The following is a 71,310-nucleotide window of genomic DNA, read 5'->3' as shown; positions in this document are numbered from 1 at the left end:
AATTGTTTTTGATGAACGGGTATAGTAGCAGGAACAAAACATACACAGTATGCTAGAGCTTGTAAAAATTGACTCATTCTGGTCTTCCCTTAGGGCTTCTAATTCCATCATGACCACCTTGCCTGAAGCCAGTGCTAAATTTGCTGTTGAATTTTTCCACCGTGTGGCCCAAGAGCTCACAGATAACAATGTCTTGCTCTCCCCTGTGAACCTCATCCGGGCTCTAGGCCTGAGTGCTTATGCATCTGGAAATGAACAGGCAGCTGAGGTCGAGAAGGTGAGAATAATCAAACAGTAGAGCTGCAGACTTCAAACTAGGTTCGCTGGCAAATAGCTTCCCATCACTGGTCCACACCAATTATTACAGTTACAGTGGATCCTCGGGTTACATTGCCTTTGGGTAACGTAACTTTCGGGTTGTGACCACGGCAAACCTGGAAGTGTATACTTTCGGGTTTTGCCGCATGTCCATGCGCAGAAACAGTGCCTCTTCTTTCAGGGTGCGCATGGACCCCCAGAACGAATTAAATTCATATCCAGAGGGTCCACTGTATTGTTATAATCACAATTCATTTGAATTCCCCCTCCCCGTTTTCTTTTTCTTAATTAAACAAAAATTAGTATTAAACAAACCACCATCCACACATACAGAGGCACCAGATATCTATTTAATTACATTTAACTTTTAAGTCATTTCAGTTCTTAAACTGAATTATAGTGATTATAACAAATTATAGTGAATTATGGTGTTTGTAACAAGTTTCCATGTGCACTTAGAGGCCCATAACTACTCTTGATGCTGCATATGTAATAAAACTATCCCAGGCTGATTGAAAAGCAGTGATTTTCTTGTCTGTTCAACTCTCTCACACATGGGTTGTGTCAGTTTGTCCATTAATATTAGGTCCCATAGTTGTGAGATCCAGATATAAACTGCATTTAGAGTCTTGCAGTCTTGCAATAGTAAGGTAAGCAACGAGATTGTTCTGGGAAAGTTGTTGATCAGTTTCTGAAAATTATTATAGAAATGCTATTTCTGAATCCAAAGGGATTCCTCATATGTACTGAGCCTATTTGATTATTTTTTCAATCTGAACATTTACTTTCTCATTACAATCCTAAAGTAGCATCTTAAACAAGGATGTCTTAGAATGTGCATGCCTGGAAGAAAGGCTGTGTACAAAAGCTGATAAATGTGTAGAAATGTAATCGCTTCATAGACAATATATGTAGGGCTGCATACATCTGGAAAATCCTGGACACAGCCAGGATTCGTCCATTGAAAATGGTGTGCATGCAATCTGTTTCTCAAATAGGTCAAAATGTCTGGGGAAACCAGATTTTTGGGGGGCCAAATTTCCCCCACCCAAAATAGCTAACAAACTTCTTTTTCTTTGGAGATTTTGCAAAAAAGAAAAAGGAAAGGAAACATTTTGTGTCCGGATTTTGAAATATCGCAACCCGAAATATATGTATATGTAGAAAATATCCCTTTCCTCTGTTTCTCAATCCCAATGTGACTTGTTCCTATCAACTGAACGTAATATTAACTCAAACTTCAGGTTGCCTGAAGCCCAATGGATGTTTGCATCATTAATTTGGCATGGTTGAGATATGATGTTCCAAACATGTCAAATCATTTGCATGTTTGAGATGCAAGCAGAGATCTGCTCTGTGTTTGATTGACAGTGACACCTTGTGGTGTATGAGACCTAGGAAACCATATATTTCAAGTTCTTAAGTGCTGCTGTTATTTTGCCTATGCAACTGAAGCCGTGTTACCATTTCATTCAAGGTCCTTCACTGGGATGAAGTGAAGGAGAGTGACAAAACCAGAAACAGTAGATATCTGGAAGCAGCCAAAAGTCTTGGACGTTCATCAACCAGATTAAGAACTTCAAATGTACGTACAAGATTGCTTGAATAAAGTTTAGGAGTATTCTCCCTATCCCCTAAATCCAAGTGGCTTATTAGCATCTTCTCCTGTTTAAACTCAACATCAAATTCCGTGCCTTTTGGGGGAAAATATATTTGAAGGAAGAGGATTCAATCAATCCTTCGCATGAGAGTGCAGACATCATTTCCACAAATGCACTTGCAGCAAAATAGTCAAATGTAAAACTCAAGTGAAACAGGCACAAGAATATACAAATATCTGCATCTTCCTCTGCAGTATTAGTGCAATCTTGGGCAGTATTTAACTAAATAATTGCAGAAATGAAACGATCTTTGCTTGTGCACTGGGATTGCCACCCTCCTCCCCAGGCATATCCCAAATATGCCACCCCCAAATCTGCTCCAGAGGGTTAAAGCTGGGACCAGAACAGATTTGGTGGGCACAGGTGAAAAGAGGGAGGAAATTCCCATGTGCAAGTGGAAGTTATTCTGCTCATACAAGGAGATAATTAGCACTAAGTTGAATGCAGCCCTTGGTTTATGGGACGTTTTGAAAGGTTTATGTGTTTTTATGCCAATGAAGATTTTTAAAAATCATTTTTATTGATTTCCCAATAAAAAACATCCAGTTAAAATATCCAATCATAATACTCCAATTAAAATAAAAAAGACCAAATTATAGTTCAAATTATAATTATTAATTTTTCGGAGCTGCCCACAGTCTGGATCTCTGAAGCATATCTCCACATCTCTTTGTAAATTATATTTTATTAATTTTCCATACATTTATACCACATTAACAATTTGCATTAAACTTTTCGGTTTTTTGACTTCCTTCGGCTTCTCTGCCAATCATTCAAATTCTGATTTTTTTTAAATACACATTTCCAAATTTTAGTATTGCCTTTATACCGTTCCCCCTCTTATATTTTGCTTTTTTACAATATTTCTTATTCTGTTACAGAGCTTCTTTAAATGCCACTAACGTTATTCCATTATCACTTATACATTCCCAGTATTCTACTAATTTTCTCCAGTCCTCGATGAATTTTTGATCTCGTTGATATCTAATCTTCCCAGTCAGTTTATCAAGTTCTGCATAGTCCATCAGCTTCGTTCTCCATTCCTCCAACGTTGGTATTTGTTCTTGTTTCCATTTCTGGGCCAGTAGTATTCTTGCCACTGTCACTGCATATTGGAAAATTTTGTAGTCCTTTCTATTTATTTCATTACCAACAATTCCTAAGAGAAAAGCCTCTGGTTTCTTAACAAATGTATATTTCAACATTTTTTTCAGCTCATTATATATCAATTCCCAGAAGCTTTTCCCTTTCTTGCATTCCCACCACATATGAAAAAATGTACCATCTTTTTCTTTACATTTCCAACACTTCTTACATGTTTTGTACATTTTTGCAAGTTTTACTGGTGTAATATACCATCTATATATCATTTTCATAACATTTTCCTTTAATGCAGTACATGCAGTAAATTTAATACTTTCATTCCATAGTTTTATCCAATCGTTAAATTGTATATTGTGTCCAATATCTCTGGCCCATTTTATCATAACTGATTTAACTTCTTCATCCTTTGTATGCCATTCCAACAATATCTTATACATTTTGGATAAGATTTTATATTCATTATTTATTATTTCTATTTGAAATTTAGAATCCTTCTCTGCATATCCATATTCTTTAAGATCTTTCTTAAACATTTCATTTATTTGGAAATAATGTAGCCAATCATACACAAACTCTTTCACTTCTTCATAAGGTTTCATTTTCCATTTCCCCCCTTCTTTAATAATCAAATTTCCATATGTAATCCAATTCTTTCTCATATTAATTTTTTTAACAGTCATAACCTCTAACGGAGACAACCAGTGTGGAATTTTTGCTTCCAGAATTTTTGCTTCCAGTATCTCCACATCTCAGTCCTGCCTCTCCTGGTTGTTTCCATATTTTCCACATCTCAATTTTGACGCTTTATAATTCTCTGTCCCTGAGTCCACGATTCTCAATCTTCTGCCAATGAAGATTTCTTATTCCTTTCCTCTAACTCAGCAATGTCCAACAGGTCGACCGCGATCAACACGTAGATCACCTGCGTGATCCTTGTCAATCACGGTTGATTGCGGGCAAGTAACGTCCCCGCCCCCGTCCCATATAAACCTCAGAAACTCTGTCTACCCCCCAAAAAAACTCTACAACTGTCCACTCTCCTCCCAAAAGAAGCTCAACAACTCTGGCCAACCCCCCCCCAAATGCCCGCTCCTCCCTGCTCCAATGACAATGGGTAGATCACTGCCAGTTAATTTATACTGGGAGTAGATCGCAGTTTCTTAGGAGTTGGATGCGCCTGCCCTAACTGAACTGGAATTGAAGAACCTATTGACGGAGATGTTTCATTGCAGGCACAGAATAAAGGTGCTAGCTGTCCCAATCCAAAAACCCATCTTAAACCATCACATTTAAAACCTTGTGACAGCAGATGAGACATTTGCCACACACCTCCTTGCTCTGAGCCTGAGCCACTTTGCCATAATGCCTAAGTTGTGAAACACTTGGGAAGTTTGATCTAGATCAATGTTACAGATATAGTGACCGACCCGAGGTCATCCGGTGAATTTCACTGCTGGGCAGGGGTTTTAAATCTGGATTTGTGTGTTTCCTTCCAACTTTTCACTGGATCTTATAGTAATACATTGCGTGAAATCATCTGAAACTCTTGCACGTTAGGAGCTGCTGTAACTGAGCGCTTTGCCAATAAAGAATTAAAAATCCGGGCGCTTGGCCTTGTTGGTTTGCATGTATTCGGGACACAGAGAAGTTAATAATGAGATTAGCAGCCAAGTGTCTTGAGAATTAACCTTCTATTTTGAATCCTTAGGATGTTCCTTGCTATGAGTGTGAGAAGCCTGAAGGAATCCATACGGCATTCAGCAAAATCCTCGCAACTCTTAATGAGCCCAGCAGCAACTATACCCTGAGCTTTGCCAACAAGCTCTATGGAAACAAGGACATTGCCTTCATCCAGGTAACTCTAATTTTGGCCCCTATGGGTGCTCCATTGCACCGCAAGAACCAAGTGCACATTGCAACCTGCAATTGACTGTATTCTACATAAATGGGTTCATCATCTACTGGTGTCTATCAAACCTGTGCCTCATTCCCAGGCCACCAGAGGGAACTATTACAGTAATGATTACCTGTTGCATGAAGTACTCCACAACTAAAATCCAGTGTTCTGAAAGTAGGGAAGGACCCGCAAATCTAAGGTAGTTAAACAATACCAGTGGTTAAGAAGGAAGCCTATCAATAAAAATCTCTGCTGGCTTCCAGAAGGCTATCAATAACATTTCTATTATGCAAAACCTGAAGCTGTACTTCTAATACAGTGGTCCCTCGGGTTACATACGCTTCAGGTTACAGACTCCGCTAACTAAGAAATAGTGCTTCAGGTTAAGAACTTTGCTTCAGGTTGAGAACAGAAATCATGCTCCGGCGGCATGGCAGCAGCAGGAGGCCCCATTAGCTAAAGTGGTGCTTCAAGTTAAGAACAGTTTCAGGTTAAGAACGGACCTCCGGAATGAATTAAATACTTAACCCGAGGTACCACTGTATTCTCAAATCAGAGACGAACCTGCATGTTATAACCGATTTGTTATTCTTTTATATTTACTGATACATGGATTCAGTTTTTCTAATTCTGTCCAGAAATTCATATTCTGTGCTCTGAAACTGTACCTGACTGAAGTGGATGGAGTTGATTTGCACAATGCCCCTGAGGATGTGAGGAGACTCATCAACCTTTGGGTTGAAATCCATACACATGGTAAGACCACACAATGTACTAACAAATTCTTCCTGACTTAACTTTTGTGAAAGGAAAGCTTCTAATTGTTGTTCCTCGTTTGAGTGATCAAAAAATCAGCATATAAATCTTTCTTACTCTCCAAGAATAACTTAAGAAACCATTGTCGCCTCTGATGTCCTCCAAACATGGTAAAAGGAAAACTGGTGCTCGTGATATTTTATTTGCTTCTTAAAGCACCCCAAAGGACCACTCAGGGTATAATTAAGTACTTAATCTAATTAATCTACTCAAGCTGCTCCAGTTACCCTCCATAAATAGCTAGCATACATGTTGTATACTCCTTTTTATTTGAAGTGATACTATGGAATATAATATTTAAAAAACCTTAATATTTTTCTTAACCCTATTATATCCATTTCTTTGCTAGGTAAAATCAAGGATCTTCTCCCCAAGGACAACTTTGATTGCTTTGCTCAGCTACTGCTGGTGAATGCTCTCTACTTCAAAGGACAATGGGAAGTGAAATTTGACAAAGAGCTCACAGAAGAAGCCCCGTTTTACCCACATCATGCAGATGAGGTGAGTTGTAAATATATGTCTAGCTTCCTTGCTTCTGTTGTGCAGAGACAATGAGAGCAAGCAGGTGGGTAGCCTTGCAACTTCCGAATTGAAGAAGAGAAGAAGAAGAGTTTGGATTTGATATCCCGTCTTTCACTCCCTTTAAGGAGTCTCAAAGCGGCTAACATTCTCCTTTCCCCTCCTCCCCCACAACAAACACTCTGTGAGGTGAGTGGGGCTGAGAGACTTCAGAGAAGTGTGACTAGCCCAAGGTCACCCAGCAGCTGCATGTGGAGGAGCAGAGACGTGAACCCAGTTCCCCAGATTACGAGTCCACCGCTCTTAACCACTACACCACACTGGCTCTCAAATTGCCTGATTTTCGTGGGAGTTCAGTTGCCCCAATAGCGTCTCGATGGAAGTCACTTGAAATACTTGATGCAAGGAAGGCTCTGCAATGCTGAACTGCCACCACCCTTTTTAGATGATGGCTCCCACACAACTAGGCTTAGATGTTGTTACCATGAGTAACAACAGAGTTTCACTTGGCCACTAACCACCAGTCTCATTATTTCAATGAAGGAAGAGGATAACTTATTTTAGCAGGATTGATGCTGAAATCTTGGAAGAGAAAAATCTGCTGTCTTCATTCTGGGAGTTTGATGGAATCATGTAGCCTTGCAAAGAACTAGAAGGCTCACTACTTCTTGCATTTTAGAGCGGCGATCCTTACCATTATATTTCTTCCAGATTTATTCATTCAGGATAAACAGAAGATATTGGGCCTCTCCCCTCAATCTTGCATATCTTCTTCTTCTTCTTCCAAGGGGGCTTCTAAAAAAAAAAAAGATGTGCTTGACAGATGGCGCCCATTTTATCCATCTCTCCCTTTTTCAGCAAACCAGAGGCAGTCTCTTGGGGTGGAAATCTCACCTTTATAACTTGGATATTCAGAATCAGGGGAAGGAAGGAACCTCCTAAAGCAAAATAAGTTCCTTTGCTCTTTTTAAATATTTACTCCTTTTCTTTTCTTTACAGAAGGATTGTCATACCGTGCAGCTGATGCACAGGAAAGGTGTCTACAATGCAGGGACAATTGACCTATGCAATGTTCAAGTCCAGGTTCTTGAGATTCCCTACAAAAACAATGAAATGAGCTTGTTTGTACTGCTCCCAGTAGACTGCAGTGTGGAGGCTCTTCAACAGGTAAATCATATTCCTGCTCCTATGCCGACAACAACAACAATTTATTATTTATACCCCGCTCATCTGGCTGGGTTTCCCCAGCCACTCTGGGTGGCTCCCAACAGAACATTAAAAACACGATAAAACACCAAACACTAAAAACGTCTCTAAACAGGGCTGCCTTCAGATGTCTTCTAAAAGTCAGATGGTTGTTTTTTTTGTTTTGTTTTTTACTAATCTTTTTATTGATATTTTGGAAACGACATCAAACAATACAAAAAAGAAAAAAGACTGAAAAGAAGAAAAGCAAGCAAACAAACAAACAACAACAACAACAACGCCTATAAACATAAAACAAACAAACCAACATAACATCACTCAATTGACTTCCTTCCATCTCAGTTTAGGCAAAATAAACTCATAGCTTATCTGCAGATTGTATTATATCAGCTCTTTACATCGCAGGTTTTAGATTCCGCCCACTGTGATTTTGGTAATACCTAGATTGATTTCAATGTAACTTACAAATTTACTTCAGTCGTTCGTAAACTTAACGATTTTTTGATGCCTAATTTTTTGTGACATTCTAGCTAATTCTATATACTCATATAATTTCATTTGCCATTCTCTAATGGTGGGGATATTGGAAGTTTTCCAGTTTTGCGCTAACAAAATCCTGGCGGCCACCATTGCATATTGAAAGAATGTTTGGTCTTCATTTTTGATCTCCTCTCCGATCATACCTAAAAGGAACGCTTCAGGTCTTTGGGGGAAGGTGTATTTCAGTATTCTTTTTAATTCATCGTAAATTTGTCCCCAAAATCTTTTCACTTCGTCACAGGTCCACCACATGTGAAAGAAATTACCCTCTTTAGTTTTACATTTCCAGCATGTGCTGTCTCCGGTCTTATACATCTTCCCCAGTTTTGCCGGGGTGATGTACCAATGATACATCATTTTCTCCATATTTTCTCGGAGAGCAGCACATGCTGTGTAAAAGTCAGATGGTTGTTTATTTCCTCAACATCTGATGGGAGGGCATTCTACAGGGCGGTGCCACTACCGAGAAGGCCCTCTGCCTGGTTCTCTGTAACCTCACTTCTCGCAGTGAGAGAACCACCAGAAGGCCCTCAGTGCTGGACCTCAGTGTTCGGGCGGAACTATGGGGGTGGAGACGCTCCTTCAGGTATACTGGGCTGAGGCCATTTAGGGCTTTAAAGGTCAGCACCAACACTTTGAATTGTGCTTGGAAGTGTACTGGGAGCCAATGTAGGTCTTTCAGGACCGGTGTTATATGGTCTCGGCGGCCACTAATATCCATGATGCTCTTCTCCATAACACTTACATGGATTTAATAATATTGTTGTGAAAGGACGTACTATTACCTACTTATCTATTGTGGTCACCATTGCTTTGATTCAACCAGGGACTGAAATGAGATCACTGCCATTTCTGTGTTTGTTCCTCTAGCTGGAAGGTGGACTAAGCCATGAGCATCTTCTTGACTTATCCTGTGATCTGAAGCCCGTAGAGGTGGAAGTGGCTCTTCCCAAGTTCAGCTCAGAGAAGAGAACTGAAATCGACTTGGTTGATCGAAAAAAGGGAGATTTCTCTGGAGCAACTACAACAGAGAACGTGGTTCTGACTCAGTTTATCCACAATGCTCTATTTGAGGTTGATGAGGAGGGTGGTGAAGAAGCAGAGGCAGTCCATTGCCCCAAGGATAGGCGTCCACGTCGGGAACCTGTGGAGATTCTAGCTAACCATCCTTTCCTCTTTTATGTCCTTCACAAATGCACCCAAAGCATACTTGTTTTCGGCAGATTTGCAAAACCACAATAAAGGAAGATTTCTGATTCGCGGAACAAAGTCAGTGGAAAACAGATATAGGAAATGCTTTATGTGCCTCATATTCTTTGGTCAGAGAAAACTCTCTTTTTTTGGTGGTGGGCCTACTTTTCATGGTATGTTAATGGTTTTTTAAAGGATTGCTACCCTGCCTCTTTGCAATACCTTCTTCAGTCATTTTACATTTTTTTGAAGAATATCTTTCCACCCAGGACTCAGCAAGACTGCTAAAGAAAAGGTGATATATATGTGTTGTATGTGCGATATAGCATTGTGCCACCAGATGGAGGCCCGTGTTTCTCTAGCTATTTCCCCTTTTTTAAATTTACAACGCTTTAAACTGAAAGCCTTCTTTGGTGTTTCTAGATCCAGCCCTGAGCTCTGAATATTGCCCTAGCTTTTGAACAGATATCCAAGACTTCAGAGCAACCACCTAAACAGAAATGCCTATGTTCTGAAAGGAATTTTTTAAACAATGTGTTTGAATTTTTGCACAAAATACTCTAAGAACTTATAATAATATAAAACATAAAAAATGTAAAAAGGAGAGAATATATATTCTTTCCTCCTTTCATATATATATATATATATATATATATATATATATATATATATATATGAGAATGAGAGAATCAGAGTAAGTCCACTTGGTTGATAGTTGGTCTCCTGTGTAATCTGCAGTTTTAGTTCTGTTCAGTTCTCCCCGTCCTCACAATATAGCACTGTGATGAAAGAAACTGCACTTATTTGTACCTCAGTTCTTCTTTTTTGAATAGCGTGCAGAGATGGCACCTGGAGGCAGGAAAATGTCACTAGTGTGGAAACTGCTTCCTGGTACAAGTGTTCCTGTTGCTTCATAATACATTTCAGCTTGAGCAACTGAAATAGATTTGTGTGGCTATCACTGAATTGGAAAGGCCAAAGTTGGCATGAGGCTTCTGTCCTCGGCTCACTTGCCTGGAAGTAAGCTCTTTTGAACTCAATGGGACTTACTTCTGAGTAGACAATGTATAAAGGTAACTCTGGGGCCAACTCTGGGGTTGCGGCGCTCATCTCGCTTTATTGGCCGAGGGAGCCGGCGTACAGCTTCCGGGTCATGTGGCCAGCATGACTAAGCCACTTCTGGCGAACCAGAGCAGTGCACGGAAACGCCGTTTACCTTCCCGCCGGAGTGGTACCTATTTATCTACTTGCACTTTGACATACTTTTGAACTGCTAGGTTGGCAGGAGCAGGGACCGAGCAATGGGAGCTCACCCCATCATGGGGATTTGAACTGCCGACCTTCTGATCGGCAAGCCCTAGGCTCTATGGTTTAACCCACAGCGCCACCCGCATCCCCTAGACAATGTATAGGATCACACAAATCAACATGGAACTGTAGCCTGGCTGCTTCACATGAAAACCTTTTCATATAGCTTTTGAGACATTCTCTGGCCATGTTTCAATAAACAAAGCATTTAATAAAATTGTTCTGCAGTGTTCATTTGCAAGGGAGTTCATTGTAGAGCATGATTTCTTAAGTACCCTTAGCTCAGGGAACTTAAATGGGCTAAGTGCTCTAAGGGTACTGAAGTAGGCCAAGAGGATTAAAGTGCGTTAAGCTGGCTAAGAGGACTGAAGTGGGCCAAGTGTTCTAAGGGGCAAAGGGGAATTTAATGGTCTAAGGGGAATTAAGGGGACTGGGGTGGGCTAAGGAGACTTAGGGGGCTAATTGGGCTAAAGTGACTGAAGTGGCCTACGTCAGTCCACTTAGCCCACTTATGTCCCCAGTTAGACCACTTTTGACCACTTTAGCCAACTGAAACTTAGCCGCTCACTTTTAGCATTAACTTTTTTCAAAGATATTTCTTCCAATTGAGAGAGCCACCAAGGTGTTTTCTGTTCCAATAAATTTTTATATTTCCGCCACGCTGAGTAAATTGATTTTCTCACCAAGTGGTTTAGGAAACCTTTATGCACTTTTGTTTTTTCGTACCGTAGATATGCATGCCAAACAAATCTATTATCATGACCTTCCAAGTCTAAGATATCCACATGCTTTAAGACAATTCACTCCCAGAGCCAGCAAAGACAGGACACCTCATAATATAATCTCAAATCTGGCATGGAGACTTTCCTTAGTCCCCGTTAACAATTTATATTTTACCCTCGGTTTCTTCCCCTGCATGATTTGATTTTAAATGAGGCATACCAAATTCCCCCTCCCTAATCCCATGATACAGAGTGACCTGCCCTGCTGACGGAATCAAACATTTTTTTGCCAGCATTGAAAATTCTGCAAGTGGATACTCTTGAGAAGGGTCTGGAACAGAGAGGAAAATATCTAGGCAGGATCATCGTTTTAAGAGTGGCGATTCAACCCAACCTGGAAAACTCAAGACGTTTCTATTTCTTTCAGTCCTCCCTCATAGTCCTCAAAAGAGGACCAAAATTCCTCTTACAAAGTTGGGTGGTTTCTTTAGTGCTGAAAGCTCCAAAGAATTTACAACTTCCAGGTTTAAGTGTGACTCCTGGCAATTGTTTTTTTTTTTTTAATATTTTTATTAAACAGTTTTTATAATCACACAAACAATACATAATACATGACAACAACAAATACATGAACAAACAATAACAAACATAAAACAAAAAAAGAAAAAAGAAAACAAGTACCATTTCATATCCTAATTTCTTAAACCTTTCTTCCTCGACTTCCTCATGCCTCCCTTTTCTGTATTCCAAATTCTGATCAATTACTCAGCAAATCTTCCCTTATTTTACTTTAAATTTAAGCTAGTCTTCCTTATTCTCCTTGTCTTAACCATTGCTAATAGTAACCATTTGCTTTCCAGTCCAACATCATTCTAACTTTCATTAATTTTGTAATATTTCTTTAAATAGTCCTTAAACTTTTTCCATTCTTCTTCCGCTGCTTCTCTTCCCTGGTTTCGGATTCTGCTCGTCATTTCTGCCAAACCCATATAATCAATCACCTTCATCTGCCATTCTTCCAGTGTGGGTAGATCTTGTGTCTTCCAGTACTTTGCGATGAGTATTCTAGCTGCTGTTGTAGCATACATAAAGAAAGTTATATCCGTCTTTAACACCCCTTGGCCGACAATGCCCAAGAGAAAGGCCTCTGGTTTCTTAGTGAAGGTATATTTAAATACCTTTTTAAGTTCATTATAGATCATTTCCCAGAATGCCTTAATCTTCGGGCACGTCCACCAAAGGTGAAAAAATGTACCTTCCTTTTCTTTACATTTCCAACATTTATTATCAGGCAAATGGTAAATCTTTGCAAGCTTGACTGGGGTTATGTACCACCTATAAATCATTTTCATAATATTTTCTCTTAAGGCATTACATGCCGTGAATTTCATCCCGGTGGTCCACAACTTTTCCCAATCAGCAAACAAAATGTTATGACCAATGTCCTGAGCCCATTTAATCATACTTGATTTAACCGTTTCATCTTGTGTATTCCATTTCAGCAGCAAATTGTACATTTTTGACAAATTCTTAGTACTGGATTCTAACAATTCAGTCTCCAATTTTGATTTTTCCACCTGGAAGCCAATTTTACTGTCCAATTTAAACACTTCATTTATTTGGTGATAGTGCAACCAATCTCTCACCTTGTCTTTTAATTTCTCAAAACTCTGCAATCTCAGTTTGTCCCCTTCCTTTTCCAGAATTTCCCAATATCTTGGCCACTTCGACTCCATATTTAGCTTTTTAACTGCCTTAGCTTCCATTGGCGACAGACTCCTGGCAATTGTTGCAAGCTCTTTTAAGTTGCTTTTTCAAAGGAGGTGCCTCTCATTGGCTGTCACAAGAACAGGTTTCCCTTAGAGCCTCAAACCATGATTCATCATAAACAAGCAAAGTGCTTTGCAGTGCATCACACCCTAGACTGAGCTAAAAGCTGATGCAGCCCAAAAAAGTTTGGCTTGCGGGGCACTGTGCCGAGTGCTCCCTGAAATCTGAGGTCAACCCTGCTGTGCAGCATGACCCACAGTAAGGCATAAAGGTAAAGGTAAAGGGACCCCTGACCATTAGGTCCAGTCGTGGCTGACTCTGGGGTTGCGGCGCTCATCTCGCTTTATTCGCCGAGGCAGCCGGCGTACAGCTTCCGGGTCATGTGGCCAGCATGACTAAGCAGCTTCTGGCAAACCAGAGCAGCACACAGAAACGCTGTTTACTTTCCCGCCGGAGCGGTACCTATTTATCTACTTGCACTTTGACGTGCTTTCGAACTGCTAGGTTGGCAGGAGCAGGGACCGAACAACGGGAGCTCACCCCGTCGTGGGGATTTGAACCGCTGACCTTCTGATCAGCAAGCCCTAGGCTCTGTGGTTTAACTCACAGCGCCACCCGCGTCCCTACAGTCAAGCATAAGCCAGCTCAAATTCTCCCCCATCCCCGCACAATTCGAAAGGAGAAAATCTGAAACAAACTGTTGGAAGCATCTGAAATCTTTCCAAATGTGGAATCTTGTTTAAAATCGTTTTTATTGGTTTTAGGCAAGAGGCATATCAAACAAGAAACAGACCAATGAAAAAGCCATAAACGATATTAGGTTTTGTTTAAAATTACTGAGTGAGTGAACACACCAGAGGGAAAAGGAAGGGGGGTCACCTAGTAAGTAAATAAAGCCTCTTTAGTGTATACAGTCTCTCCAGAAAGAGGACTGTTTGGCACATGTTGCCTGCCAGTTCACTGATAAACAAGATGAAGCAGAACCAAACCAAACTTGTTAGGCTTGGCCAGTCCATGAATCCATCTGCACTATAAGGTTAAAACAGTACCATACAACTTTAAGCAGACTTGGTGTCCCCCAAAGACATCCGGGAATGTCACCAGTGGGCATCACCAATGAGGAGTGATATTCTTCAGCTTGGGGAGAGGCAGTTGTTTGCTTAGATGGCTCCTATGTTTCCTCATGAAGTAATTCTGGCTTCTCTGACCTCAAACATCCTGGCCCAACTAATTGAGCTTACTGTTCATTAACACTTCTGATATTGTGCCAGAGAGTAAATAAAGTGCTGGCACCATATTTCACCAGACAGTAGCCGTCTTGGAGCTGGTGCCTTCCAGGTACTATTTGGACTACGCCTACACAGCCCCAGTCAGCAAAGCCATACTTCTAGAGACTTCTGGTATTCACCACATGTTTGCCATGCTTTAGTGTGCATCTTTGTGGTACACTTACTTGAGAGAAATTAGATTTACGATGGGAGTGCTAAGGGGGCCAGGCCTGCACAGAGCCAAGATGGCAGCCTAGTTCCCAATCTCATGGCCCTGCAGCACCGTATACAAGCCAAAAACCCTCTTGTCCACTTATGAGACCACTCATTCAACATTAAAGGTAAAGGGTAAAGGGACCCCTGACCATTAGGTCCAGTCATGACTGACTCTGGGGTTGTGGCGCTCATCTCGCTTTATTGGCCGAGGGAGCCGGCGTACAGCTTCCAGGTCTTGTGGCCAGCATGACTAAGCCACTTCTGGCGAACCAGAGCAGTGCACGGAAACGCCGTTTACCTTCCCGCCGGAGCGGTACCTATTTATCTACTTGCACTTTGACGTGCTTTCAAACTGCTAGGTGGGCAGGAGCAGGGACCGAGCAACAGGAGCTCACCCCGTCGCGGGGATTCGAACCACCAACCTTATGATCGGCAAGTCCTGGGCTCTGTGGTTTAACCCACAGCGCCACCTGTGCCTTTCATTCAACATTATACACAAATAAAATGATACAGACATCTGATCTGAGATAAGCAAACCCCTTCCCTGTCACCTCCCAGTTTGAATGATTTCATGGGGTTGGAGATTTTTAAAAAATCATTTAAAAATTGTTATATGTACATTTTTCATTACTTTTGTATAAGTTAAGTTTTTTTTTAAGGGGAAAGGGTCAGGGCTTCCTCAGGAGTGCACCCTAGCCAATATAATGGCTGGGACAGGTACCACTGGGGCAGAGACAATGGAACACTCAATCTCAGTGATCATGGGCAGGAGGAAGTGTTACACTAGGATCAGATTATGTTTTTACTCAGGAGTCAGGTTTAGTCACTATCTGAAGACTACCCTTGCCTCTGTGTCAGGTCTTGGCCAGGCAGATACAGGTATCAACAAGGGTGTCCCACATGACCTTAAGGTAGTGCTGTGCAAAGCCAGGTCAATGACTAGTAAGACCAACACCATCCATGATTTGATAATGGATGAGGGAATTGACCTGGCAGAATGCCTTCTCAGTCTTATTTTCGAAACCTTCCTATTTTCATGAACTTTCTGGTCTGTTTCAACTTCTTCTGCAATTGATGTGCCAAGTAAGCTGAAATCTAAACCCAAGTTGCAACACGAGTAGATTATTAACTGAGGAAGGGTTTTCTGTTTTGTTTTGGAAATGCTTCTCAGATGAGCTTTTCATGACAAGCTACACCTTCTGAAATTCTATTGAAGGCGCAGGAGCTCCTGCCCCACCTCTATTCCCAAATTGCAACACCAGTAGATCCAGGATTCCTCAGTCTGCTGCTGTAGACAATCTGGCTTGCTATTGCAGATTCATTTGCAATTTCCGGCACCACGAACTCATTCTCCAGGAAGTTCCCAAATTGCACCTGTGCGTAACAAAAACAATTCTTTGATTTATGCAATTCTCCAGCTTTAAATAGTGGTGCCTCGAAAGAAGGTGCATCAGCTGCATTGGAATCACTTCCATAGAGGAAAAGGTAAGCTTCATACAGACTTTTCTCTCTTCTGTTAACTGAGGAAGGGTTTTCAATCTTAGAACATCCATATTTACATCTAAGGGACACAGGCTTGGGGTGGTGGTACAATGCTAGATTTCCATGGAGAGGAACCAAATTCAAGAAATGTATTTTAAGAGCACTTATTCTGGTTACCTCTCCATACATACTTTATAAGTCAAAAAATTATCAACACAGCACCCCAAAAAAGGTGGACATCACTTTAGCACAGATACTTTATACATAGGCTCATCTATTTGTTTATTTGTATGGGGGAAGGGGGCAACATATGTAGCCCCCCAAAAAGCAGTGTCTTCTTTGTGGTGGTGACACTGTGTTCCCTGGGATGGGAATGAGTTGGAGTAATATGGCAGTGAGGTCAGGGAATCTCATTCACTTGCCCCTAAGCTCCAGGAAACCTATCTGAACTAAATAATAAGGAAATAATATGGATCTTATGACTGGAACTGTTGACAGTTCAAAACTTGACTGGCATTGAAAGTCCTGCTAAAACAGGTCCTTCTTAGAGTATTTGTTGTTAAGTTCACACTACAGCTTATCTAACTTATGTAACTACTGGTCTAATAAAGTAAAATAAAACTATATACAGAGAATCATTCTATCTCGCCCTGCTCTTCAGCCATCTTGGCCAGAGCAACAGCCTGTACGCCACACACAAACCTTCCCTCCAGAGCCTGCCTTATAAAGAAGCCTGTTGTTAAGGGCAAAACTTTTTCAAGGAACATTTCAAGTCAGTGTTTAGAAGCCACACTGACATCAAGATCGTATTCTCTATCTTGAGCTTTTTAGAAAGGTGGGGTGTAGGCGTTTTAAATAAAATTGAAGTAACGTGGTATTGAAGGCACAGTGAATACCTTTCTATGGAGATATTCATCCTTTAGACAAAAATAAGACCAATAAGAAGGGATTATATACAAAGGAGTCCACCAGAAGAATTAACCTGATGATATTTGTCCCAGATATCACAATCAGCACCATGACTACCCTTGTGGATGCAATCAACAAATTTGCCTTTGATTTACACAAGAAGATTGACGGCACTTCGGGGAACATCTTCTTCTCCCCCATGAGCATTGCAACCGCTTTGGGCATGGTCTATCTTGGAGCCAGAGGAGACACTGCTAAGCAGATGGAGAAGGTAGGAAACACCCCACCACCACCGCTGTGTGTATGGCAAGTGTCATATTATGCAAATGCCTCCTATTTCAAAGATCAGATAATACAATGGGTGGTAGTTGACTGAGTCCCGGTCAGAGGAGACCCATTTAAAGAAGTTAGGGAAAAGATGGCCACCCGATTCTCCTGAACCATGTGGAATCTTCTCCTGCTAGCCACTCTTCCTCCTTGATGGCTTTCATTAGGTTCCTTTGTGATAAAAAGGAAATGTGTTAGTTTTGACTCTAAGAAAGAAGAAGAAGAGTTTGGATTTGATATCCCGCTTTATCACTACCCGAAGGAGTCTCAAAGCAGCAAACATTCTCCTTTCCCTTCCTCCCCCACAACAAACACTATGTGAGGTGAGTGAGGCTGAGAGACTTCAGAGAAGTGTGACTAGCCGAAGGCCACCCAGCAGCTGCATGTGGAGGAGTGGGGAAGCGAACCCGGTTCACCAGATTACGAGTCCACTGCTCTGAACCACTACACCACACTGGCTTCCCCCCAAAAAAGAGTCTCCCCCCCAAAAAAAATCTGAGGTCGGGTGAAGGACCAACTATTAGTTTATATGATACCCATTGGCAGTTGTGGGAAGTGGTTTTCAGTCCAAGTGCAGCATTCCCTTGTGGGAAACTTTCTGAGGGGTTGCATGCCAGTGCTGGGTGTGGCCAGAGACAAAAGTGGGCGGGGTCAGAGGGAAAAGGAGGCAGGGTGATAGATACAACTCTGTCCTCTGTGTTAGGAAATTTCCGTTCCACCTTAAAAGAGTCAGGCATGATTGTTGTGTGTCACATGCCTGTTTACTTTCTCGCTGGGAACTTCCGTTTTGTATATAGCTTTTGTTCTGGCTGTTTTCCTGGACACGGAGGCAAGCAGTCATGTTTTTCCTTTGTTCCTTTTTCCTTTGTTCTGATCTACGTTGAATAAAGCTGTAAATATGCTCTCCTGTCTGCATCCTTTCGTTGTGGAGACTCTGCTGAAAGGGTGTGGAGTATCTTGGAATGTCTCTGAGGCTCGTGTTGCTAATTGACTGATGCTGTTCCACAGGATGGTCTGGAGATGACTTGGAGGCCTGCCTGATGCCTCCATCTCCCTGGCAGTATCCCAACACTCTGTACCGTAGGTGATATTCCAGCCCCACAAAAGCCAGAGATTTCTACACAAACACACACATTTCTCCATGAAGCTAAGCAAGATGTGTTATCACAGCTCAGGGACATGTGGTTCCCAACCCCTGTCCTAAACTCCAGAAAGCCCCCTGCTCAAATGAAGTGTTTTCATTGTACTGGAGGAGGATGAAAAGAAGAGGGCAAAGTGACTTGGAGTAGATCTGTGGTTTCTCATTCCACATTTTGTGTTGCAGGTCCTTCACTTCAATGAGGTCACTGGATCTGGAAGCTCTCCAGGCTCGGCTGAAAAAGTACTGGCATATCATTTCTGTTTCAATAAGGGTTTTTTTTGGGGGGGGAATAATATGGATCTAGGGACGCGGGTGGAGCTGTGGGTTAAACCACAGAGCCTAGGACTTGCCGATCAGAAGGTCGGTGGTTCGAATCCCCGCGACGAGGTGAGCTCCCGTTGCTCGGTCCCTGCTCCTGCCAACCTAGCAGTTCAAAAGCACATCAAGTGCAAGTAGATAAATATGTACTGCTCCGGCGGGAAGGTAAATGGCGTTTCCATGCACTGCTCTGGTTCGCCATGAGCCGGAAGCTGTACGCCGGCTCCCTCGGCCAGTAAAGCGAGATGAGCACCGCAACCCCAGAGTCAGCCACGACTGGACCTAATGGTCAGGGGTCCCTTTACCTTTAATATGGATCTAGCTGATGATCCTTTCAAAATGTGAGATAATCTGAAATCATAAACAGCTACAGCCATAGCAGCCAACTCCTAGGGGCCGAGTGGGCTTCAGCCCCCCAATAAAATATTTGAGGGGGCACCAAAATTTACAGAGAAATAGTGTGCATGCACCACAGCATGTGACTGATTATGTGGGCTGGGACTTACCTTTCTCCCACCCCCACCCCCAATATTTTATTCAAGTTGGCACCCCTGGGTGCAGCTGTGAGGCTCAGCTTTCTTGGAAGTCAAGCTGGTGTAATGTAGTGACTAAGAATTCAAGCTGCAAAGGCCTGGTCAAAATCTCACCTTAGCCAAGAACCATGGTTTAGCTCTTAGGTAGGTTCTTCCCATCTCCAGGCCCTACCCTCATCTGCAATGCAGAGATTATAACGCAGTTGAAAAGGCTTCAATTTGGATAACCGAAGTCATATATGAAAAGCAGTTGTGGTCAGCTACATGCTGTTCCTGTTCACCAGATAGCTACTATATACCGAGAGTTAGAGGGGGGAAGGGAAGGAAGCGAGGAGGTGGGTGCTGTGCACCCAATAGTCTCCGCTCCCCCTCCTACCTTCTGGTCAGCAGGCAGCGATTCAGGAGACATCTGAAGGCAGCCCTCTTTAGGGAAGCTTTTAATGTTTAATAGACTATTGTATTTTAATATTCTGTTGGAAGCCGCCCAGAGTGGCTGGGGAAACCCAGCCAGATGTGCAGGGTATAAATAAATAAATAAATAAATAAATAAATAAATAAATAAATAAAATTATTATTATTATTATTATTATTATTATTATTATTATTATTATTATTACTGGAGCTCAGGGGTATACTGCCCTGCCCTGCTGACCCCTACTGAAGGAAAGCACTTTGAACATTATTCCCCAACAGAAATATACACACTTTCAAAGACTGCTCCATGGCAGTCTTGGAGTTCTGGGAGGAATTCAGTTTGGTTCAGGATGCCTTGAAGGGGGGCACGTGCTTCCACTCAGAAGAGCCCCCAATTTCTCCATTATCTGCTCACTTTGACTCCGGATTTGGGATTGGTCCACGTAATGGTTTGGAGGGTGTTGGGAGACATATTTATGAGAATGTCGATGTACTGTTAAACAGCCTTTGCTATTTAAAGGATACACAGTGTGACAGACCGGGAGGACCACACATCCAATTCAAAGCGCTCTTAGCAGCTATCAACCATCATAACAAAAATTTCGAACTGAGCATTGCCAATAGGCTTTATGGAGAAGAGAAATACACATTTCTACAGGTAAGGAAGAACACTTTCTATGCTCCTCCCTATGTAGACACATTGCTGTTGGATGAGCAGCAGAGACCACATGAAATTGATAGCAATGCTTCCGCTTCCTTTTACTGATGCCTATTTAGTATCTCTTTTCTTGACAGTGGAAGGTGTTTTAAATGGTACATGGGAGCAGTTGTAGGGCCTTTGAAGTTTGGTCTTTAGTCAGTCAGTCAGTTTTATTTCACATAGCCAAAAGCTATGTATATTTAAAAGAAAATATACTGAATTGATACAAAAAACATAAAACATTTATATTATCAAGACATTACCTACTCTAAACAGAGCTATAAAAGTACCTTAATATACAAATTAAGACATTAAACAATAAAATTTATAAGCTAAAATTATCACATGGCCACTAATATATTAAAAAATGTTAATTAATACAATGTGCAATTATATTCAGAGTTTGGTGATAAAGATAGAATATAGTTTGATGTAGATAGGGTCAAATAAATTCATCTCCTTTACAGTTGGTGGCTACCTTGGCTATATAATTTGCTCTAATTTTCCTAGCGGCAGTTGCAAAGAGTCCTACACGCCAGGTCACATACTCATCTGTGTCTGCGAGGAGATATAAAATCATGTCAGAGGGGTTCTGGCTAGGGGACCTTGAAGTTTGGTCTTTAATGTTTTACGTTTTATTTTGTTTTTAATATTCTGTTGGGAGCCACTCAGAGTGGCTGGGGCAACCCAGTCCGATGGACAACATTTAAATAATAGAAATATTTGTTATTATTGATCTATAATAGACTGTGCATTGTATCCAACAAAGCCAGTGCATGTGTAGAATGTTTCACACTTGTGCCACAGAAGTGTCTCTCCTCCCTTCCGCACCTCAGATCTGCTCTGGGGGTTAACCCAAGTTTCCGAAGTAGATCTGAAGCACTGTGGGGGAAACACAGCGGGGAGAGGAAACACAGGGGAAGTTATACAGTGGTACCTTGGGTTAAGTACTTAATTCGTTCCGGAGGTCCGTTCTTAACCTGAAACTGTTCTTAACCTGAAGCACCACTTTAGCTAATGGGGCCTCCTGCTGCTGCCACGCCGCCGGAGCACGATTTCTGTTCTCATCCTGAAGCAAAGTTCTTAACCTGAAGCACTATTTCTGGGTTAGCGGAGTCTGTAACCTGAAGCGTATGTAACCTGAAGCGTATGTAACCCAAGGTACCACTGTATTGTACAAATGAAACTTGTTGAGCCCATGCTCAACAAGTTTCTCCCCTTGGGAGAAAGGTGGGGCACAAATATATTAAATCAACAAATGAGTTCAGCTCCATCTTTGTCTGACATTTGACGTAAGAGGGGGAAGTGTCATGAAAGAAAATGAAGGCTGACATAAGTCAGGAAGAGCACAGTAGCGTTTAATGGGGTGGCTCAGGTAGGACAGCATTGCTCACCTGGCTTCTGAACACTGAACAACATTGCTGGTTCCTGAGAGGGAGGGGAAGGCACAGAGAGTTTGGTGTGCAGCAGAAGAAGCAGAATGGACCTATGGCTTCACCACAGTGAGCTCCATGTGTCTCACCTCCAGACTGTCAGTTACCAGAAGATCTGAGCAACGCTCAGTGTCCAGAAGGCACCTCCTTGAGGAACATTCTGGAAAAGCAAAGGAACCACCTACTGCTTCTGAATAGGGAAATGGCTCCGTAAATCCCACAGTATTAATCGTACCTTGGAAGTTGAACAGCTTAGTTTCCAAAAGTTTTGGCTCCCGAACGTCACAAACCCAGAAGTGTGTGTTCCGGTTTGTGAACTATAATTGGAAGCCAAACATCCGGCGGGGCTTCCATTGCTTCCGATTGGCTGCAGGAGCTTCCTGCAGCCAATCAGAAGCCGCGCTTTGGTTTTCAAACGTTTTGTAAGTCGAACAGACTTCCGGAACAGATTCCGTTTGACGTCCAAAGTATGACTGTATTCTATATTTCTTTTTAACTAAGCTTTCTACTTCTCTTCAACAGCAGGCACTAAACAACTAGTAGTAGGAGAGCAACATGGGGAAATTCATATGCCATACCAAACAATAAATTCCCGTTTATTACATATATATGACAGCCATAGCTTCTGCTGCCCTGGGCTGATTTGGAGGAAGGGATGTCATACAAATTCAATGAAATTGTTTAAATAATAATAATTGCATTAATGTTTTTTAATTATTATTCTATACAGCAATTCTTACATTGCACGAAGGAGATGTACCATGCTGAGTTGCAAAAAGTGGACTTTGAGAAAAAACCAGAGGAAGCTAGAAATGAGGTTAACACTTGGGTTGAAAAGCAAACAAATGGTAAAGGAACAGAAGTTATGTCTCACTTATTTGGAAATGGATCAGCTAAGGAAAGGGATATGGGAGAAATTTGTTCACTTTACATTTTAATGTGAACTTACCTAATTCACACTTCGGATGCAAACATGTGGACCAGAAATGCATCTAGCACTTGAAATCCACACATCTACAATTTTTTCGATTGCAGTTTTCCATTCCAAAAAATGCATACAAAAACATATATATTGAGGAAAGGTGGGCAAAAAAAAAAAATGCATGTTAGTGAAAATGACATACAAGAATGTGTTCTATTGAAGAAAATTGCTTGCAAAAAAGTGTTTGAGGCAAAATTCCAAGCAAAAAATGCATACAAATGTTCATGCGGTCTTTTAAAAAAATAAATCACAAGCTAAATGCTAAAATGGTGGGAAAGTAATTGAAGATTGAGAAACTGAATGGCATTGAAAGATTTGTTTCCCAGAAGAACTGAGCAGCCCACAGAATTCTAAAATATACAAAAGTAATGAACCCTTTAATGGTGGATAAGCTTCATGTTTTAGATGTTACACACTAACACGGTTGAAAATTTCATTGTCATTTTGACTATTAAATATTTTGCCTTGAATCTGTCTTTTAAAAAGGTAAAATCAAGGACCTGATGGCCAGTGGATCTATTGATGAAACAACTATCTTGGTCTTAGCGAATGCTATATATTTTAAAGGAAACTGGAAGTCCCAATTTGATAAGAAACTCACCAAGGAAGCACCTTTCTGGATAAATGAGGTACAATATGCCGAAAAGCTGGTGGAGATGGGAACACCATTTATTATGGCCAGCTATCTGTCCAAAGCTGTGGTTGTGGCGCTCATCTTGCTTCATTGGCCGGGGAAGCCGGCGTACAGCTTCTGGGTCATGTGGCAAGCATGACTAAGCCGCTTCTGGCGAACCAGAGCAGCGCACGGAAACACCGTTTACCTTCCCACCGGAGTGGTACCTATTTATCTACTTGCACTTTGACGTGCTTTTGAACTGCTAGGTTGGCAGGAGCAGGGACCGAGCAACGGGGAGCTCACCCCATCGCGGGGATTCGAACCGCCGACCTTCTGATCGGCAAGTCCTAGGCTCTGTGGTTTAACCCACAGCGCCACCTGCATCCCCTATACACCTTTAGGCGCCAGGAAAAACATTCCTTTTTAACCAGGCCTTTGGTTGATCTGATTGACATCCTCTGCCCTTTTAAAATGTGGCTCTTTTTGGGGGGGAGTATTATTGCTTTTATTTTTATTTTATATACTGTGATCTTTTTATGCGAACTGCCCTGAGACCTCTGGGCATAGGGCAGTATAAAATTCAATAAATAATAATAATAATCCTGCCTCATTGGTGGGCCAGCTCTGACTATTGCATTGTACGTTGGGGATACAGAATACATTTGTGTTTTATACCAGAGTGGTCTGATGTTCGAAGGTGCTAAACAAAAAAGGTACAACACTGGAAATCATTGCAACTATCCTACTATACTCAGTACTTCATATGGCTTATAGCCACCTCTTTTACACACACGAAAAATGACATTTTATGCTTAACTACTTGCTTTATTCACTACAGAATCAGAGCAAAAATGTGCCAATGATGAATAAGGAAGGTGAATTCAATGTGGCCTATATACAAAATCCATCGCTGCAAATACTTGAGCTTCCCTATGATAAGAATGAGATGAGTATGTTCATTCTACTGCCAGACAAGAAAGGAGGTGCACACCAGGTAATTTGCTTTGATTTCTGAAAAGGACCAAGGAATTGAAGTCAACTTTCAAAACTTTGTAGCGGGCATACATACATACATACATACATTGCTTTAAAAAAAACCTGATCAATGAGAATAAATTGTTCAACTGATTAGTCAACTGAAGAAATCTTGGAGAAATATAGAGATATATGAACTGTAGCTTTTGTCCTGTCAGTTGCCAATTCTGTTTTATTTTGTAAATTTAACAGACATAGAGCAGGGCAATCCAGTAGGCCTGCATTGTCAATGTCTGTTAATACTAGTGTATCTTTAGATGTGCCCAGGGACACAGGTGGTGCTGTGGTCTAAACCACTAAGCCTCCTGGGCTTGCAGATTATAAGGTCAGATGTCCTGTATACCTGAAGGAGCGTCTCCACCCCCATGAGATCCAGCGCCGAGGGCTATCTGGCGGTTCCCTCATTGCGAGAAGTGAGGTTACAGGGAACTAGACAGAGGGCCTTCTCAGTAGTGGCACCCACCCTGTGGAACACCCTCTCTTCAGATGTGAAGGAAATAAGCAGCTATCCTATCTTTAAAAGACATCTGAAGGCTGCCCTGTTTAGGGAAGTTTTTAATATTTAATGCTGTATTGTTTTGAGCACTTGATTGGGGGCCGCCCAGAGTGGCTGGGGAGACCCAGCCAGATGGGCAGAGTATAAATAATAAATTATTATTATATTCGAATCCACATGGCGGGGTGAGCTCCCGTTGCTTTGTCTCAGCTCCTGCCAACCTAGGAGTTTGAAAGCATACCAGTGCTGCAGCAGGAAGGTAAACAGTGTTTCTGTGCACTCTGGTTTCCATCACAGTGTCTCGTTGCACCAGAAGCGCTTTAGTCCTGCTGGCCACATGACCCGGAAAGCTGTCTGGAGACAAACACTGGCTCCCTCGGCCTGAAAGCAGATACGAGCACTACACCCCATAGTCGAATTCAACTGGACTTAACAGTCCAGAAGTCCTTTACCCCTTTACCTTTACCATCTTTGTATGGGGCTGCAACAAGGGGACTTATTAACAACCATATTCTTGATTACTCTGCAACTTCTGTCTGATAGGTGGGACAGAGGGACACCACACCCTTGGCACAAAGGAGGTTTGGACTGTTATGTTTATAGTGCAATTTTATAGAATCCCATTGTTCTCCTTGGGGCTTTATGCCCTGGGAAATGTGTATAGGATTAGTACACTTTTCAATGACCCAGAATGTGCCCATTGTGTCTTTTAAAACAGAAGTTAAATCAAGGACTCTAAAGCAGAGACAATACATGCTGCTGAATTTAAGGATTCTCCCCTCCTCATTTGTGAAAACATTTCCACCGATATTTTTTTAAAGAAACCACCATTTTCACAGACAAATTTAATGGTTTTCCAAAACATTTTTTTGGGGGGAGGGTGTAAACAATAGTGGAGCTTTTAGACATATTCTTTGCCTACGCTTTAATAAATAAACATTTGTCTTTCTCTTTTTCCCACGTCTTTTTCTGGGGGCAGATATTTAATTGGCATTGATTATTATTTTTACTTGACAGGTTGAAAAGGAACTCACCTATGCAAAATTTCAAGAATGGACCAGTTCGAAAAACATGCAAAAGCAAAAGATAGACATTTATGTGCCGAAGTTCAAGCTGGAAGAAACTTATGAGCTCAACAAACTTTTGGTAGCTTTAGGAATGACAGATGTGTTCACACGAGGAAAGGCTGATTTGTCCGGCATGTCAGGAAGCAAAAACCTGTTTGTGTCCAAGGCCATTCATAAATCTTATGTCGTGGTCAATGAAGAAGGCACAGAGGCAGCAGCTGCCACTGGGGTGGGCGTTTCTACCACAAGCATGCCAGGTCAAATCAGAGCTGATCACCCCTTCATTTTCCTTGTGATAGACAACAAAACCCAGAGCATCCTATTTTTGGGCAGGTATGATTCACCTTAACAGGTGCTTAAATGATCACATGCATGCCCTTTGCATTTGTTGCCAGCCCAGGGTGTTAGAAGTGCCGAAACAAAAATCATATATTCTACTTTCTGTTTAGCTAATATTTCCGGGCTTTCGTCTCCTTAAAAAAGTACAAATACCTAAGATGGACCTCTTTCAGCTTATGTAGGCAGACTCACTTTAATGTACAACATGGGGCTTTAAACAGAGGAAATGGGGAGAGGGAGATAAGGAGGGAGCAGCCCTGCTTCAAAAAATAAAAATGAAACACATATCTAAAAACCAAAAGAGAAGAATCTCAAAGTGTCGAAGAAGGAAAAACGAAACCCAAAGCAACAATCTAAATAAAGTGAGCTATTGAAAATATTTGGTTTTGTTGTGTGATTCCGGGTCCTTAATGAGTGGTGGGGTGTACAGAATTCCAGTGCTACCTACAGATTATTTTCAGTGCTGATTCTTTAATGTTTGCAGAAATGGTTTTCAATGGAAGCATACACCAAAAATATGCCAATTCCCTCTCAATGTTCCTCACTTAAAGATCTGTCTCCCAGAGCCAATGCTTTCACACATCTATTTTCACACAACTTTTCAAATATAGTGAGGGACTGTAACACACACTGAACCATAAGCCACTGTGAGGAAAAAGAAGTCATCTTGATCTTCTGAAGCCATGTAGGTTTTGATTCCTTTACTTGGATTATTGTTGCATGGTCATGATTTTTCTTCTGCTAAATACGGAGGTCCTGGACCCTGTAGAGACCCTTTGCTTCTCAGTCCTCATATTGCTGGTGTTTAAACGAATGCAGAAACCACAGGTGAACTCAAAAGGGAACCAAGAGGGAAGAGTGAGCTGTTTAGACTACTGTGCCCAGATTTCAAGTCCAGAAATGGATATTTTCTTGAGATTCTGTTTTGTGAGGAAGGAAAGGGAGGGCATTAGTGGAAAATATCCCTGAACTGAGTCCCAGTTCAACTGATGGGGTGGATTAATTGCTTGAGTTGTTATGCCTCATGATTTGGTTTTAAAAGAGGCATGCCAAATTCCCCCTCCTTAATCCCGTGATACAAAGTCAATTTGCAGAGTGACCTGCCTCACTGACAGTATCAAATATTTTTTGCCAGCATTGAAAATTATGCAAGGGGATACTCTTGAGAAGAGTCTGGAACAGAGAAGGGGAAATCTATGAAGGATCATCATTTTAAGAGTGGCGATTCAACCCAACCTGGAAAACCCAAGACGTTTCCATTTCTTTCAGTCCTCCTTCATAGTCCTCAAAAGAGGACCAAAATTCCTCTTACAAAGTTGGGTGGTTTCTTTAGTGCTGAAAGCTCCAAAGAATTTACAACTTCCAGGTTTAAGTGTCACTCCTGGCAATTGTTGCAAGCTCTTTTAAGTTGCTTTTTCAAAGGAGGTGCCTCTCATCAGCTGTCACAAGAACAGGTTTCCCTTAGAGCCTCAAACCATGATTCATCGTAAACATGCAAAGTGCTTTGCAGTGCATTTCACCCTTCCCTGAGCTAAAAGCTGATGCAGCCCAAAAAAGTTTGGCTTGCGGGGCACTGTGCCGAGTGCTCCCTGAAATCTGAGGTCAACCCTGCTGTGCAGCATGATCCACAGTAAGGCATAAAGGTAAAGGTAAAGGGACCCCTGACCATTAGGTCCAGTCGTGGCCGACTCTGGGGTTGCGGCGCTCATCTCGCTTTATTGGCCGAGGCAGCCGGCGTACAGCTTCCGGGTCATGTGGCCAGTATGACTAAGCTGCTTCTGGCGAACCAGAGCAGCGCACGGAAACGCTGTTTACCTTCCTGCCAGAGCAGTACCTATTTGTCTACTTGCATTTTGACGTGCTTTCGAGCTGCTAGGTTGGCAGGAGCAGGGACCGAACAACGAGAGCTCACCCCGTCGCGGGGATTCGAACCGCCGACCTTCTGATCGGCAAGCCCTAGGCTCTGTGGTTTAACTCACAGTGCCACCCGCGTCCCTACAGTAAAGCATAAGCCAGCTCAAATTCTCCCCCATCCCTGCACAATTCGAAAGGATAAAATCTGAAACAAACAAAAGCATCTGAAATCTTTCCAAATGTGGAATCTTGTTTAAAATCGTTTTTATTGGTTTTAGACAAGAGGAATATCAAACAAGAAAGAGACAATGAAAAAGCCACAAATAAACGATATCAGGTTTTGTGTAAAATTACTGAATGAGTGAACATACTGGAGGGAAAGGGAAGGGGGATCACCTAGAACTTGGTGAGGAAATAAAGCCTGCTTAGTGTATATACTGGAGTTGGTGCTGGAGGAGACTCTTGAGAGTCTCATGGACTGCAAGAAGACCAAACCTATCCATTCTGAAGGAAATCAGCCCTGAGTGCTCACTGGGAGGACAGATCCTGAAGCTGAGGCTCCAATACTTTGGCCACCTCATGAGAAGAGAAGACTCCCTGGAAAAGACCCTGATGTTGGGAAAGATGGAGGGCACAAGGAGAAAGGGACGGCAGAGGACGAGATGGTTGGACAGTGTTCTCGAAGCTATTAACATGAGTTTGACCAAACTGCGGGAGGCAGTGGAAGACAGGAGTGCCTGGCGAGCTCTGGTCCATGGGGTCACAAAGAGTCAGACACGACCAAACGACTAAACAACAACAACAACATTATTATTATTATTATTATTATTATTATTATTATTATTATTATTACAGTGGTACCTCGGGTTAAGTACTTAATTCATTCTTAACCTGAAATTGTTCTTAACCTGAAGCACCACTTTAGCTAATGGGGCCTCCTGCTGCCGCTGGGCCACCGGAACACGATTTCTGTTCTCATCCTGAAGCAAAGTTCTTAACCTGAAGCACTATTTCTGGGTTAGCGGAGTGTGTAACCTGAAGCATATGTAACCTGAAGCGTATGTAACCTGAGGTACCACTGTATTATTATTATTAAATAGGGTGCCCCTGTTTTCAGTGGAGAAATATCGGAGGGTATGGAACAGTAGCCCTGCTTTCAAACGGAGTTTGGATCTGGTGTAACTTTATGATGGCTTGATTTACAAACAACTTGCTTTATTGATTCTTGTGCATACTATTTCCCCCTTCACTGACTTCAGTGCCTTTTCGAGGTTTTGGAGAAGAGACTTTCCCAGTTCCACATAAAGGCAGCAGAGATGAAGCGTGTGACATTTTGCCCACAAAACATGTACTATATATACCGCTACAGTTGTACCTTGGGTCCTGAATGCCCTGCAACTCAGACGTTTTGGCTCCCGAACATCGCAAACCCGGAAGTTAGTGTTTACGAAACGTTCTTTTGGAGCCCAAAGGTCTGACAGGGCTTCCACGGCTTCTGATTGGCTACAGGAGCTTCCTGCAGCCAATCAGAAGCCACAATTTGGTTTTGGAACGTTTTGGGACGGATTCCGTTCAACTTCCAAGGTATGACTGTACTTTCAACATGCTCACAAAAGGCACTCATTCCTTCCATCCAATCTGCAGGGCCATAAATAAAAGAATTAGCCAACTCCACCCCCCACCCCCCAGACACATCACATGGGAAACTCTTGCTCCAAATCTGACACGGATGTCGCAAACGTATTCCGCAACTGTCCTTGGACAGGCCCTGCCAGAAATAATTGCATTGTTCCTTCCAGTTGGGAGTCAGTTACACCCAATCTTCTGCGAAAACCATCCCATAGGCTGGGTGGAATTTGTATTATTATTATTTAATAATATATCAAAATAAAGACATGGGTTCCTCCCTCAGGGTTACAAGAAGGGAACAAAAGGGAAGGGCAGTGGAAAGGAAAAGTAGAAGAGGAATCCTCTGAATATTATGAGAGATAGACTAGTTGGAGCCAGATTGCTTTGAAGGGGAGATGGCTTTTCTGAAGCCACTAGTTCACTGGCCAGTGATTGGGGCTGCGGTGTCCTTCCCCTCCCCTCAGCAGCCCCAGGACCAGTGAGAAACTGAACCAGATTTGTCTCTACAATGGAGAAAAAAGAATATGGTGGTCCTTAGGCTCTGTTCTGTATTTCTCTGTGTCCATATAGACTAGGAGCAGTCAGTTCCATGAAAACTGCTTGGCAGAGACTGGATGGCCAGTCCTTTCAATGCAAATCATCATCATCATCATCATCATCATCATCATCATCCCACCCATCTGGGCGCCTCCCAACAGAATATTAAAAAGACGATAAAACATCAAACATTAAAAACTTCTCTAAACAGGGCTGCCTTTAGATGTATTCTAAAAGTCAGGTAGTTGTTTATTTCCTTGACATCCGATGGGAGGGCGTTCCACAGGGCGGGCGCCACTACTGAGAAGGCCTTCTGCCTGGTTCTCTGTAACCTCACTTCTCACAGTGAGGGAACCTCCAGAAGGCCCTCGGAGATGGACCGGGCTGAACAATGGGGGTGGAGACGCACCTTCAGGTATACTGGGCTGCATTGGCGGAGCTAGCCGCTCTGCCACCTGTAGCAGCGTGCACCTGGGGGTGTGGCTAGCCATCTGTGGGGGCGGGGCTAGCATCCCAGGGGCGGGGCGAGTGTCCCAGGGGGTGCGCATCTCAGGGGTGAGCTGCCCGCGATGAGCGTCCCAGGGGGTGAGGCAGTGATGTCACCCCCCTAAGGGATGACACCTGGGGCGGACCGCACCCACCTTGCTCTGCTGGGCCGAGGCTTTAGTCAGGCTTTAGTGCCACTGTATTCTGCTCTGGTCAGACCTCACCTGGAGTACTGTGTCCAGTTCTGGGCACCACAGTTCAAGAAGGACACTGAGAAACTGGAACGTGTCCAGAGGAGGGCAACCAAAATGGTCAAAGGCCTGGAAACAATGCCTTATGAGGAACGGCTAAGGGAGCTGGGCATGTTTAGCCTGGAGAAGAGGAGGTTAAGGGGTGATATGATAGCCATGTTCAAATATATAAAAGGATGTCACATAGAGGAGGGAGAAAGGTTGTTTTCTGCTGCTCCAGAGAAGCGGACACGGAGCAATGGATCCAAACTGCAGGAAAGAAGATTCCACCTAAACATTAGGAAGAACTTCCTGACAGTAAGAGCTGTTCGACAGTGGAATTTGCTGCCAAGGAGTGTGGTGGAGTCTCCTTCTTTGGAGGTCTTTAAGCAAAGGCTTGACAACCATATGTCAGGAGTGCTCTGATGGTGTTTCCTGCTTGGCAGGGGGTTGGACTCGATGGCCCTTGTGGTCTCTTCCAACTCTATGATTCTATGATTCTATGAGTCTATGATTCTATATCCTACTTCACACACAAAAATGGACTATGGGGCAGAGTTTGACTGGACTATCAATGGCTACCAGCCAAAATGGGTATGTTCTACCCCCAGTATGCCTCTGAATACTAGTTGCTGAAAACCACAGGAGGGGAAAGTGCTGTTTGCTCAGCTCCTGCTTTCGTGCTGGTTGGTCACTTTGGGAATAACAAGTTGGACTAAGTGAGCTATCGGCTTGATCTAGCAGACTTTTATTATGTTCTTATGTAGAGCCATGTTGAACTGCGCTCCAAATTCAGTTCTGGTAGTAAATGTACAAAGGCAGGAAATAATTCCTTGATGTGAACCTATCATGGCCTATTTTGATGCTAGAGTGGGGGAGGCAATACATAGGCAGACGTGGAAGAATTATGACCAGGGTTTCCTACCTTACTTTATTTTGTTACTAATCAGCAGATCTTCACAGCTGCTTTGAAGGCTAAAGGTGGCATTAGGGTCATGTCCTCAATGATACGCCCTCACTAGTTGCTATAAGTTGCACCGAGCAAAGCAGGGGTCAGAAAACTTTTTCAGCAGGGGGCCGGTCCATTGTCCCTCAGACCTTGTGGGGGGCCGGACTATATTTTTTGGGGGGGAAATGAACTAATTCCTATGCCCCACAAATAACCCAGAGATGCATTTTAAATAAAAACACACATTCTACTCATGTAAAAACACACTGATTCCTGGACTATCCCCGAGCTGGATTTAGAAGGCGATTGGGCCGGATCCAGCCCCCAGGCCTTAGTTTGCCTACCCATGGAGTAAAGCAACTTTCATTGCAATCCTATACATGTAGGGGTGTTGGAAAATACCAGTGTAAATGGAAAAGAAAAAGGAAATTTTGCAGTTTGCCTGCTTGCCTGTGATCAGGAATGGAGATCGGTCAAGCAAGTATGATTGGTTTTCATTCACATTGTCACTGTGTGCATTTCTTAAAGCCTGCAAATAATATATAATTAATTGAATGGAAGTTATATGAATAATTATGGTGAGGTGAATAGCATAGAATTTGGCGGAAACCAAATTGCAGTGAAACAGAATCAGCGCTGCCTTGATTTTTTAAAATTAATTCCCTCATTGATTTCCTTTAGTGAGGGGCTTGGAGGATGTTTAACATGCCCCCAGAATAAGCCCATCGCCGAGACTTTTCACTCACACCATTGCCTGGCTAAAGGGAGAGACAGAGAGAAAGAGAAAGCAAACTGCTTGCTCCACAGCGATGAGGTTCGGGTGGGAAGAGAGAGACACGGGCTGGAGCTACACTCACCTTTTGAACATTGTTCTAAAATATCTGGACATTTGGCTTCTTTTCCTTTTTCACAAGGTGAAACTACCCAGTTTCTGGAATGGGATAGCTTTGCAGCACCCTCTGGTGTCACATTTTATTTTTTATTTTTTAAATTTTTTAAATTAATTTTCCACATTTATAACAAATAGAACATATAAAAGACACAAAACAAAACACATTACAATACTAAAAGAAAAAAGGAAGAAAAATAAAAACACTTGTTACTTCAAAAATCCAAATTAACTTTCATTGTTCCTCAAATCTCCTCTAACTGAATTTCCTTGTGACACCTTTGTAGCAGTTCTCCAAGATCATCTTTCTAATACAAGTAACTCCTTCAATTAACTGTCTTCATCTCTTTTCTTATTGGCTTAACTCCATATTACTATACCACATTCTTATTCTAATTCTAGGCCTATTTGATACTTTCAGGTACCTTCTAATTATCTTATATTACAATGTTTAGCTAGATAATCTTTGAATTTCTTCCAATCTTCTTGGTGTTCCACTTCTTTCTGATGGTGGATTCTCCCGGTCAGGACGGCCAGCTCCAAAAACACCAACATCTTCATCTGCCATTCTTCTACCGTTGGTATTTCTTGAGATTTCCATTTTTTTAAAAAAAAAAATTTTTAAAGATCTTTATTGAGATTTTACAAAAACATAAGTTTACAAAATAGAAAAAAGTCGTATAGAAAGAAAAAGATACAAAAAAGAGAACATACAAAAATACATAAAAAAGAAAAAAAAAGACAAAATACAAAAAAAAATAGATAAAAAAGAGTTAAAAACACATCCGTTTTTTGTAACTTTAAACTCATTAGCTTGTTTCCTTGGCCTCCTCACACCTCCCCTTTTTGTATTCCCATTTAAATAATCAAATCAGCAAATCCTTACCCTCTTTCGTTTATCTTAACTCTATATCTTAACATATTATAACTCTATATTTTCATCCATTATCAATTCATTTTTGCATATTCTTATTAACTTTGTTGCTAATGCCACTTATTTTCAATCCAACATCATTTTAACATTCATTAATTTTACAGTGTTTCTGCAGATAGTCTTTAAATTTCTTCCAGTCTTCTTCCACCAACTCTTCTCCCAGGTCTCGAATTCTGCCAGTCATTTCCGCCAATTCCATATAATCCATCACCTTCATCTGCCACTCTTCCAGGGTGGGTAACTCTTGTGTCTTCCAATACTTTGCAATAAGTATTCTTGCTGCTGTTGTTGCATACATAAAGAAAGTTCTATCCTTCTTTGGCACCAGTTGGCCGACTATGCCCAGGAGAAAGGCCTCTGGTTTCTTCAGGAAGGTATATTTAAATACCTTTTTCATTTCATTATATATCATCTCCCAGAAAGCCTTAGTCTTTGGGCACGTCCACCAAAGATGAAAGAATGTACCTTCATTTTCTTTACATTTCCAACATTTATTATCAGGCAAATAATATATTTTTGCAAGCTTGACTGGTGTCATGTACCACCTGTAAATCATTTTCATAATATTCTCTCTTAAGACATTACATGCCATAAATTTCATACCGGTGGTCCACAACTGTTCCCAGTCAGCAAACATAATGTTATGACCAATATCTTGTGCCCATTTAATCATAGCAGATTTAACCGTTTCATCCTGCATATTCCATTTTAACAGCAAGTTATACATTCTTGAAAGTATCTTAGTTTTGGGATCTAACAGTTCTGTTTCCAATTTTGATTTTTCCACCTGGAAGCCAATTTTTTTATCCAGAGATTTCCAATTTTTAGCTAGTAGCAGTCTTGCTGCTGTAGTGGCATACAAAAATAACCTAACATCTTTTTTGGGCAATTCCAATCCTAGGTGTCACATTTTAACAATGTATCGTTAACCTTGTAAGCGAAACATAATACTTATAACCCTTACATTTTGAAATGCTTTCGTAACCCTTTCCTAGCGTTATAAACTACAAGTGTGTCTTGTACAAGCCCATGGTGTCTCACACTTTCCCCCTTACACATCCACCCTCTCTGTTAAGTTGTGGGTGAACATATCAGACGACACAGCGATTCTTCAAACAGTTCTTCTTTATTCACAGGCCAGAACAGAACTGAACTGAAGGGTTCAGCCAGCCTGCTTATATAGAGCTCCACTAGAATGCAACAGTAACCATTTTCTGTAACTATCCAATCACTGAACGTCACTTTCGATCCCTTATTTGCATATGTGGACCTGAACTATCTACAGTATCCCCCTGCTGGCCCAGGGTGAGAACTTCAGTACATAACACTCTCCTCCTTTGAGCCTTCTCCTTAAGCATTGTGCATCTCTCACCTCCCCACCATGCGGGGGGGGGGAGGAATCCTCCCCCACCCAGCAAATCTCCCACGTGAAGCAATGGTGAGGCTGCCGGTTTGGAAGACCCACTCCAAGGTCGCTTGCAGATGGCCAGAGAACAAGGAAGCTCCTGGGTCTCTCTCTCTCTCTCTCCATAACTTTTCTTTTTATTTCACCTTCAGGATTTGCCTGTGTGGCTTAACTTTGTCCTCTCTCCTCTCATGCCTCCATTAAACTCCCCCCCCCATCTCCTCTCTCCACTCCCTCCCACATTTCCACATCTCCCCATTTAACTCTTTCCTGCCTCCTTTTAAACCCTTTCTCAACTTGGAAAGACACCTTTGGGGAGTGATTTTACCCTTTTGGCTTCTTTCTGATCTTTCCCACCACCTCTCGCTATGTAAATTTACACACACACACACACACCATTTCCCCCCATGTATAACACTATATTTCCCCCCCCCCTAAATTTTTGAAGTGTAAAATAAGGGGTTGTCTTATACACGGATAGTGCATAGCACATTTTCTTAATTTTGAGTCCCCAAAAAATAGGGGGTGTCTTATACACACAAAAATACAGTATGTTTGCCTCCGATGATAGACTCACTGAAATGAATTTTAAAAACCCAACCATTAATTCCAAAGAGTTTACACTAGGTAGGATTTAGTTAGATGTCACCTGTTATAACCAAAATATCTTACCCAAAAAGCTCTGCACAAACCAGTTCATCTGAGTGCATTATTCTCATGGGGGGAAAGAGGGAATCTCCAACTTCTGTAGTCCATACTCTGGTATTATATGTGGGACTGCCTTTGAAGATGGCTCAGAAATTGCAGCTGGTGCAGAACTCAGCAGCCAGGTTGCTCACTGAGGCAAGATGGTTTAAGCATATGATACCATTCCTGTTCTGACTGCACTTACTACCAACTAGTTTCTGGGCCCAGTTCTAAGTAAAAAGCCTTCTACAGCTGAAGAACCCAATACTTCAAGGACTGCCTGTCCCCATATGAACCAACCTGGACCCTGCAATTGCCATCTGAGATCCTTTATTGTGTGCCCCCTCCAAAGGAGGTCCAGAGAATAGGCCTTTTCGGTGGTGGCCCCCCATTTGCGGAATGCTTTTCCCAAGGAGACTCGCCTGGCGCTTTCATTATATGTGTTTAAGTGTGAAGCAAACACTTCCCACAATAACCTCTGGCCTTTAACTATCTGTGGCCATTTATAATAGGGTGGGGTGGTTTTATGTATTCCCCCCACCCACTGGTTTTAATGTATCTGTTGAGAAAGAGGAACTTGCAATCCTAATTGCTAAAAACTGGGGGAAAGAAACTGTGCCAACAAAAAAGGAATGGCAAGACAAACTGTTAGAGTATACTGAACTGGCTAGATTAACAGAGGCAATTAGAGATCACACTAGACAAGAGTTTCAAAAAGCATGAGGGAAATGCAGAGAATACTTCACAAAACAGTGCCCTAAAATACAAACCTGGACTTGTTTCGATTAATGTCTGCAGGAGACTTTGTGGATATTTATGTTGGGATTTTAGCCCCCACCAGTTGGGACGCGGGTGGCGCTGTGGGTAAAACCTCAGTGCCTAGGACTTGCCGATCGTATGGTCGGCGGTTCGAATCCCCGCGGCGGGGTGAGCTCCCGTCTTTCGGTCCCAGCTCCTGCCCACCTAGCAGTTCGAAATCACCCCTAAGTGCAAGTAGATAAATAGGGAAGGTAAACAGCGTTTCCGTGTGCTGCGCTGGTGCTGGCTCGCCAGAGCAGCTTCGTCATGCTGGCTACGTGACCCGGAAGTGTCTTTGGACAGCGCTGGCTCCCAGCCATCTCTTAAGTGAGATGAGCGCACAACCCTAGAGTCGGACACGACTGGCCCGTACAGGCAGGGGTACCTTTACCTTAGTTGCCACGCTGGCAGGAAACACCGAGAGCTGTTTACATCAGGTGGTGCCTCACAGCGGGAGAAGGAAGGACAGCCAGTTCTCAGCCTGTGCTCAGCGTATCCTGGGAAGAGTTTCTCTTCCCTTTTCCGCTCTTGGACTAGAGCAGGGTTGAGTCGTGAAACCCAGAGCTGACTGCTCAAGTCATGCAGTCATTTGTATTATTGTTTTATGCTGTTAATAAAGTAGTTTGATTCTACAAAACTGCCTTTTCCCTTCTGATGCTTTGCAAGGGAAACTAGTATGCTTCGTCATGAGAGAGAGGCTGCTTATTTGACCGGTCACCTGGACTGAAGGAGGATTCCTGAACGGCAGCCAGGGAGTGACCATTGGAATGTTTCGCCTTTCGAGTGCACCGGGAGGCTGGCACAGCTCCCGGGAGGCGGGCAATGTTCCAACAATTTAAGTTATAATTAGAAAAATCTTAATACAGTGGTACCTCAGGTTACATATGCTTCAGGTTACAGACTCCGCTAACCCAGAAATAGTGCTTCAGGTTAAGAACTTTGCTTCAGTAAAAGACGAAAGATTTATACGATCTAAAGAGAAACCAGAGTGGCAGCATTAGCTAAAGTGGTGCTCCAGGTTAAGAACAGTTTCAGGTTAAGAACGGACCTCCGGAACGAATTAAGTACTTAACCTGAGGTACCACTGTAATTATTCATAAAGGAAACAGTTTATAAGAAGTAAATAAGGAGGCCAGATACAGGATAAAGGAAGTCTTTTATTTCATTGTTTGTCTTGTTGTATGTTATGCTCACTGTTTGTTATGTTCACGTTTAATGAGGGTGGATTGTGTATTGGGGTGGGTGGGGGTTTATGTTGTAAATAAAATTCCAATAACAATTATTTTAAAAAGAGAGAGAAAGAGGAACTTGCAGCACAATGCATGAACCACATGGAACTTGAGTTTAAAAGGTCGTAGTTAGGTTTTCTTCACTTTCCTGTTGATTTGGCCCAGCATCAGATTGAGAAACAGTGAAGAGTTCAAAAGTAGCAGGGGTATGGTCAGCGAAAGGAGAAAAGGATTGAGGCATATCAGCTGAGTTCTTGGTGGGTGATTGCTTCCTGCTGAAGTAGCGTCTCTTTGCATCCTATGTGATCTGCTGATGTATTTGTAAATGAAGCAATTTCACAAATTTCCACTGTTGCACCATCTAATAAAAGCAGAACTTCTCCCCACTTATTTATTTTTATTTTATTTATTAAATTTATATACAGCCCTTCATTCAAGGGTCACTTGGTGGTTTACAGTTTAAAAACACACACAAAAATCACAACTTAATAGCAAACGAAACAATAACCCACCCCCCCTCACAGCACACAGTTTAAAATGTTATAGATTTTTTAAATAGCCAAAGACCTGGGAGAAGAGGAATGTTTTTGCCTGGTGCCTAAAGATATGTAATGAAGGTGCCAGGTGAGTCTCACCTGGGAAAATGAGGAGCATTTGCTAATAATAATAATAATAATAATAATAATAATAATAATAATATAGCAAACTCGGCATATTGACTGGTTCACTCCATGTAAGTTCCCGACAGTTTTAAAAAAGAATGGACCAGTCACACACTCAGTGAATCAACTCTGAGAAATCAAAATTAAATCTTATTCACACAACACGTAGGTTTCTGAAGCAGCATAGAGGCAGCTCCCACGAAGCCACACCTACAGAAATATTTGCTCAGGATTAGGAATGAGGTTTTGGTGCGTAAATCCTGCCTTTCTGTGTATGTATGAATCACAGAAAGCCGCTCAGAAAGGATATTAACAACATAGCGTGTGCATACTTCTAGTACTGAGGTGTTCAAAGTGAAAGTCAACCGGGCTCTGTCATGTTTCTTAGAGATGAAGAGGGTGCGATTTGGCTGAGACAAGCAAGGTGTGTTATATATGGAATGGAATGTGTCTTTGATGCCTGCTTGTTACCTAGCAACAAGGGAACAAATACTCTTCACATGAAAATCTGATTCTAAGAACCATTGAAGCACATGTCAAATTACAGTATCATACCCAGATTTGAAACTCATAAAGATCGGGTTTGACTGATTGGCAGGTGTGTCAACTCTAGGTGATTGAAGGCGCCTTGGGTCCCTCAGTATTTGATTTAAGGGGGCTGGACCCCCTCAATCCTTTTTTTAAATAAATTTTTATTAGATTTTCCACAGTGATAACACAAACCACAAAGCAAAATGATACACAAAAACAGAAAAAGAAAAAGGGAAAAGGAAAAAAGGGGGAAACAATAAACAGATAAACAATAACAACAAACTTAATTCTTCACAAATCCAACCTTTTAAACATCTTGGTTGACTTCCTCAAATCCCTCCCTTCTGAGTTTCCTTGTAAGTAAAAGTAACAGCTTTCCAATATCATTATTAAACTAAAACAATTTCCAATTATAATCCATTTTATTCACTTTTCTTAACATTCAAAATCCCATTTATTTAATTATAACTTAATTTAATCCCAGGCCTATTTGTTTCTTTCAAGTAATTTCTAATTTTTTATATTACAATATTTATTCAAATAGTCCTTGAATTTCCTCCAGTCCTCTTGAAACTCCTCTTCTTTCTGGTCGCGGATTCTTCCAGTCAGGTCAGCTAGCTCCGAAAAGTCCATCATCTTCATCTGCCAATCTTCCACTATTGGCAGTTCTTGTGTTTTCCAATTTTTAGCAAGTAATATTCGGGCGGCCGTTGTGGCAGACAAAAGTAATTTAACATCTTTCTGGACCCCCTCAATCTTGAGGCAGCCCAGAGGGCATCATGTACACGACGTCATGGGTGCTATGCATAACACACGTCACAGGTCCTCCAGAGCGCTCCGCCTCCTCCATCCCATGCACACCATATGTGTGATGTGCGATGGACCCCTTCAATCTTGGGACCTCTTGGCACCTCTGTTGAATGGGTATTTTGGGGGTTTACCTCTGCAGAATTTATATCAGAGGTCAGGTAGGGTAGAGCTGCTAAGCTAGCTTCTCAGCAGGAGGGTGGCTTCTGTTTCCTGGGAGGGGGGAAGCAGGAAAGGAAGGTGGTAGGTGGCGCGGAGGCCAGCGCAGAACAAACACACTGACAGAGACAGCCCAATGCTAAAGCCGTACCAGCTTTGCCCGTCCCCTTCCCATGAAGATGCAGCGACTCACCTGTTGGGAGGTCAGGTGAGCGCCGCCATCCCATCAAATTGTCTGCTATTGACTAGCCTTTCAAGCATGTCCCACTCAGTGCATGGATTTCTCTCTTTAGTATGTCTGATTTATTTTCAGTTTTCTTTTTTATGTGAGCATATGACTATAAAGAAGGCTGATCACCAAAGAACTGATGCTTTTGAATTACAGTGGTACCTCGGGTTAAGAACTTAATTCGTTCTGGAGGTCCGTTCTTAACCTGAAACGGTTCTTAACCTGAAGCACCACTTTAGCTAATGGGGCTTCCTGCTGCCGCTGTGCTGCCGCTGCACAATTTCTGTTCTCATCCTGAAGCAAAGTTCTTAACCTGAGGTAATATTTCTGGGTTAGCGGAGTCTGTAACCTGAAGTGTATGTAACTTGAAGCGTATGTAACCCGAGGTACCACTGTATGGTGCTAGAGGAGACTCTTGAGAGTCCCATGGACTGCAAGAAGATCAAACCTCTCCATTCTGAAGGAAATCAGCCCTGAGTTCTCACTGTTTATATTTATTAGTCAGTGTTTTCTTGCCAGGGCAACTCAATGCAACTTACAGAAAACTAGCATACATTTACCAGTAGTGATGTATGGAAGTGAGAGCTGGACCATAAAGAAGGCTGATCGCCGAAGAATTGATGCTTTTGAATTATGGTGCTGGGGGAGACTCTTGAGAGTCCCATGGACTGCAAGAAGATCAAACGTATCCATTCTGAAGGAAATCAGCCCTGAAGCTGAGGCTCCAATACTTTGGCCACTTCATGAGAAGAGAAGACTCCCTGGAAAAGACCCTGATGTTGGGAAAGATGGAGGGCACAAGAAGAAGGGGATGACAGAGGACGAGATGGTTGGACAGTTTTCTTGAAGCTACCAACATGACTTTGACCAAACTGCGGGAGGCAGTGGAAGACAGGAGTGCCTGGCGTGCTCTGGTCCATGGGGTCATGAAGAGTCGGACACGACTGAACGACTAAATAACAACAATGATCTGTAGGACATGTTCATATTTGTTGCACGTATCGACATATCCATGTGTATTTGAGGACTGCTGTCTCAATATTTAATAGGTGACAAGTTCAAGAGATTTTCCACATTTCACAGAGGGGGAAAACTGCTTTGAATTGCCCCAAAAAGATGTTAGATTGTTTTTGTATGCCACTACGGCGGCAAGACTGTGATTAGCTAAAAATTGGAAATCTCAAGAAATACCAACAATAGAAGAATGGCAAATGAAGATGTTGGACTTTTTGGAGCTGGCCGACCTGACTGGAAGAATCCGCGACCAGAAAGAAGAGGAGTATCAAGAAGATTGGAAGAAATTCAAAGAATACTTAGCCAAATATTGTAACATAAGATAATTAGAAGATACTTGGAGGTATCAAATAGGTTTAGGATTAGAATAAGAATGAATTGTAACACATTAAGGATTAGAAAACCAATAAAAAAGAAGAGGATAGTAAATTGAAGGAGTCAATTTCATTAGAAATATGATTTTGAGAACTGTTACAAGCTAATACAATGAAATTCAGTTAGGGGGGATTTGAGGAAGTCTGTTAACAATGAAAGTTAAATTAGGTCTTAGAAGTAATATGTGTTTTTATTTTCTTTTTTTAGTATTGTAATTTTTGTATGTGTGTGTTTTGTATGTTATTTCTGTTATAAATGTGGAAAATTAATTTAAATTAATTAATTTTGAAAGCTCTTGCTCAAAGGCTCGGTGATACATTGTGTATCAGCCCCACAGCATAGCAGCAGGAAAACACTGATATTTCTATGACAGTGATGTCATGCTTACATTCTTTTTTTTTTAAGGTCACCGACTCTTGCCTAAGATGCTTCAGTCATTCCATAGGATCACAGCCTTAGGGCAAATGTATATTGCATCACCTACTGTGGAAAGTTTCACTGGGAGTGGTGAGAAATCCTATATAATCAGCCTGACTTGCACTTAGAGTTACACTTGGGTGAAGAGAGTGCCTGCTTTAACAGCTGGGTTAAACAAGGTATGTAAAACTACAATTCTCATCTTTTTTCTGTTTTTGCTGTTTATGTCTTTTGCTGTTGCATGTCTTAAGGTCAATCAGTGTCAGAGACAGAGTTTACAATCGAATCCGGTGCATATTTATCCAGAAGTAAACCCCACAGTGTTCAAAGGGACTTAAAGGTAAAGGTAAAGGGATCCCTGACCATAAGGTCCAGTCGTGACGGACTCTGGGGTTGCGGCACTGATCTCGCTTTATTGGCTGAGGGAGCCGGCGTACAGCTTCCGGGTCATGTGGCCAGCATGACTAAGCCACTTCTGGCGAACCAGAGCAGTGCACGGAAACACCATTTATCTTCCCGCTGGAGCGGTACCTATTTATCTACTTGCACTTCGTGCTTTTGAACTGCTAGGTTGGCAGGAGCAGGGACCGAGCAACGGGAGCTCACCCCATCGTGGGGATTCAAACCGCGACCTTCTGATCGGCAAGACCTAGGCTCTGTGGTTTAACCCACAGCGCCACCCACGTCCCTTCAAAGGGACTTACTCCCAAGTAAATATGCATAAGATTGCAGCAGTTCAACAGGGAACTTTCATAAAAACCACATCAAAATGTGCTCTATTAGAGATGAATATGACTTAGAAGGCAGGACTAGATCTAATGAGATTACATTACAGCAGGGGAGAGTTAAGTGGTGTTAATATTAGGAGAAAGTTCTTGATGGTAAGAGTGATTTGACAAGGGAACCAATTGCACAGAGGGATGGTGAGCTTTACACTCCTGAGCCTTTTTAATATTTTGTGGAAGCTGACCAGAGTCGCTGGGGAAAGCCAGACAGATGGGTGGAGTATAAATAAATTATTATTATTATTATTATTATTATTATTATTATTATTATTATTATTATTAAGTAGAGGGTGTATGGTCCATTTTCAGTCAGGAAAAGGCAGCAAGCCAAAGGTAACCTGCCTTTAGAAAGAGAAAATAGAAAATATATTATACAATTGGGACCTTCAGCACAATGTACTCACTGACTTCTCCAGTCATGCCTTCCTTCTGCCTGCTTCTCCTCCCAGATAGTGAATATTCCATGCCCACTGAGCAATCTCAGTCCCCGTTGGGATGTTTTGGGATTCCTACGCCTGTAGCGATTTCCACTAAATAAGCTTTGTACTTTTGCAAGCTTGGGTTTTCTGCCAAGCCTCCTAGTACTTATCTCTTGTATGTGGATGGTGTTTCATTTTGTTCTAGATAAGGTTTCATAGATACCTCAGAACTTTGGGGTTATGAAGCCTCTGTGCCCAGAGTCCTGAAGAAATGAACACACAGAGAGGTCTAGGTGCATAGGCTTCCCCCACTCAGAGGTCCACACATGGATCATAGAATCATAAGAGTTGGAAGGCACCTAAGGGTCATCTAGTCCAACCCCCTGGATGTTGGGGTTCAGGGTGAGGGGGTCATATAGGAAAGTGTCTGAGTCAGTATTGCCAGTTTTGCCTATGCAGACTGGCAGCAGCTCTCAAGGGTTTCAGGGCAGAAATCATATAATTGCAGAGTTGGAAGGGACCACAAGTATCATCTAGTCCAACCCCCTTCCATGCAGGAATATTTTGCCTACGTGGGACTCAAACCCACGACTCTGAGATTAAGAGTCTCATGCTCGACTGATGGAGCTATCAGGAGCTCTTCCCAGCCCTGCCTGGAGACTGTGGGGATTGAACCTGTGTCCTTCTCCATGCAAAGCAGATGCTGTACCACTGAGCCACACCCTAAACCTCATACAACCTCAGAAGCAGGGCCAACTGCACGTGGGCCTCCTTCATGCCATTAGCCTATAACAGGGGCTATTCCCACAACCATCTTACAAGACGTAACCTGTGAAAGGTTGGGCAGAGTGCAATACAGTACATAGCTAGCTTAGTTGGGTGGAACTGAACTGTGAATGGCAAGACCTGTTAGAAAACTATAAGGAGCGTGAGAGGCAAAACTAGACCTGACAGGACAAGAACAAGATGCTTCAAATGGATAGATAAGCCGTGAAACAAAGGAACCTGCCAAGAACTATGGATGGCAACACTTCTTCCAAAGCTGCCCAGCCCAAAGTTCTCCAGGGCAAATTCTGCTGAGAGCTTGGGACAACTTCTCTGGTGTGCCTGAGTTAAGTGTTTGTCAAGGAAGGAACAGTAGCAAGCTGCCTGATATTTACAAAAGTGCTAGGTTCAAGAAGACATGTGTCCCAAGATGATTAAACCTAGGAAATGCTATCTTACGTTAACAGGAAGTATGTGGTAAGCAATTCTTTGCTTGACATATTCATACAAAGAACAGGATACAGTTTCCTGTGGGCTATGGTCAGAGGCGGATTTAGGGGAGCACGACTGGTTCGGTCACACTGGGTGCAGTCTCAAGGGCACTGCAGCAGGCGCCACAACTATGATGCATAACGGAAGGCGAGAGGCAGGCAGGTGCTAGATTTTGGCATTGTACAGGGTGCCGCCGAAATTTGAGACCCCAAGGTCTGCCACTGCTGTCATTTCCTAACCCTGTGGCACAATTGCATACCCTGCCTCACAATCAGAGAAACACACATGGTGAGTAACCCCATCATTCTAGTCGTGATGGCCTTCTTCTGACCCCACTGTCTAAGGCAGTCTGCATCTGTACACTAGTTGTGGGAATCGGAGGAGTGCTGTTGCACTCAGGGGCTGTCATGAATGTAGCCCCACTAGAGCACAGCGGGAGCGTCAGCCTCAGAAATTGAGCTAAGCGAGCAAGGGGCCGACTTTGCAGAGGAGAGCTGTGTGTAAGAGTTTAGATAGGACAGCCCGGCCCTCCTCATTCCCAGGGAAGAAGCTATTAGCTACCAAGGAGAGGAAGAGTTGGAAGTTGCCCCGAGCGTTGCCAGGCAACTAGCAGATAAGCCAGAGTCTGAGGCTGTGTCTTCTGGGAGTGAGGAGGAGACGGACCAGCCATTCAGTCCTTGTACTAGGAGGCGGAAGAAACTCAGAGAATGACGTAAGGGAAGGAGAAGAAAGGAGGAATTTTGGCGTTCTTCCTGTGAGCCAGTGTGGTGTAGTGCTTAAGAGCGGTAGTCTCGTAATCTGGTGAACCGGGTTTGCATCTCCTCTCCTCCACATGCAGCTGCTGGGTGACCTTGAGCTAGTCACACTTCTCTGAAGTCTCTCAGCCTTACTCACCTCACAGAGTGTTTGTTGTGGGGGAGGAAGGAAAAGGAGAATATTATCTGCTTTGAGACTCCTTTGGGTAGTGATAAAGCGGGATATCAAATCCAAACTCTTCTTATTCTTCTTGTTGGGAGAGAGATGGTGAGTCAGACTGAGCAACTACTGTTAATGAGAGCATCCAGGAGGCCGTGCTCTGAATGTGTGTTTTTCTTGTAAATAAACTTGCATAAAACTGATGGAGAGACGTTACTGCTTATCAAGCTGCTTGCTTGCCAGAGATAATTACAGGTTCTGCTTGTGGGCTTCCCATAGGCACCTGGCTGGCTACTGTGCGAACAGAATGTGGGACTAAGCTGGCAGGCCCAGAGGAACTCTAGAAACATCACCACTGTCTGGAAAGCATGGTCCTACCTTGAAACCTGACTTGACCAAGGAAAGGGAAGGGCCATCATTGAAAGGAGAATGTGTACCCAGTTGTTCAGGGAGACAACTGAGAATAATAATGGCATGAGCTTTCATTTATTATGCAGGAAAAGAACTGTGCCCTGGGGTTTTAAAAGTTTTTGAAACACTTGTCCAACTCTTCTTGCAGAGAGAATATGAACTTTCTAGCCACTGTGTATTTTTCTCACTAAGATGGAATATTGGTATGGTCATGATAGGGTTGCCATATTTCAAACAGTGAAAATCCAGACAGATAAGCTGTTGAGCTTTTTGGGGGGGAATTGTTGAGCTTATTTTGTTTGCATTTTTGAGCAAAGTTGTGAGCTATTTTGGAGACTTTGCAAAAGAAGGCGTTTTGGACCTATTTTTAAGGGAAAGTGGCAAAAACGACACTTCCGACATGGGTTGCCATACGTTAGGATTTTCCATGGCATTTTTGCGATTTCTGCCAGGACACTGCTTCCAACTGCAGTATTCCAGATATGTCCGGGAAATATCTGCATATCTAGGTAAGGTTAAAATTCTGGAGAGCCACTGCCAGCATAGAGTACATAATACTGTGCTAGAGGGGTTCTATATTGCTAGCACTTGCTTGTGTAAGCAGTCGGTCACCAAGTCATGTGGCAACAGTCCTTGACAAAATGTGTAGGAACATCTGGCATGCATTGTTCAAGTTGCATCCACATATATGATGTAATTAAGAACTGAACAGGCAAATGAACTATTTGCGACTCTCCTAAACCGAAAGCATGGTCTTTTTAATTTCTCAAGTCAGGATCAATGTGCCATAATGAAAGATTTTGGCACAAGAAAGACTTCAAACCACATTACTAGTATCTACTGCTACAAAACTAATGCAAGACAGGCAGGAAGACAGTTTTTGTGGTCCAAATGACTGATGGCTTTTTCCGGACGGCTTATCTTTCAGGCCAGTTGCCTGATCATCAAAAGCTTCCAGAATTTCTTCAGTAGGAAAGAGGCATGCACAACGGTCCCTGGTGAACAAGTAAACAGTTTTAAAGCTTATTCTCTCTCTCTCTGTAACTAGGTTTAAATAGCAATGGAGGAACTGAGTACAGCCAATGGTGGTTTTGCCATTGATTTTTTCAAACACGTGTGCAAGGCTCAAAGCAACAAAAACATCCTATTCTCACCATGGAGCATCTCGTCTGTTATGGCCACACTGTATCTTGGGGCTAAAGGCCATACTGCAGAGCAGATAGCAGAGGTAAGCTTTGTGCTATTAATAACTTAAATCGGGGTTAGGGAACTGGGTGTGGCCAATGAGCTAGAGTCTTATCTCTGTAGATAAGTTTGGGTCAAGTTTGACAGTGGGTGAGATTATCTCCACCTGTCGTCCACTTGATCTCACAATGACATCAGGTGACCCATTGTGCAATGAATGGATAAGAACCAAGTCCTACCCACCCCTCTAAAAAAGATGGGCACCTCCATTAAGCAAAGGCCTGGGTAAACAGAAAAATCTTAGCCCAGTGCCTAAAAACTGACAGTGATGGCACCAGGTAGATCTCCCATTTCATAGATGGGGGTCCACCACCGAAAAGACCTGTTCTCATGTGGTCGCCTTCCACACTTTTCTCATGTGGAGTGCACAGATTAAGACTGTAGGAAATGGGCTGGTTCATATGGGGTGAAGTGGTATATATAAATTACACACAAGAGAAATAGCTGCTCAACCTTGCTCCTGGTCCCCGGGGTGTAATGTCATTTTCTCTATGCACTCTCAAGAGCAGAGGCCTAACTCAATCTACTTGCATAGTTTCTGGAGCTTGTAAATCCTACCAGCAATGTTGGATCCCGCTGTGCCTGGAATTGCATTGTCCTGCTTTGCACAGATTGCTAAGCCGTAGTTAACGTTTGAGGCTGGGGAGAAATTAGATTCAGTTTGCATGTACAGGCAAATGTATCCATTTCAACTTTCCAGAGTAATGCGAGAGCCAATATGAGAACACAATGATCCTTTAAAATTTGCACTCATCTGAATTTTGCGGTGAACTAATTAAACCATAGTGTTTACAGAAATGCACATTCTAGATTAAGGTCTGCTTTAAAATGCATATATTAGTGAAAATAATACAGAAAGATACTTTATATTAAGAAAATTGCTTTACAAAAATGTGTATATTCGGCAAAACTGCATACAAGAATGGGTATACTGGAAGAAATCCACACAAAAATTCTGGGGAATTTTCAGGAGAACCCTTTGTTTAAAAAATGCAAACCAATACAGAAATGTGAACAGCTTAATTTGGAAAAAAGAGACAATTGGAGATAGATAAAGCTGAGACATCTTTAGCTTTTGGGAGGGCTCACTATGGTGAACATCAACTAACGTTTATAAATCAACTTACAAACCACGGTTATTGTAAGCACATGACTTTATACGCCTCACATAACAACTTCTTATTGCTTATGTTTTTCTTTGGGTTTGTTTTAATTTGCAGGTGCTTCACTTTAACAAATCTGGGAGAAGTGAAACTGCCCATGCTATGAGACACCCACGCGTGTACTCCAAAATGGAGGAGCTGTTGAATAACCCCTGCATCGCTATTCGGAAGGTAATTTTTGGAAAAACCAAAGTTCATCTCAGACGAATGTATGCAGGGCAGGTTTTTTGTTTGTTTTTTAAAACAGACTTTGGTGTTAACTTCTTTTCCAGCCTACTTTGTCCTAGTTCACTTGGCGATTTGGAAAGAATGTCCTAGTTGATACAAAGTTTTAGCTTTCAAAAAAACCAACACTTTAAACCATCAAGTATGTGGACAAGCACAGAGAGAATACTTATCACTTACGTGACAGAGCAACCATGACACATCTCCCCTCCCTTTAAAAATACCCTGCAATGTATATTCATTGGCAATTAAGTTACATGCAGCTTGAATATATGGATGTTTACAGGCAAGCAAGATTGTAAGAAGTTACTCCCAGCTAAGTGTGCATAGGGAAGCAGCCATAGTCTCTTTTAACAACACTGCTTTGTTACTTGACAGAAATCTGGATGTCTTAGAGTCAACAGAAATATAAGCTGCAATAAAAGAACAGTGGAATTTAAGCATATATTCCCATTTACATCCATTGAAATGAATATGACTTGGGCCTGCTTAAGTCTCTCCGGATGTATCTTGTCATGGAGAAACCTAGATATGGGTATCTGGGTATGCTTTTCTGGGATATATTCCAAGGGAAATAACTGGCGCAGACCACACCCCAGTTCCACGTGGAAACTTAAAAAGGTATTAACCTCCCCAGACAAACTTTGGAGAATTGTTCTCTTCATCTTGTAGCTAAAAAGGAAAAGATTAAGAGCCTTCACACAAGTGGAGCTGTTTGCATGTTAACACCCAATTCCAGCAGTGGTTCCTTATTGCATCTGTTGTGGAGACAGGAGAATCTATCAATTTTGGTTTCTATTTTTTTCCAATTTTTGATAAAGTTCTCCACACTTCTGCATCTGTTTGGGATTTTCATGAGTCCGCCTCATTGACATTCTCCTCACATACATCTTTTTAGATGTAGTTTTGCCTCTCACATACTTTTTTTGCAGGCAATTTCCCTTCACCCAATGCATCTTATATTATTTTTTACTAATATCTGCATTTTAGGCAAATTTACCGCTGCTATGAACACTTCTTTGGTTGGAGAAGTGCATCACAAAATCCAGAGAAGTGTGAATTTCAAATTCTAACCACAGAAAAAGAAGGGGAAAGGGGAAAGGAGGCAAGATGTGTTGACAATGTGGGTTAATATAAATGTGTGGCCTAAGGGGGACAAATGAGAGGTAATGCGGGGACAAAACAAACTGCAGTAAGAGGTAATGGCTGAATGTGGGATTAATCAATGTTGCAATTCTCTGTTTAAGCCCCCTCCTGAAACATCAAGCAACATACATTCAAGATTTCTGGAACTTAGTCAAGAAATCAGCAAACCTACAAAGCATTTTCTGCTTCGAAGTGTCAACCAGCTATATGCAGACAAATCGGTGCCTCTCCAAAAAGTGAGTGGAGCCTGTAGATGTGACCCTGGAATCAGAGTTGATAATTTAATAAAAACATGGAATAACTGCCTATTACAACAATAGGAGTGTATTCATAGTTTTAATTTGCTTCTATGGGTGTAGTATCCTGTAGTATCCTGTAGTGTAGTATCTTAGTATCCTGTAACTTTTGTTTCACCCTCATTGGCATGGCTGAAATGCCTTAAGAGTATTTTTTTACCTTTAAGGAATTCATATTGTCAATGAAGAAATACTATAACGCAGAGCCACAAACAGTAAACTTTCAAGAAGCCGCGGAAGAAGTCAGAAAAGAGATCAATTCTTGGGTTGAACACCAGACAGAAGGTGAGCTCAAAATGGTTGCTCTGCTATAGGCCTGAATGATATATTGATATATCGCCCAGGACCGGTATGTGGGTACAGACTGTGATGAAAACTTCACTCAGCGGTATATCGCTGGTGAAACCATAACTGCTCTTGAGTCCCTCTGTCTCCAGCGCCCAGGGGACAAAGAAACTAGCCAGGAGCTGGAGGCAGAAGGACTCAAGAGCAGTGCCGGTTTCACCAGCAATATACCACTGGTGAAACCGCCATTGCACTCTGCCGCCCTCGCCTCAGCCAAGCAGTTTTACAGAGCCACCAAGCCACCACCGGTTCGCATAAGCCAGTGGCGGGATGGGGGCTCCGTTCAAGTGCTCCCCCTCCCCGGCTAAGAGATCCCTGCCCCCGCTCCTGCTTGCATGCGAGTAAGAGTGGGATTGGGGCTGCTCAGCTGTGAAGCATGAAGCCTGTATAATCCAGCAAAACAACACTCTCCCATTTGTGTTCTTGCTGGGTTTTTAATTCTAGAGTTAGTATATAGTCGACATGACTAGAAGCCACTCATAGCTTTTTCCTCCATAAACCTGTCTAATCCCCGTTCAAAGCTATCTCCAGTGACAAGGGATGGAGAAACAAATTTTTCCAGTTCAAATTTAAAGAAAAACCCACGTAAATTTGCATTTCTCAAAACAATAGGCAAACCAAAACATACCCATCCTTCAAAATCCACACGTCTCTGAATTTTGCAGGGCAGTTCACCAGCTGAGTAATTATTGTTATTATTTATTGATTCACTTGCCAAAAAAGCTTCTAAGTGGTTTACAAGTATAAAGCCAAATACAAAACTATATCCACTAGTTCAAGTACGTACGAATATGAATATATGTACATAAAAACACACATATTAGTGAAATAGAAAATGCATTCTTGTAGTGGGAAATGTTGTGCAAAAATGTGTATATTTAGAAAGATAGGTTGGGGCAAGTCCACAGAAAGTTTTAAGGTAAAGTCACATTTCTTGTTATCTAAAAAAAGACCTACACTTTTTCCGATGTGTACAGCTGACAAAACATATGATGACTTCTTTCTCTTCCCTACTTCTTCTCCCAAACAAGGTAAAATACAGAATCTATTGAATGAGGGGTCTATCGATTCGCTTACCCAGCTGATCTTGGTAAATGCACTGTACTTCAGAGGAAACTGGGCAAAGCCATTTAAGAAACAAGACACAACACAGCAGCCCTTCAGACTTAACAAGGTAAATAATTAGATACTGCTGAATAAAAAAAGGCAATAAGGCACTTCAAGCTACTATAGTCCATTGCCATGCCTATGATGGTATCATGTACCTTGTTCTGCACTGTAAAGTAATGTAAGGGAGAGAGATCTCTTCTCCAAATAGCATACATAAAATGCATTTTTTCCTGGTTCCCCCATGAAGTTTAAGGCTCATGGACATGAAAGCATATTTGTCATATTGCAGCGAACGAGTAAGCCGGTGAAGATGATGTTCCAGCATGGTAACTTCAATTGGAACTACATAAAAGAAGTGAAGACTCAGATTCTTGAGCTCCAATATGTCAACAATGACCTCAGCATGTTTATACTCCTCCCTGATGACATCACTGATGACACCACTGGCCTGGAAATGGTAAAGAAAAGTAGTACTATTTAGAATATTTTAAAAGGGGGGGTTGCTTTTTTAAAAAAATTCCAGTTATTCACTGTGTGTGTAGACAGTGCTTCTTTTGGCATATTTTGTAGGAAAATGACTGAATTGCTTAGGATATAGAAAGATAGGGATTTGGAACTTTGTCTCAATTGAAAATGACCCTTGATGTATTGGAAATGGGTTCATTCATCATGCCATGTGGGGAATCACACAAACTCAGAAGAGAAAATTCATTTCTAGTTATCCAAAACCCAAGAACATTGAGAGAAAAAGCTTGCCTTCCCGAAGGTTTTGCAAATGAGTGTGTTTTCATAACATCCAAGCAACATTTCTACACGTCTAAAGGTGATGGGTGGATATGGATGTTGCACGCTGATTTCTCAACAGACGTTCATGAGTTTGGCCCAAGAATACAGATTTCGTGTAATCATTTTGGCAGCCAGTGTGGCGTGGAGAAAGTTGAAAGGGAAACCTCCACCCATATTACTTGATCCTGGGGGATCCAATGAATCAGAATGCTGGAAGATTTGGGAGAGACATCAGGAACACATGAAAAACTTCCCTAAACAGGGCTGCCTTCAGATGTCTTCTAAAAGTCAGATAGTTGTTTATTTCCTTGACATCTGATGGGAGGGTATTCCAAAGGGCGGGCGCCACTACCGAGAAGGGCCTCTGCCTGGTTCCCTGTAGCTTCACTTCTTGCAATGAGGGAACCTCCAGAAAGCCCTTGAAGATAGACCTCAGTGTCCGGGCTGAACAATGGAGATGGAGACACTCCTTCAGTTTTCGGTTTTCAGACATTTCGGAACTGGAACGGTCTTCTGGAAAGGATTATGTTCGAAAACTGAGATACCGCTGTATTCAATTGGGCTTGTTCAAGTGTTAGCCTCTCATCTAAATTAGTCATATCCTGCTTTAATAACCCCATAGATATTTGTAGATGAAAATCTTGTTCCATTTCACCTCTTTTTTTTGCAGATACGTATTTTTCATCTTGTGATATACTGTGTTGACTGTTGAAAACCTTTGACATTGCACTCAGTGCTAGAAGAATGCATTGCATCATAGCTGAAGGGATCTGTAAACTAGCTTGGACTTAAAAAAATAATAATACTTGCAGTGTTTTGCTGTTCATCAATCAGTATAGTGTATATTCCCCAAAACAACATTCAAACACAGTTGTACATTTAGCAAACCTGGATAACTTTTCCAACTTACTGATCATTTGATTTTCTTTGTGTCTGCAGCTAGAAAATAAATTGACTTATGAAGCCTTATCCAAGTGGAGCAGCCCAGAAGAAATGGAAGAAATTGAAGCAAATGTGTATCTTCCTAGGACCCAGTTAGAAGATCACTATGAGTTAAAGGCAGATTTGACCAGCATGGGGATAACAGATGCCTTCACTGTAGGCCAAGCCAATTTCACCGGAATGTCTGAAAAAAGCAAGCTGATTTTGTCCCAAGTTTTCCACAAGTGCTTTGTTGACATTAACGAAGAGGGCACAGAGGCTGCTGCTTCGACAGGTGCTACTATAGATGGGCGAAGTACAGGGGGTGCGACTTTGTTTGCCGCTGACCACCCTTTTCTCTTTTTTATCCGGCATAATGAAACTAAAAGCATCCTCTTCTGGGGCAGATTCTGTTGCCCTTAAAGTATTTCAGCTTTCGACATGACTGGAAGAATCCGCAACCAGAAAGAGGAGGAAACACAAGAAGACTGGAAGAAATTTAAAGAATATTTAGTGAGATACTGTAATATCAGCTAATTAGGAAATCCCTAGAAGTAACAGATTAGGCTAAGGGATAGAAAAAGATTAATAATAAAGATTATTATGGATGACAATTGGAAGAGAGGTTAAGAAGTTTGTAATGAAAGAAGATACTGATGTTATAAATATGAAATTGGGAACTGCTAAATATGTAATATGATGAAATCCAGATTGGAGGGTGTCGAGGAAGTCTTTTAGCAATGTGAATACACCAGGGAATAAGAAGAAAAAAATCTTCTTTTATTTTATGGGTTTTTATTATTGTTGTTAAGTTTTTATGTTGTGTCAAATGGAATGTTTTTCTTTTGTGTTTTTGTCTATGTGTTATAAGAGAAAACTAATAATTTTTTTTGGAGGGGGGAATTAAAGTATTTCAGCTTTCTCTTAGCAAACAGGAAGGATCTTGCAGCAGCAGGAATGTGGCACAACAGAGGCACCGTTTTCCAAAGCTATGTCCAAATATGGTGTTCTCGCCTGTCTTTCTTTTATGCTTGCAGAGGGAGTGCATACAGCCACAGCTGACATGTGCTCAGCAAGAAGTCAACTCACTCTCAAACCATGCATAAAGTAGTCTCTAGGGTTCTTGGTTTTTTTGCTATGTCTCCTTCTAAATTGCATTGTTTGGTATACACAGGGCCTTGATGCAATCCTTTTCAACAATAGACTTGCTGATGGGAGAAAAATAAAAACTAGTCCGTGGCTGTCAGTGGACCTGCACCCTAGTAATTATATATTTTTTTAATTTATTTTATTAAATTTGTATACCACCATTCATCTGAAGATCTCAGGGCGGTTCATAGCATAAAAATACAAGATAAAAGAATACAAAGCATAGGAGCCAACTCATTGGGGCCGAGGGGGTCTTCAGCCCCCCAATAAAATATTTGAGGGGCTGCCCCCCCAAGTTAAAGAGCATTGCCATTAAAATGGTGTGCATGTGCTACATCATGTGATTATGTGGGGCAGGGCTTACCTCTCCCCCCCCCCAATATTTTATTCAAGTTGGCACCCGTGAGACAAGGTATATAATAAAAACAAAAACAAAACAATAACCTCCGTTTCCTAAAAACATATTTAACTTGGGACTCGGCTACATTAGTAAAGAAACAACAATTTGAATGCTCTATAAACATGCAACACCTGATGATGCCAGAAAGCCGGAATTTTTTATACATGATTTTCCATAGTCCCCCCCCCCCTTTTGTTACAACTATCTAATTTCTGCCTTATTTATAGCATCCCCCCACCCCCATGTAGTTCCACCCATGTTATGGGATATTAATCAGCTAAACACCTGGTTGAAGAGGAATGTTTTCACCTCGCGCCTAAAGGTGTACAAAGAAGAAGATTTATTGCATTGCGTTCATGTATAAATGTTGCATTAAATACCATAAACGTAGGGTTGTAATTTATATTGTGCGTGGCGATCGCTTGTCATTTCCCCCCATGTTGCAATGTGTGTGTGTACATACATAACAGAATGTGTAATATAGCAAATAAAATTAATTTTACTACACCATCAGGAATGCAGAATGTTTGATGTCTGGTAGAGGTGGGAATTGAAACAAAATGGTGGATCCAAATGGCAGGTTGGTACTGGAGACGAGACTTGCCACTTTTCAGCTAAGTCGCGCCTGAAAGGAGGATGGGGTAGAAGAGGGAGATGAAACCACAACACGCCAATGAAAACTGTATCCCTCCTCTTCACCTCTTTTCAGTTCGGCTCTTTGGAAACCTTGCTAGTTGCTTAGTTTTGCAGCTTGAAACCTTGCCTAACTCCATACGTGTTTACAAATCAAACTAAGTTGAACCCGGTTCTCCTTTTCATGAAAGATTCAGAAATGCCAGACTGATTTGTGATACAAACCACTACAGTACACAGAGGTGCCATCTTGCGCCAAATATCGAGGGGGCTGGGTGACGTCACCCACATGGTATGCAACACGTGATGTCACATGACGTTTCAGGAGGAGCCAGGGGATGGAGCTGAATGCAGAGGCCGAGGGCTCTTCCTGTCTTACGCTATGCAGTTTTCCATGGCAGAAGGTGGAGCCAGTCACTAAAGCCATGCTCAACTCAGCTTCCTCTGCCCCAACAGTAGGGAACATTGGGGGCAGCCCCCCAAATTATTTGGGGAGGTGTACCAGCAAGCAAATAGCATGCAAAGTTTGAATAGCAGGGAGCCATTTTCCATGCAGTAAAGAAGAGTTCTATGAGATTCCAACACGGGTGGCACTGTGGGTTAAACCACAGAGCCTAGGACTTGATGATCAGAAGGTCGGAGGTTCGAATCCCCTTCATGGGGTGAGCTCCCGTTGTTCGGTCCCTGCTCCTGCCAACCTAGCAGTTCAAAAGTGTGTCAAATTGCAAGTAGATAAATAGGTACCGCTCTGGCGGGAAGGTAAACGGCGTTTCCGTGCGCTGCTCTGGTTCACCAGAAGCGGCTTAGTCATGCTGGCCACATGACCCAAAAGCTGTACGCCAGCTCCCTCGGCCAATAAAGCGAGATGAGCACCGCAACCCCAGAGTTGGTCACGACTGGACCTAATGGTCAGGGATCCCTTTACCTTTACCTATGAGATTCCAAAGCTTGCTATCCTATTCCTACATTTGATTCAACTAAGTGAACAGTCCTATCCACAAGACACTGGTGTAAAGCAAGTCAGTGTAAGTTAAGCCGATGTAAATTTACAGTGGATCCAAACTTTGTTCAGTAGTGGGAGTACTGCTGGCTGAGCAGGCCTAAGGCTGGCAGAGGGGAAACCAGTCCTTAAAATAGTGTTTGAGTTATACCACCTTTTTTGCCAGCTTAATTTACACTGGATTTCCAGGTCTTACCTGAATGGGCTTAGGCTCAAGCCTAACCACACCCTCTCTGGTCCAACCCCAGAATGCCCCTTTCCCAAGCCTTATGCCAGTTTACGATTTGCTTTGTCCCATCTGAGCTTGGATAGAGGAGATATGTTGACATATCTCTCTGACTGTGCCAAAGATGAGGGATTTAATCTGGTTTAGTCTGACTGCGCCAGGAACCTCCCAGGACAACTGGATATTCACTAGATTCCAACCCTCTCATCCCAGCAGATCTTGCTATAGGATTGATCCCTAAATGTGTTATTTGAAGAACCTTTTCCTCTTTCAGACTAATGCAGAACTGCTCTTATAACAAACAAACAAAATAGTTTAGTAATAGCTCTGATAGTACAACGTAGCTGACAGTCTTTCAGCTTCGCAGCAGACAATGTTGCCGGTTGATAGAGGCAGAGAGGATGGGCAAGATGTTGCAATGGAGGATATAAAAGAGGAGAAGTGAAGGTTGCTCTGTATTTATTGCTACAGAACTGTGTCTTCACAAACACCACAACCTGTTGGAGGAATCGCCGAAAGCGTAGCAGCTGCAGGTACTGTGACATTTTAAGCTTGTATAACTTGTTTTGCCATGAAACCTTAAGTTTGGGTGAAAGGGGCAAAAGATTGCTATCTATAAATGTGAAAAAAGCAACGTTGCAAGTGTCAGATATTCCTTGTGCTTATAATGGAAGAGCAGGATTTAATTTGCTTATTAAAAGTGCATAAACAATTGGCAACAGTGCCTTCATTTGTCAAGTAGATAATGCTAGGCAAGGATATAGGGTGACCAGGATGCCTTGGGCATTATAAGTAGAAAGGTGAAACTTCAAATGAACAAAGATGATAGATAGATAGATGATAGATAGATGATAGATAGATGATAGATAGATAGATAGATAGATAGATAGATAGATAGATAGATAGACAGACAGATAGACAGACAGACAGACAGAGTGCTTTTTCTGGGGGGGATGCAGGGGGATTCTAGGTAAGGGTTGACAGTCCTTACTGCAGCTTCCCAGATAAACATATGTGCCAAATAGGACCAAACAGCTATTTATGATATGCAACATACTGTTTTTCAAACTCCCACTAGTCTCTCAACACAATTTCTCAAACGACTTGAGAGGCTGCTGCTGTTCAGTAGATTGCAAAATGCGAGGACCTTGAGCTCACTGAACCAACTGCAAGGCTTTGTGTACCCTACTTCCCCACGCTGCACCCATGAGGCAAGGTGAGGCAGTTGCCTCAGGCGGCAGGATCCGCAGGGCAGCAGATTCCAAAAGTAGATCTTTATTTCCCCTTTGTTCCTGATGTAGATCTTCACTCACCCCTTCTTCCCTGGTGGGGGTGGGGTGCCATTTTGTGGTTTGCATCAGGTGCAAAAATGTCTCAGGCTGGCCCTAGCTGCAACTGCAAAGGAGAAAGTGTCTCTCACTTACCATATGGATCATCCACACCATGTAGGTTCTCTGTGCTACCACCAGAGGTTGCTGGTAATTTGCTAATAAATAACATGGAAGTCTTGCCATATGGCTCAGGTCAACGACATTCTTCGTGCACACAGCAGGGAGAAATGACCAAGACGCTTATTTTATTTTCAGTTGGTTTTCAAAGGTTGTGGTAACACATATGGTTGCACTTTGCATCAGCAAACAAAAGAAAGATTTTAACTGCTTCAGAACCCCCTTGATGAACTTAATGCGCTGTAATTCTATGTATTACAGACCAGGTATGTTGCTTCACCTCTCTTAAGGTATACTGCATTGAACTTGCAATTTATTTATTTTTTTGTTTTGTTTATGCTTTTCAGATTTATAAATTTTACTAATTTTACAATCATTGTAACATTTCAAAACTTGACTTCCTTTCCCTTCTTTCGGTGGTTCCTTAAATTTATTTCTAATATCTTCTGCATATCCAAATTAACTCAATTTGCTCATTTATTCATCTTCCTTAAATATACAGTGGTACCTCAGTTTACAAACTCAATCCGTTCTGGAAGTCAGTTCTTAAAGTGAAACCTTTCTTAAACTGAGGTGCGCTTTCCCTAATAAGGCCTCCCGCCGCCGGTGCCCTTCCACCATTCGGATTCCATTCTTAGACTGAGGTAAAGTTCTAAAACCAAGACACTATTTCCGGTTTTGTGGAGTTTGTAAACCAAATCATTCTTTAACCAGACTGTTCTTAGACCGAGGTACCACTGTATACTCATAAAACTGCAGGTTATTGCAATAATCCTGCCAATGTTCTTACCTGTTTACAATTTATCTGTAAATCCCCAATAAACCATTTCCATTCTTTAATAAAAAAGTTTGTTGTCTTGATTTCTTATTCTTCCAGTATGTTTCTGTATATTCCATACGTTTTTGTATCTATTCTTCCTTTGTTGGGAATGTACTTGCAATTTATTAAGAACATACAAATTGCAGGCACAGCACATAATATTTCATTGGGGCTGCAAAGTTTAAAAATTGTTTGGGAGAAAATCCCACTGAACACAGCTGGCCTTTCTTCCTTGTTAACATACAGAGAATTGGGCCCTAAGGCACCAACATTGCCAAGTTATGTGTGGTAACAAATCTAGAGTTCAATGAGGTTTACAGAACATTAGGATGAGGTGACATATACAGAGCGCATGGATTGATTAGGAATGTATGGGGTGGGGTTATTTTTTATCCAGTTGCATGAATGCTTTAGCATCTAACATTGGGACGAACTAATGAAAGTGCTATTTTTGTGGGAAAGAAAGAAACGCTTCTTTTGTCAGAGCAATGATTTGTCCTGCCTATTGCATTTTTCATAGGTTGCAGTAATGGACTCCCTCTCAGTAGCCAACGGCAGCTTTCTTCTAGATCTTTACAAAAAGCTGATCCAATCATCTGAAGGCAATATTTTCTTTTCTCCTTGGAGCATCACATCTGTTCTAGCCATGGTCCACATGGGAGCAAGAGGTAGAACCGCCAGCCAGATGGCTGAGGTAGGCTCTTGAATTTGTCTGCGACCACCGCACATTTCAATCTTGCACATAGTTTGGAGATATAATACAGTGGTACCTTGTTCTCAAATCCATTCTGGGAGTCCGTTCGACTCCCGAAACCATTCAAAAACCAAGGCGCGGCTTCTGATTGGCTGCAGGAGCTTCCTGCACTCAAGCGGAAGCTGTGGAAGCTGCGTCGAACATTCGGCTTCCAAAAATCATTCACAAACCGGAACACTCACTTCCAGGTTTGCAGCGTTCAGGAGCCGATTTCTTCAACAACTAAGCCGTTCGGAAACCAAGGTACCACTGTACAATAAATGCTGTTGTTACATATGGCATCTGTTAAAGTGCTTTATTTCAATGTTGTGTCCCCGGATGTTATGGGACTACAACGACCATCTTCCTTAACCATTGATTAAGTTTTTTGGGGTTGATGGGTTTTGTAGGCCAGCAGAATCTGGGGACCCAAGATTGAAGAACACTGATCTGAAGAACATTGTTGTGTACACGAACAGGAGGAAGATGGGAAACCAGATAACCAACTGATACTAATAATGTCAACATGCATGTGCAAACAAATCCACAGAAGCTTAGCCATAAAAGAAAATGAAACTATAATTTGAAATTGTCAGAATAAAAACTATGATTTGAGAAAAACATTTCAGTGTTGAAAGCAAGCTAGTCATAATCTTGAAAGCCATGTAAATATTTTATCAATCTAGGTTCAATTGCTGAATTACTAAGAAATCATTGTGTGTATCTGTTTTATGTAATTATCTTAAAAATAAATCTTTACAACTCTGCTTACAGGTGCTTCGTTTCAATGCATCATCAGAAGAGTCTGAAAGGCCTTCACAGGTAATATCATTCTATAACAGGTTTGGCAATCCTAAACACTCTGGAAGTAAGTTATGTTGATTTCCATGGGATTTACTGGTAAGGCAGCAATCCTATGAAATTTACAACCCCTCCAATATTTGTGTTTTTGTACACTTTGAAAAGCTGCATTGCAAAATTTGGAGATGTGGACATTTTGAAGGATAGCTGTGTTCAGGTTAGCATATTGGTTGGACAAGTGGGAGTTAGGTAGCTTCTCATTCAAATGCAAATAAAATTAAATTTCTCCATCTTCTTCTTTGGCAATCACTTGTAACTGAGTAAGATTGTCTCCCATGAACGCAGTCTTAGCATAAGGTTACCAGATATTTTTCCAATGAATCCGGGGACACTTTTCAACTTCAGTCAAATTCAGTGGATTTTGTCAGGGGACTGATCTGTAAATCTGGGGACTGTTCCCGGGAAATGGGGATGTCTGGTAACCTTATCTTAGCAGTGATTCCGTAAGTGACTGTGGAGGCCAATTCTGGATCCACATGTCCTTCCACAGTAGGGACATAGGTTTCTGGGCGGGAGCTGATCACGGTGAGGGTTTGCCAAATGTGCCTTCTTCTTAGCATGTTTCTCCCTTGCATCCTGAGTTGGAGTGTCTTCAAAGCCCATGACACCTTTGGTAAAGGCTGTTCTCCAATTGGAGCGCTCACAGGCCAGTGTTTCCCAATTGTCGGTGTTTATATTACATTTTTTTAAAAATTTGCCTTGAGTGAGTCCTTAAACCTCTTTTGTTGACCACCAGCATTGCGCTTTCCATTTTAAAGTTTGGAATGAAATAGTTATTTTGGAAGATGATAATCAGGCATCCGCACAACATGACCAGTCCAAGTAGAACATAATATATAACATAACATAACATAACATAACATAACATAACATAACATAACATAACATAACATAACATAACAACAACATAACATAACATATTAATTAGATCATAATATAAATTATTGCATTGAGCATGCTAAAGTTTAGTCATTTTCCAAAGGAGGATGGAAGAAAAAAGCTAAACTCTGGGCAGCAACTAGTTTTGCATGATTGTCATTTTACAAAACAACAACAAATAAACCTATGGTCACGTAAAGCATCCTCAATAAACACACGAGATGTAACCGGCTGTGTTCTTAGATAAATAAGGTAGATAAATTTGTATCAAATTTCAACAGAAATAACTCATAAAGTTCAACAAACGAACAAAGCAGAAGACCCAGTGGATCAGATCATTCTCTAGTCAGTTCATGCATAAATAAGGTCCATCCGTGTAATGGTCTCTATTCCACCTGTCTGTTCATAAAGTCCAAACAATCCACATGAAAGGTTGTTACAGTTCCACAAAATCCTTTCACAGAGTCTAGACAAGGATTTCCAGAATATTGGCCTTGTTTCGCCGTCCTGGGCTTCATCAGTAGTTAAAGCACATATGTGATATTACAAGACAGTGGATCTTATGGCAAAGTAGTAACTGTGGTACATTCAATTTTCCCCTGGCAATCCCCCCCCCCCACTAAACTGCCACAGTCATATCTTGGATCTCAAACACCTTGGCTCCTGAACAAATCAGTTCCTGAACGATCAAAACCCGGAAGTGAGTGTTTCTGTTTTTGAATGTTCTTTTGGAAGCAGAACATCCAATGGGGCTTCCACAGCTTCCGATTGGCTGCAGGATCCTCCTGCAGCCAATCAGAAGCCGTGCTTTGGTTTCCAAACATTTTGGAAGACAAATGGACTTCCAGAACGGATTCTGTTTGACTTCCAAGAATGGTTATCTACCTATGCAGTACCATCGAATCTAATGCAACTGAGATTTTTATATGGTGTCTCCCTGTAAAGGAACCAGGACTCAATAAAGATGAAACCATCAACAGTCAATTCCAGGAACTGATTTCTAAAATCAACCAACCCAATAACACCTACCTGCTGAAAACTGCTAATAGAGTATATGGAGAAAAGACTTTCGATTTTAACAGCGTGAGTATTTTATACTAAGCTGCCAAGTTTCATTTGAAAATAGTTACATATATAAAAATATACTTCTAATCACAAAGATTACTTCCACATAGCATAATTAGATAATATGATGTTAAGAAAAACTGAAAGTGTTGTATGCGGTATATGATGCAATAATACTGAGCTAGAGGGTGATCATTATTAAATTTAATATACATTTTAGTTTGTGGTGCTTATTTCTAGATCTGTTTTTCACAGTAATAATTTCACGACGCCAATTTAAACATTTGCTTTTATTCAACATGTTTGTATCCTGCCTTTCTTACAAGGATCTCAGGATGATATATATGGATTTATTCGTTTTTTGTGTTTACAACCATTCTGTAAAGTAGGTTGGGCTTTCCAAAGACAATGAGTAGCAGCCACAAATGAGTCCAGATTCTAACCTGGGTTTCCACTGCAGTCTGATATCCTGCTCTGCGGTGAATCCATACGTGGATTAAAAAATGTTGCACACTACCCTAATCTCTGAGCGGTGTGAGATTCTAGAGATTCCAGGGGTTGTGTTTCCTTTGGAAATGAGGCACTGCAGAGACTGTGGTGTCTTTATGATATATGGTTTATTTACGCATTTTGCAACCTTAGCCTAAAATGGAGGGGTTCACAGCATCAACACCCCATGGGCATAGCTGTCAACGTTTCCCTTTTTTTTAAGGAAAATTCCCTTATTCCGAATAGGATTCCTTGCAAGAAAAGGGAAAAGTTGACAGCTATGCCCATGGGTCATGTTTTTCTCATAGCCGCAACCTTAGACATTTTGGTTTCTCTTCAGATTGTATAAAACTTCTGCCTTAAATTCAAACAGAAATCAAACATTGGTCTTGTTTCTCCTCCTTCTCTCAGCTTGCTGGTTTATATCTGGCCCACATCACTGCAGACTCTCAGCTCTCATCTTTGTCTTTTTCCACCAGCCAGCTGAGGGACGGGGGTGGGCACCCATTTGCTGCCTCACCCAAATCCACTTCCTTTGTTCCCCCAATGGCCCATCACCCAGGCTATCACCTCAATAGAAAGCTGTCTTCTGTTTTGACACTTGGTGTTTGGACACATCCAGGGGTTAGAAGGGTCTCTGCATACAACCTACGTCCCCTTTCCACCTGCACAAAAAAAGAGAAACACATAACAATTTATACTTTTGCCCCTATAATTTTCAGGAGTACCTTCAGCTCACTAAGAAGTACTATCATGCAGAACTACAACCAGTTGATTTTTTGAATGCTGCAGAACAAGTCAGAGACCAGATCAACGTTTGGGTTGAAAAACAAACTGACAGTAAGCTTATTTATTCAGCCACTGCAGACTGTAATTCCAAGTATTACTCTACTGTATGCTCAGTTCCAGACCTGTCCTTGAGTCTTAATGTCTTTAGAACCACTTAGGCAGTCAAGGGAATACAGTGGTACATCGGGTTAAGTACTTAATTTGTTCTGGAGGTCCGTTCTCAACCTGAAGCACCACTTTAGCTAATGGGGCCTCCTGCTGCTGCCGCACCGCCAGAGCACGATTTCTGTTCTCATCCTGAAGTAAAGTTCTTAACCCAAGGTACTATTTCTGGGTTAGCGGAGTCTGTAACCTGAAGCGTATGTAACCTGAAGCGTATGTAACCTGAGGTACCACTGTAAACCCTAAGCTACAAAAAAAGCAGAGAAAACAGTTTTAAAGTTAATTAAAGATTTACAAAATCTACTGTATCTCCAGGCTTGAAAACTGGATTCTGATTTCTATAGAGGGCCCAGTTCTGGTACCCTGAAAATGCTTCACCTCTAGCCAGCATGTCCAATGGTCAGGGATGACATGTGTTTTAATCTTAAACATCTGGAGGATACCCTTGTTGAGCGTTATGAGAAAGGGCTACAGCGAATCTTGGGTTTGTCCCAGGGCTGTCTTAAGCATATGCAGCACCAGGGTGCAAAGATCCGCCCGATGCCCCCCCCCAGGTTGCCCAGTCCCAGGCGTACAGGAGGGCAGAGCCAGCCAGCCGCCTCAGTGTCTCGCTGGCTCTGTGGCCCCCAAACTCGCGGAGCAGAGCCGTGCGCAGCAGAAGAGCCCACGGTGGTGCTCCAACTGACAAGTGGGCTCTTCCCTGGACTCTCGGCCTGGCGCACCTGAGAGTCCAGCGTCCAGGTGCCCCACACCCCTAGCGCCTATGGGTAAGACGGCCCTGGTTTGTCCACCCCCATCTTCTCTGATGCACCTGTGAGATCAGAAGCTTGCACTTCCAATTGGGATTAACCGTGGGTTAGTGTGTTATCCAAACCCTGAACCATGGTCAATCTTAACTATAGTCAGCTGAAACAAATCAGCTTCAAAAAGTGCAGTTTATGTTTCAACTAAAGATCTCTGCTTGTCTGAGTTTAGTTGATACAGCAAGTCGCAGTAATCTAAATAAAAGCTTCTTAACTCCTCCTTGGAGGTACACCGGGGGCAAGGGAAGTGCATGAAACTGAGGTTTGCTAAAGCTAGTTCTACATCCAAATCATCCCATTTGTACAGGAAACCATGTGCAATTCCAATGTAAATGCATTTGAGGAACTGACACATTTTTCTGAGTTTTGAAAAAAAGAAGAAGTGACTTTCTGGGCATAATGTGCAATCCCTAGCTGCTTAAATATTGATATCCATTTGGTCTATCTAGTTTCCCCCTGTAATGGCTTAAAAATCGGTTCCCATTATGCTAGTTGCTTCCCGTCTACAGCACCAAGTAATATTCATGCAGGTGAATCAGCCAGCTAGAGCCTGGGTCTGGGAAAAGTAAGGTTTTTTTAATGACAGAAATTCACTTTTCCATTTCACCTGAAGCACCCCACAAGACATGGGGAAAGCAGTCGTGAGATTTATAGCAGAACTGGGAAAGAGTTCAGATGAGCGACTCCTAGGCTTGAGAGGAGAATTATCTGACTCAGAACAACACCATTCCTTTTAGAACCATATCCTATTTGTATAGCAACACTGGGATGCCAATACATTAACAACACCCTTCTGTTTTCCAAAAGACAAAATCAAGAATCTTCTGCCTAAAGATTCGGTTGGTGCTCAAACAGCACTGGTCATAGTAAATGCCATTTACTTCAAAGGAAAGTGGGAGAAAAGATTTGAGAAAGCAAACACTACTGAGAAGCCTTTCAGACTGAGTAAGGTACGCATGTGTTAATAAAATAAAAGGTGTGTTTTTCCATGAATATGACACATTCTGCTGGTATCAATTCTCTGTAAAATTATTCAGAACTCTGTGCACAAGGAAAACCACTAAATGTTTATATTATATTAAATGTTTATATTAATGTTTATATTAAATGTATATATTAAACATATATTATATATATGTTTATATTAAGAAAGAGAATTGTGGGTTTATTCTTGGTTTGAAAGTGTTGTCGTTAATTGAGTGTATCTCTTGAAAAGCTACAGTGCAATTCTAAACATGTCTATCCAGAAGTAAGTCCTACTGATTTCAATGAGGGCTTGCTCCCAGGTAAAGCGTGTTTTAGATTGTGGCTTTATTCTTATTAAACTTACAAAGTTGCTACTGTAATGAATTCTGCTTAAATCTGGCATTGTGACTTACGCCTACCTTAATTACTACTAATATGATGGTGAAACTTGGTTGGGGGGGAATAAACATGTGATGATATAGCACTCTGAATTAAAGTGGCCAGGAGCAAAGCAAAATATAGTGAAACAAGTAGGATTCAAACACAGAAGGACTGTGCACCAGCAGATGCTCTCATTGCTATCCAAAGAATTACCAGCGCAGCAGAAAACCCTGATGTCACCCACTCAACCACACTCCCTCTGCACCTTTTGGACTAATCTAAAGCTACCTCAGATTGCCCAGGGCTAGATCTACATCGCCCTGTTTAATGTAATTAGAATGATACCAGGTACATCATTCTAAAACAGGGCATACTTGTAAATCAAAGTGTTTCTTACCTTTGTCCCCCCCCCCAATCAAAACACTGTCTCCCTACTGCTGGTTGTTCTGTAGTGCCACCTGGTGTCCCATTTTTAATAAAACATTATGAACATAAAAAGTAGAGTGTCATGTGTCCAAATACGTTAGGAAAACCATTCCTTAACGTTAAAAACCATGTGTGTAGATCTGCCCCAGGTTTAGATACGAGTGCTTGTTTTTAGCTTTTCAGTGCTGCCCCCTGGTGGAAACAACACTATTCCATTGTTCCCATTCTCATAACAAACCCCCCCCCCAATGAAAAGTAATGAGGGGTGGGGTGGGAAGTTGCCCGTGTTTGAGAGAGAAAGGCCCTTTATTTAGTTTTAATGCTTCAAGCTTCTTGGTCTCTGACACATCTGAATGGCAGTTCATTTCAGTTGGGAAAAGGATCGCATGTGTTTTTTATTACAGACCCAGTCAAAGCCTGTGCAAATGATGTTTCTAAAAGGTACATTGCCAACCTTCTACATTGATATCCTGAGGGTTCGTATTCTTGAGCTCCCATATGAGAACAATGATGTCAGCATGTTCATCATGCTTCCAGACGACATCGAAGATGAGTCGACTGGTCTGGAAATGGTAAAACACTTGCTTTCACGTCTCCAGAGACTGTTAGACATTTCATTTCATCCCTAAATAAATCAGGGGTGGGGAAATCTGTGAGCCTCCAAAATGTTCCTGGACAACATTTGGACAGAGATGGTGGGGTGGGGGGTTGTAGTTCACTAGCACATAGAGGACCACAATTTCCTCACCCCTGATTTATATAAACAGAGATAGATGCACAAAACATTGTCTGATTTTTCCCGCATTGTCACATCCACCTCCATACATTTAAAGCACGTGACTTTGAGGCATTCTCAAAGTAAAGGAAGGATTGAACTCTGATTAATAAGAGTACGCACAGAGGCTTGAACCAGCAAGACTCTGGGAAGGGTGCATATAATAATATTTATCTCCACCCTCCAGCCCATGTCGTTTTATTCACAAAAGAACTTTTTGCAGAGTGTTCGTAAGAACCAATCAGATTTCTTCTGAGCATTTCAACAAACCCCACGTGGGGACAAAGTCAGATCAAAAGAAATTCTTTTAACTACAAAGACTACTCTGAGCATGCATACATAATCTGAGAGTAAATAAAAGAGGACTAGAGAAACTCCGGAGATCACAAACAGGAGTAAACAGGAGAGGATGGAAGGATGGCAAGGAGATAGGCATCTTTATCACCTTCCTGTGAAACTATTTCCAGCCCCTAAGATCAACATCCTGAGATTAACATATTGGAAAGGCTACTTCAAAGAAGCTGCCCACTATATTCCACAGCCCAGGATGCATGATGCAGCAACTGGCACCTGGCTGTGTACGTGACTTGTCAAGCCAGAGAAATGGAACAGGGGTGCAGAGGTGTGGATTGACCAAAAAACATATCAAAATAGTTTAAACCCAGTCAACGCAATGCTTTCATTGCTGACACAGATGGCTTACTCTATTGTTATAATTCCTCATAACAATCCCACCTGATCACTACATGACTTCCCCCAAAGGATCCTGGGAACTGCAGGTTATTCCCCAAAGAGCAACAGTTCCCTGCACTCTTAATGAACTACAGTTCCCAGGTTTCTTGGGGGGGAGCCATGTGCTTTAAATGTAAGGTGTGAATGTGATGGAGCCTTATAAACCACAGGCTAGTCCAAGTCCACGAAAGTACAATTTTTTGCTTGTTTACTCAGAAGTAACTCCCATTGTGATCAGTGGGGCTTAATCTCAAGTGCATACAGTCGTACCTTGGATCCTAAACACCCTGGAACTCGGATCTTTTGGCTCCCAAATGTCGCAAACCCAGAAGTGATTGTTCTGGTTTGCGAATGTTCTTTTGGAAGCCGAATGTCCGACGGGGCTTCTGTGGCTTCTGATTGGCTGCAGGAGCTTCCCGCAGCCAATCAGAAGCTATGCTTTGTTTTGCGAATGTTTTGGAAGTCGAACGGACTTCTGGAATGGATTCCATTCGACTTCCAAGGTACAAGTGTATATGAGTCAGCATAGAAGGGCTTGTTGTGAGCAAAATAATCACCTAATTTTAAAAGAAAAAAGAGAAAATAACATGCAGTAACCTTATGTATTTAGCAGTGACAGAGTGGGTTGCAGGTACAGTGGCCAGATTTGGGGGTGGAGTGGGGTGGTGAAAGCACTATGGGCCCCTAAAACTTGGAAGTGGCTTTTCTTTTTTTTCCTCAAAAATTTTATTGATTTTCCAAAATTTCTAAACAAACAAACAAACAAACATAAATCCTAACTGTAATTATTCCACTCTTAATAACATTTTTACCTGACTGCCTCAAATCCCCCTGGTTGAGTTTAAATATATATCATTGTAACAGTTTTCCAAAACAAATTTCTCATAAAATTTACTTAATCAGTTAACGTCTTTCTTTCTTTTCATATTAAATTTAAACATGTTATTCTATAACATCACATATTTAAATCCTAAGCCTATCTGGTGTTTGCAAGTATTTCTATTTAAATTATCTTAGCATATTTAACCAAATAGTCTTTGAATTTCCTCCATTCCTCCTGGTACTCCTCCTCCTTCTGGTCGCAGACTCTTCCGGTTAGGTTGGCTAGCTCCAAAAAGTCCATCATCTCCATCTGCCATTCCTCGAGTGTTGGCACTTCTTGTGTTTTCCAATTCTTGGCTAACAAAATTCTAGCTGCAGTTGTGGCATACAAAAACAATCTAACATCTTTCTTGGGCAATTCCAAACCTGTTGTTCCAAGAAGAAAGGCCTCTGGTTTCTTAATAAATGTATATTTCAACATTTTTTTCAATTCATTATAAATCTTCTCCCAGAAGTCTTTCACCTTGGGGCAGGTCCACCACATATGGTAAAAGGTACCTTCTTTTTCTTTACATTTCCAACATAGATTATCACTATTGTGATATATCTTTGCTAACTTTACAGGGGTTAAATACCATCTATACATCATTTTCATAATATTTTCCTTTAACACTGTACATGTTGGGAAAGAAACATTCTGCACAGAAACAGTAAAGATGTTTGTACCTTTAAGAACAGTTTTTGTGAGCTCTGGGCTCATTGGTTGCAGCTGGCCATGGCTACAAAAGGAGAAAAGCTGCAGTTTGAACTCTGCCTGCAGGAAAAACACCCACAAGCTTTGCTGTTTGTTGTTTTGAAATAAAGTCCTTATTTGATTTGGTTTTACACCGGTCTCGTGGTGTCACAGTCTTCTGTCATCTGCCACCAGTGGAAAATCCCCCTCTAACAGTACATGCAGTGAACTTGACCCCTTTCCTCCACAACCTTTCCCAGTCTTCAAACATTATTTTATGTCCCACATCACTTGCCTTTTCTCCTTGCATCACATTCCCTAGCAAAGTAAACAGCAGGCTTTGTCTCGAAAGCCCTCATAACTTTGTGGTGAGAAGAGTTACTGGTTGTAGGGTTGTTGTTTTTAAGAGTCACTTTTGTTTTCATTTTGCTGTCTAACTTGCTTTATTATACGACCACAGCTGGAAAAAGAACTAACATATGAGAGATTGTCGATATGGACGAGTTCGGATATGATGCAGAAAAGGAAGGTGGAGCTTCACTTACCAAAGATCAAACTGGAAGAGAGTTTCGACCTCAAGTCCATCCTAAGCAGTATGGGGATGAAGGATGCTTTCATTCCAGGCCAAGCTAACTTCTTGGGAATGTCAAAAAAAGGCGACTTGGCTTTGTCAGAGGTGTATCACAAGTCCTTTGTGGAGATCAATGAAGAGGGCACTGAAGCAGCAGCTGCCTCAGCAGCCACCATTGTAATAAGGTCATCTCAGAAGCCCATAAAATTCGAAGCAAACCATCCTTTTATCTTCTTTATCAAGCACAAGGCAACAAAAAACACCCTCTTCTTGGGCAGATTCTCTTCTCCATAGAATGTGGTTGCCAATGTAATGAACCTACCAGTACCTCTCCTCTGCCAACAACCATTTTGTGTCATGCCACACGCCCCATGGCAGCCATTTTGTGAATGTCGCCATAGCAGTTTCTCAAAATTCCAAATGTCCTCCTTGGCCCAAAAAGGTTGTCAATCTGAGTATAAATGGTTAGGAGCAGGCTGAAATGCCATAGGCCTCACATTTAGGCCTAATGCTGTTTTAGGCATAACCTATATAAGCTTTTCTGCCTTCCTTCTGTTGCCCAAATCTGTCTCTGTACATGACAAGAGTGTGCAGCATCACATTCTTAATTCTTCCCTAAATGCCAGTCATCATTGTCTGTAAAAGATGCATTTTAAAGCAATAAATTAATTTTTGAAAATTACTGTACTTTTCCGTGTATTGGATGAGCTTTTCTTCAGATAAAAGAATCTCTCAAATTGGGGGCCGTCTTATACATGGGTAGTGCTGAGTGGGGACATGGGATTGGTCACTGGCACGGAGCATTTCAGTGGCAATTTTGGCTGATGATTGGTTGCTGCATCAAGGGCTGCTCTTAATTTGGTGCTGCCTTGTCAACTGGGCAGGTGATTTGCGGTTGCTTTTCGCTTGTGGGCAGAAGATTTATGTTTTCTGCGGGGTGCGCAACTGTTTTCGTTGGACCGGTGGGTGAGCGTTTATCATTAACCCCCCTCTCCCAAAACAGCTTAAAAACTGTGGGCAATCCTCCCCCCAAAAAGCTCAACAATTCTGGGCAATCTCCCCCCATTTTTAAAATTTTGAGTCCACCAAAAAAGGAGGCGTCTTATACACGGAATGTGGTGTGTTTCCACTATGCATGGGGGCGTGTTATACACGGAATGTGGTATGTTTCCACTATGCAAAACAATAGTGTTTTAAAACGCTTATCCTCTCTCCCTGTGCCACATGACATGGAGTACAGCCCACTTGCATTAAAATAATTGACAACGCTCCTA

General features: G+C 41.9%; 4 protein-coding genes and 1 long non-coding RNA gene across 5 annotated transcripts in view; 4 read left to right on the top strand and 1 right to left on the bottom strand.

The window, feature by feature from the left end:
- The window catches only part of LOC128417534 (serpin B3-like), a 10,573-nt gene extending 1,270 nt beyond the window's left edge, over positions 1-9,303 (top strand). The window contains exons 2-7 of the mRNA XM_053396328.1: positions 94-277; positions 4,792-4,938; positions 5,619-5,736; positions 6,146-6,297; positions 7,315-7,482; positions 8,932-9,303. Of these exons, the coding sequence (XP_053252303.1) occupies positions 94-277; positions 4,792-4,938; positions 5,619-5,736; positions 6,146-6,297; positions 7,315-7,482; positions 8,932-9,303 (1,141 nt within the window). The remainder of the gene's footprint in view (positions 1-93; positions 278-4,791; positions 4,939-5,618; positions 5,737-6,145; positions 6,298-7,314; positions 7,483-8,931) is intronic.
- A 7,723-nt stretch (positions 9,304-17,026) lies between these two features.
- LOC128417853 (leukocyte elastase inhibitor-like) lies at positions 17,027-26,622 on the top strand. Its single transcript, XM_053397050.1, has 7 exons — positions 17,027-17,198; positions 18,579-18,635; positions 20,181-20,318; positions 22,524-22,641; positions 23,262-23,404; positions 24,230-24,385; positions 25,940-26,622. Exons 1-7 carry the CDS (start codon positions 17,037-17,039, stop codon positions 26,336-26,338), a joined length of 1,173 nt encoding a protein of 390 aa, XP_053253025.1. The 5' UTR covers positions 17,027-17,036; the 3' UTR covers positions 26,339-26,622.
- Positions 26,623-37,863: 11,241 nt separating this feature from the next.
- On the bottom strand, positions 37,864-39,061 carry LOC128416899 (uncharacterized). The gene is made up of 2 exons (XR_008331341.1): positions 38,950-39,061; positions 37,864-38,265 (listed from the first exon to the last, which is right to left on the bottom strand). It is a non-coding gene; the product is annotated as an uncharacterized LOC128416899 (long non-coding RNA).
- Positions 39,062-46,901: 7,840 nt separating this feature from the next.
- Positions 46,902-54,904, top strand: LOC128417851 (plasminogen activator inhibitor 2-like). Its single transcript, XM_053397048.1, has 7 exons — positions 46,902-47,164; positions 48,402-48,515; positions 49,817-49,951; positions 50,179-50,296; positions 51,388-51,530; positions 51,756-51,923; positions 53,192-54,904. Exons 1-7 carry the CDS (start codon positions 46,997-46,999, stop codon positions 53,594-53,596), a joined length of 1,251 nt encoding a protein of 416 aa, XP_053253023.1. The 5' UTR covers positions 46,902-46,996; the 3' UTR covers positions 53,597-54,904.
- Positions 54,905-57,051: 2,147 nt separating this feature from the next.
- Positions 57,052-70,361, top strand: LOC128417844 (serpin B10-like). Its single transcript, XM_053397035.1, has 8 exons — positions 57,052-57,114; positions 59,370-59,543; positions 60,357-60,404; positions 62,268-62,405; positions 63,599-63,716; positions 65,438-65,580; positions 66,808-66,975; positions 69,926-70,361. The coding sequence occupies exons 2-8, from the start codon at positions 59,379-59,381 to the stop codon at positions 70,328-70,330; spliced, it is 1,185 nt and encodes a 394-aa protein (XP_053253010.1). The 5' UTR covers positions 57,052-57,114; positions 59,370-59,378; the 3' UTR covers positions 70,331-70,361.
- Positions 70,362-71,310: the final 949 nt, after the last annotated feature.

This window comes from Podarcis raffonei, chromosome 7, assembly GCF_027172205.1.
Source record: "Podarcis raffonei isolate rPodRaf1 chromosome 7, rPodRaf1.pri, whole genome shotgun sequence".
Lineage (NCBI taxonomy): Eukaryota > Metazoa > Chordata > Lepidosauria > Squamata > Lacertidae > Podarcis > Podarcis raffonei.
The sequence above is the reverse complement of the archived record's forward strand: the minus strand, read 5'-3'. Positions and strand labels throughout refer to the sequence as shown.

Excerpts from the sequence above, each read along its gene's own strand:
- LOC128417844 (XM_053397035.1), top strand. The coding sequence starts at position 59,379 with ATGGACTCCCTCTCAGTAGCCAACGGCAGCTTTCTTCTAGATCTTTAC. Across the intron at positions 62,406-63,598 it reads AGACTTTCGATTTTAACAGC|GAGTACCTTCAGCTCACTAA; the intron begins GTGAGTATTTTA and ends TATAATTTTCAG. Across the intron at positions 65,581-66,807 it reads AGCCTTTCAGACTGAGTAAG|ACCCAGTCAAAGCCTGTGCA; the intron begins GTACGCATGTGT and ends TTTTTATTACAG.
- LOC128417853 (XM_053397050.1), top strand. The coding sequence starts at position 17,037 with ATGACTACCCTTGTGGATGCAATCAACAAATTTGCCTTTGATTTACAC. Across the intron at positions 17,199-18,578 it reads CTGCTAAGCAGATGGAGAAG|GTCCTTCACTTCAATGAGGT; the intron begins GTAGGAAACACC and ends TTTGTGTTGCAG. Across the intron at positions 18,636-20,180 it reads CTCCAGGCTCGGCTGAAAAA|GATACACAGTGTGACAGACC; the intron begins GTACTGGCATAT and ends TGCTATTTAAAG.
- LOC128417851 (XM_053397048.1), top strand. The coding sequence starts at position 46,997 with ATGGAGGAACTGAGTACAGCCAATGGTGGTTTTGCCATTGATTTTTTC. Across the intron at positions 51,531-51,755 it reads AGCCCTTCAGACTTAACAAG|CGAACGAGTAAGCCGGTGAA; the intron begins GTAAATAATTAG and ends GTCATATTGCAG. Across the intron at positions 51,924-53,191 it reads ACACCACTGGCCTGGAAATG|CTAGAAAATAAATTGACTTA; the intron begins GTAAAGAAAAGT and ends TTGTGTCTGCAG.